Raw genomic sequence first — 71,245 nt, forward strand, 5'->3', positions numbered from 1 at the left:
GATGGGGAGACAACTGATGGCATTTTGGGTTTGGGGAGACGGTTGCCAGAATTCTGAGTATTTCCTTCTTTCTCACAAAGAGAGGGTGCTTCTCTTCCCCCACACACTTAGACACAAAAAGTTGTGTCTGACTCTTGCCTTCTCTGCTTTTCCAGCTTCCTCACTTACCGCTACATCCCCACATTTCAGGCAAACACTTTCCAACCTCTGGCCCAGTGATAGCCACTTCCCAAACATGGCCCTCCACGGGCCTGCCTCTGGGTTGGCACGCCTTGCCCCATTCCAATCCACCTCGACTCTGGGCTTGGCCTTGTGACTCATCTTTGCCCGCAGAATATGGCAGAAGTGATGCCATGTCCAGACCAAAGCCTTAAAGAAGGTCTGACAGCATCCACTTTTGTGCTCTCGAGAGCTCTGAGCCACAGAGTGAGAAGCCCTGAAATTACACAGGAGAGAGGGGCTCAGCCATTCTAATGTCTCAGCTGAGCACAGCTTGTCCATTGTTCCTGCCAACGCACTATCTTAGATGTTGCTGCCCAACCTGACATCTGCCTGCAGCTATGTGGGAGACCCCAAGTGAGACCTGCAGAAGAACCATCCAACTAAGCCCCAGGCAACCCACAAAACCATGATAAATAATAAAACAATTTCATTCTATTTAAATTTGTTTTGGGGGATAATCTCTACACCCAATGTGGGGCCCGAACTCCAACCCTGAGATCAAGAGTCACATGCTTTTCCAACTGAGCCAGCCAGGCGCCCCAAAACAATTTCATTTTATTTTTTATTGATTTGAGAGAGAGACAGAGCAAAACAGAGACAGAGAGAGCAAACACGAGCAGGGAGGAGGGGCAAAGGAAGAGGGAGAAGCAGGCTTCCCGCTGAGCAGGAACCCTGACATGGGGCTCCATCCCAGGACCCTGAGATCATGACCTGAGCTGAAGGCATTTGACTGACTGAGCCAGCCAGGTGCCCCAAACAATTTCATTTTAAATCACTACATTTGGGAGTTATTTGTTACACAGCCACAGATAACTGATACCGGGCCTTTGTTCAATTCTGTTTCTATTGCCTTAGAATGCTTCCCCAGCTCCAACCATCAGTTTTCCCACACAGTGGACCCTTATTCACCTTCCAAAATCCAGATCCAGTGTCACTTTCCCTGCCTCCTCACCATCTGGAGTAGTTTCTCTTTCCTCTGGGAAACTGCATTATGAGGCTGAGGATATGCATTCTTGGTCTCCTCCACTGGTTGTGAATGGCAATATTAACTCACTTAATGCTCACAAAGCCTGATGTCATCATTCTCCATTATCCTTACTTTACAGGTGAAGAAGCTGGGACACAGAGAGAGGCCCCAAATCACCCTGGTATTAGGTGGCTCCACAGAGATTCAAACCTAGGCAGAGCCTGTGATCTTAACCACTATAGTATGTGGTCTCTGAGTAGAGCCTGAACAGTAATGACATCGAGTATTCTAATTAACACAAAACCCAGAGGTAGGTGATGCTAGGGTCTATCACAGCAGCAACCAGAGGCCTCAGGATTCTTGGATTTCTCTGAGATCCTCTTATCTTCATGATCACAAAATGGCTGCCAGAGCCATGTTCTCTCATGACAGCTCTAAGAGAGGGAGGAAGGAGGAACTTCCTCCACACTTCTGAAGCTCCCCACAGACTTTCCTGATCATCTCATTGGCCCGTACTGGATCACATGACAACTACTGGCCCAGTCACTAGAGGGGCCTGATACCTATATTTGGTTCAACCCATTTGTTTTTCGTTTTTTTTTTAAATGCATAATTTTTAAAAGAAATTTTAGTTAGTGAACATACAGTACAATATTGGTTTCTGGAGTGGAATTCAGTGATTCATCACTTACCTACAACAAACCTCAAGTCTTGATTTGGAGGTTGGGCCCATTTTCTCTGAGCACATGGCTGCCTAATATGTGAAAGAAACCAGGGTTCTTGGGGCACCTGGGTGGCTCAGTTGGTTGGGCGACTGCCTTCGGCTCAGGTCATGATCCTGGAGTCCCAGGATCAAGTCCCGCGTTGGGCTCCCTGCTCGGCAGGGAGTCTGCTTCTCCCTCTGACCCTCCTCCCTCTCATGCTCTCTCTCTCTCTCTCTCAAATAAATAAATAAAATCTTGAAAAAAAAAAAAGAAACCAGGGTTCTTTTAGCAGGGACACTGGGAGTTTGGCCCTTGGCCAAGGAATCAGTATTTCTCCCACAGTGGTCAGCCCTCAGAGCCCCTGAAATAAAGTCACACAGAGACTCTGTTCATCATAAGGATCCAGATGCCCCCAGGCCACTTTCTCGGGTTTGCCTAATGTGGGTACACTTGCCTTGTCTCTCCCCGGACACTCAGGCCACTCTGAGGTCCTAGAGGAGGTCCCAGGGCAAGAGGACAGCATGCCACCAACTCTCCCCACTTTGCACCCTCTTTCCCACACACACAGATGCTGGAGCGACCAGAGGGGCTGGTGGTGGTGGAGCTGTTGGGTGAAAGGGAAAGAAGTGTCTGCTGTGTTGAATGTAAACATCTTATATATAAAATGTTGCTGTCTTACTTGAGAGATCCATCACAGCCAAGTTCAATCCCACCAGACCTGCCTCCATGCCTCCATGCCCCCTTGTAGATGAGGAACATGATGCGAGGGACATTTGCCTTGGGAAATTATTTTTTGCTCTAAGATTGGAGAGAAAAAAACAATTTTCTTTTTTATCTTCCCCAAATCTAATTCATTTCACCTCTTCTTCTTTATATTAAAACAAATGAAGGGACGCCTGGGTGGCTCAGTTGGTTGAGTGTCTGCCTTCGGCTCAGGTCATGATCCCGGGGTTCTGGGATGGAGCCCCAAGCATGCCGCAGGTCACACCAGCCCCCACGCTCCCTGCTCAGTGGGGAGTCTGCTTTTCCCTCAGCCCCTCCCTCTGCTCGTGCACTCTCTCTCAAATAAATAAAATCTTTAAAAAAAAAACAAACAAAAACCAAATGCATATGTTGTGGTGAAGGATAGAGAACATCCAGTGAATTTTTAAGAGATTTTTTTCTGCTTGTCTTACTTTGTGAGCCTCCTCCCCAAGGTCCTCTGTGGGCATCCTGGCCCTCTTTTGCCGACAGGATTGTTGATAGAAAGATCCTCAACATGGTCTCAGGAGGCAGAGAGGCCTGCACTCAACTCTTGTGGTTACTAATTAGCCACGTGATCTTGGGCAAGCCACTTACCTCTCCGACCATCAGTTCCTCCATCTGTAAAAATGGACAATAATATACAGAGGGATGCTGGCGGTACGACTGGATTCTAAAGGCCCTGTCCCAAAGTCGGCACACAGTAGGTCATCTGTGCCTCTCTTCCCAGAAACCACCCTTGCCATTCCGGACATGGCCGACTCTCAACCTAAATCACACTCAGAGGCAGTTCCATAAACAAGGATGGTTTAATACATTTCAGCACATTTCCGCTCAACAAGATTATATGAAAATAGAATTCTTTATTAAAACAGCAAGGCATAATAATCATTGCTACTCCCCAAACACTGTGTTTACTAACACACACATACACACACACCAAGATCAAGGACTTTAGCAAGACACTTCAACTCCTAGAGCCTGTTTCTCCATCCGGAGGATGGGCAGGTGGGCCGTCCCCAGCTCACTGTGGGCGGGGCCAGCCAGGCAGGAGCTCCGACGTGCGCTGAGCAGCTTACTCCTCCTCCTGCCCCAGACGGTCAAGAAGAAAGTCTCGAGAGTCTCGAGGTGGTGCTGCCCTGGCTCTAACCGCCCCTGCATTGCTTGCTTGTCTCATTTTGTAACAGAGCCGAGACAGAGCTCAGGCTCTGAGCCTTGGCGACAGGGGCCCGGAGGCCCTCCCCCAGCAAATATATTTTTCACAGCCACTTTCTATTTTTGGCAGCGAGTGATACATGTTGTCCCTTAATGGCAGCAGTGGAATAAAGTTCCCCTTTTAAGCAAATTTAAAGTTTAAAGAATGAGTCTGTTTTAAAAGAAAATACCTGGTAAACAACAATACGAAATAGAGCACAAACAAAATAACAATAATGCTGACGGAGAGGAAACACTTCATTAGGTCGACCTAAGAGCATTTCTGACATGTGTCCTGCAATTTTGTGGTTCTAAAGCAAAGTATGAAGAAATACAACGATGTCCGGGTACCTTCTTAACTAACCTGCAGCAAGGAGCTAACACACTCATCTTTCCCTCTTTACTCTATACCTTATATTGATTTTTTTTTTAAAGAAGAAAAGGGTGGGTGGGGGAAAGGAAAAAAGAAAGATTAAAACAAGGGAAGGTTTAAGGCATCGTCCCCCCCAAGCTCTTCTTCAAGATCCCTGGTACCAGCTGGGGCTGCCTGGTGGGGAGAACCATCTCTTCCTAATGTCTGTGGTTCCAAGGAGGCGCCACCTTTTAGAGGAATTGGCCTTTTAGGGAACATGGGTGAGAACCTAGTCCCAGTGACAGGGCAGCCCTGATTTGGAGGGGGGCAAAGTCATAAGGGCTTTCCCCCCACACACCGGGGTACAGCCCTGCTCGAAGAGATCTTCCTGCATCTATTTCTGCCAGCCTTCTTCCTTCCCTTCCAAGCCAGGAGGAGGCAGCTACGGTTGCCACGGAAACAGGCTCCGTCCTCCCACAGAAGGCTGCCAACCCTGATTTCCCGCAGAGTTAAGAAGCAGGCGGCAGCGGGGGTCACCCAGGCGTGAAGATGGGTTTCCCTGGGGATACCCTGCCTCCTGCCAATCACAGTGTCTGTCTGGGAATCCTGGGGGTGCCTGGAGGCTGGGGGCCAGGGAAGCCCCCAAGCCCTGGTGCTGCTCTGAGCAGAGACTGGCCCCTGGAATGTTCAGAGATCTCAGGTCCTCTCCTCCCTCCAGCTAAAGCTACAGGGACCGCGCTATGCGTGCATTTGCATGTCTGCGTCTCATGAGACGCAGCCAGCCATGGGTGCCTCTGGCTTTGTCAGCTCTCCAACGTGAAACAGAACTGGCCCTCCACCCCCCGCCCCTCCCTTGAGCCCAAGGAACGCAGAGCTGCCCATCTACCATGTGCTACTGGGACAATAATTCTGCCAAATCCTACCAAGTCACGTCAGCTCTCTGAGCCCATTTCCTCATCTCTAAAGAAGGCATAACCGTCCTCTCTTCACAGATGCTGTGAGAAGCAGAAATACTGCATCCACTGTGCCCGTCACAGGCATTTAGAGCGTCCTCAATAAACAGGGACTACTGTTAGTAATAGTACTTAACAGAATAAAGGTTTCCGCAGTTTTTCTCTTTGACCTGTTTTTTTCTAAAGCTGACACAAAGGCAAGTTTTCATCCTTGATCTTTGTTCGAAGGATGGTGCATCCAGGATAGGGTGCACCACTGGTCCGAGGACCAATTAGTAGGTTCCTACCACCTCCTACAAGATCACTTCTAAGAGTTAGAACGGGGGGCGCCTGGGTGGCTCAGATGGTTAAGCGACTGCCTTCGGCTCAGGTCATGATCCTGGAGTCCCGGGATCGAGTCCTGCATCGGGCTCCCTGCCCGGCGGGGAGCCTGCTTCTCCCTCTGACCCTCCCCCCTCTCATGTGCTCTCTCTCAAATAAATAAAATCTTAAAAAAAAAAAAATAAGAGTTAGAACGGGGCTCTCAAACTGGAATGCCTTCAAGGGCCAGGAGGGACTGTGAATGGAGAAGCAGAAAGAAAAATTTCCACCAAGTGGAAACCCTAGTGAGCCAGAATGCACATCCCTGGGTAAGGAAGTGGGCAGCTGCTCAGCTCTGGCCAACAGTTGCCCTTGGGAATATGGGCCCAGTGTGGCCAGAGCTTCCAAATTTTCAAGAGAAGCTGGACATTTTAAATGAACTCTCCCACAAATGACACGGTAACAACTAATGTATTTTTTCATAAGCATAGGCCAAAAAAACAGGTCGGCCAATGGATCATATACCACAGCTGGAGCTTCCAAGCTAGAATGTAGAAAACCAACACCTCTTTTTTTGGCTTGACCATTCCAAGGAGCCCTGGCTGGTTCCTTCCATTGGGACCATCCTGTTGGACTGTCTTTCTTATTCCCTACTTGAGTCTCGACACTGGGAAAGCTCTCCCATCTGGAGCCCATATGTCTACAACAAAGAACTCTACTCCTTAGAGCCCAGTCTTTGGAGGGGGCTCATGATCTGCACCTTGAACGCATCAGCCTTTGGGAAAACCTTCCTGAATTTTCTCAAACATCAGTGTGAATGGAGAGATGAGGGAAGTGTCTCGTGAATAGGGCACCTAGGGAGGAGAGATTCTAAGGGACTCCTTTGGTGTTGGCTAGTTTAATAATTTGGGGACACAGCTGATTTTAATAGATACACTGCGTGGCCCTGATTGGCTCTTTTATGGCCAGCATCTGGTTTGACTGGCTAAGGCCTGGACCACAGCACTGGCAAGGACTTGGCCCCTCGGGGAGGTGGGGCACAGTGGAGCTTTAAGGACTCCTGCTTCTGCCCTGCCTGCCCCAGCTTTTGTGGATATCATGGGGGTGGGGGGAGCGGGGAGAGCAAGGTGAGCTAGGAGCAGAGACTCATTTTGGAACTCAACCATAGCCGCAGACAATTCACAGAGCTTTGTGTCCTTTTCCATCCCCCTCCTGTCAGCTTGCCTTCGGTCCCCTCCCCAGACACAGCCTTCTAGGAAAAAAAAAAATCAGCAAAGTGGTCATGCTGGCCCCGTTGGGCGGTCAAAGCTCCTGCACCCAGGGCAAACATAGACACAGGAAGTTGGGTGATGGGGGGCAGTGTGGGTGGAGGCACGTGTGCGGAGCCCCATCTGCTCCCGGAGCTCACGGCCGGACGCGGTAACGGACGGGCACGTCGTGTTCCGGCTGCATCAGCCCGAAGCCGTACCTGCTGAGGTCAAACTCGGGGATCTCCACGTCTGGGTTGATCAGCTCCAGGTCAAAGTGCCCCAGCACAAGGAACACGAATCTGCAGAGAGATGGTGTTGAACGTGTGCAGCATTGGAAGACTAGGGGGGCTTCTCTGGAATAAGGCAGAAAGGCAATGGCTTCCTCCCCAGTCTGACCCCAGCCCTCGCTTCGGGGAAAGTGGGAGAAGGAGAGGGCAAGAGCACAGCCGAAGTCCACGAGCTCCTCCCCGTCGGCCAGCCCCTGTGGCTCGGAGGCCCGCCCACCAGTTCTGCTGTGGGGCTGGACAGAAGTGACAAGGGCCGACTCCACACCAAAGGCTGCCCGGCCAGCATGAGGCCCTCAGCGTGCTTTCTGCCCGATGGCTGTGTGTACCTCGTGCCGGGGTGCCGGAGCGGGGAGATGGGTCGCTGAGTCTGTGTGTGGAAGGCAAGGGTCGTCCCACACCCACAACCCACTTTGTGAGTTGTCACATGGCAGAGATTTGGGGGTCATTTGTTACAGCAGCATCAGTGACCCTTTCCGACTCCCCCAGACCAGAGCCCTCCCCACCCCCTGCACCCCACCCAACTCCTGGGACCCTTACTGTCTGCTCCGGTCAGGGCCGCTGCGAAGCCAGTGGCTGTCTCTGAGACTGGGAAAAGGCGCCCCTGCCTCAAGGCGGGAAGGCGAGGACGGAGCAAAGTCCACGCTCTTGACAGCGGAGCTGGGCAAACACAGCTCTGCCTCTTGACCCTCATCAGGTTTCTTTCCCCACTCTGGGCCTCAGTTTCCCGACCTGGTCAAAGAGATGGGATGGGTCCATCCCAGCTCTGAAGCTCTAGAATGCTAGAGAGTGAGTTTATACAGGACAGGGCAGGGAGTTCTGTACCCACACCTGGATGTGGATCCTGGCACCTCCCCTCACCCAGGTGCGTGATCATGGTGGCAAATGATCTGACCTCTAGGGTCAGTAATGGACTGACCCCTACCGGGCAGGGTTGCATGACAGTGAGCGGAGATCAAATAACAAGAAATTGATGAATGTGTTGAAACGCCAGGTGCCAGGCGCTGTGCTAAGCATTTAGTATCCGAGATCTCTTTTTATCTGTCCAAAAACTTTATGAGGTAATACCCGCAGTGAGTTCTGCTGCAACACTTTTGAACACGTGAGTCTGTTCCAATGTGACTGATGTATTGGGGCACCAAGGAAGCCTCAGGCAGATTTCCCATTTGCTCACGTGTTCTGTGTGCGAGAAGCACAAGGAGAATGCTAAGCCGCACCCAGCTGGACCCACTAAGTGGGAAGCCACAAACCCACGCACGTGCACACCTAAACTCTAGCCACCAGCGAGCTCGGCTCACGGCGTGGCTCGTGCGCCCCCAGGGGACCCTCCTTCCACACTTCACAGCACAGCTGCAACCCACCACCGCCCACTTCCACAAACAAACTTCAGGTGGTTTTCAAAGTGAAGAGCCATATTTACGGCAGCACCTAAGTACTTCTCAGCCACGAAACACGTGTAAGCCTGTACGACCATCTCTGCCCCTGGGTTCTTATCTTGCATGTGTCACTTCAGAGGTTTTTTGTCTGTCGGGCCCCAGCCCCATTTCCCCCACAATCCCTGTGGATTTTTTTTTTTAAAGATTTTATTTATTTATTTGAGACAGAGAGAATGAGAGACAGAGAGCATGAGAGGGAGGAGGGTCAGAGGGAGAAGCAGACTCCCTGCTGAGCAGGGAGCCGGATGCGGGACTCGATCCAGGGACTCCAGGATCATGACCTGAGCCGAAGGCAGTCGCTTAACCAACTGAGCCACCCAGGCGCCCCAATCCCTGTGGATTTTATCATGTGGTTTCACATGGCCGTGATTTTTAGGAATGTCACCTGAAGCATTCAGGCAGAACTGGCTATATTAGGAGCTCCATTTCACTGCTGAGAAAGCGGAGACCAATAGATTAATGTAATGTGCCCATTCACTTAGCACAACGCCTGCATACTAGTAATCACTAATTATTAGTAATTACAGTAATAACTAGCACTTATTAGATATTTACAATGAGCCAGACAGTGGCTTAAGTACTTTGCAAGCCTCAATTCCTTTGTTCTGACACCCCTGGGATACAGTATGATCAGTAACCCCAACTGGACAGTTGAGGATCCAGGCACAGCAGGTGACCCAGCTTACAATTACACGGGGGCAGGACAGGACAGGGCGGATGTCATAACCCTGGCCGGATCTGTTTGTGGTCCGGGGCCAAGGCTCTCCGGATCCAGGGAAGAGAATTTATAAAGCACTCGAGTGCACAGCCATTAAAATAACCAAGAGGGGGGTGCCTGGGTGGCTCGGTTGGTTGAGCGACTGCCTTCGGCTCGGGTCATGAACCTGGAGTCCCGGGATCGAGTCCCGCATCGGGCTCCCTGCTCGGCAGGGAGTCTGCTTCTCCCTCTGGCCCTCCCCCCTCTCATGTGCTCTCTCTCATTCTCTCTGTCTCAAATAAATGAATAAAATCTTAAAAAAAAAAATAAAAATAAAAAAATAACCAAGAGGGAACCATGACGTTTGGCCAGTTCCTGCCGAGGGGTTCTGAACGTGCCCGGCAGCTGCAGACAGACAGCAACGGCCAGCGGCACCGAATGTCCCGTGTTTAGTATCTGGACACCAGGTTTGGAGGGAAGAGCTCACTGCCAGATCTGATTATTTCAGAAGAGACCAGAAATCTGGCTTTTTTTAATGTGAGATCTTCGGATTCTTAAAAGTTAGCACACATTTTTAAACACACAAATAAACAGACCTGTGGGCAGGAGATGGCTCAGAGGCCGTTTGGAGCCTCTGCCCATTTTCCTGGCTGAGAACCCCTGGTCTCCAGAGAGGAGGCGTGTGCCAACGGGCTGGAGCAGGTGCCTCCCCCACCAGCACCACCCCGCCCCCACACTCACTGTTTGATGCTATTAACGGCATAAGCCTTCCCCATGCACTGGTTGTGTCCAGCTCCCCACGGCAGGCTGCAACTTTTCAGTCGTTTCCCGTCCTTGTAAAAGTCTTTCTTCTCTGACCCATCAGAGTTCAGGAATCGGTTATATTTAAATACCTGAAACGGGAAGGGGTTCCATTTTCTGACTCCACGCCCAGAGCACGCATGCCCGAAGAAAACTGTGTCAGGATGTTCCTTGAAGTCTTGTTTATAAGAGGGAAAAACTGAAAACATTGTAAAGGCCAATCGATAGGGGATTGGTTAAAAAATTATGACAGCCATTTAGAAGGTTGAGCTTGCTCTTTGTGCGCTCACACAGAATTTTTTAGACTGGCTGTTGAGAGAAAAATGCAAGTTTCGGAATAGCATGTGTTGTGTGATCCTGTCCACACACCTATATTTTCATGTGTGTGAGTCTGTCGTGTATCTGTAAAGGCATAAAACTAACTTAAAGGATACCCTCCAAACCATTGTTAGGGAAGTCCGTGGAACTGGAGAGTAATATGAATAAAGGAAGATTTTTACTTTTAAACATATGTGTCTGTATATTTCTACTATATAAGTATATATTAGTTAGGCAGTTTAAAATTTAAAAATTAAAATGATTTTTCGAGGTGGCCGGCTGGCTCTGTCAGTTCAGCATGCAACTCTTGATCTCGGGGTCATGAGTTCAAGCCCCATGTAGGGTATAGAGATTACTTTAAAACTTTATTTTAAAAAAAGAGGATGCCAATTTCCTTTGGTTACATTGTAGAATGGTAAGGGGGATTGTATCTGAGCACAGGGCTTGGCATAGAGTGGATGGATGAATATACAGCATAGGTCCTGGCACAGGGTAAGCACCCAAATCTGTTAGAAACTGTGAAAGTTTGACCCATCTCAAAGTCCAGGGAGAGAGAAAAGTGTTGAGAAGCTGACATTGTAACATTCCAAAAAAAGGAAAATTGCTCAGCTATCGCTTACAAAGCACTCCATGTGTGCCAGGCACTGTGAAGGCCTTTCTTACATATTCTCATTTAATCTTCCTGACAACCCTGTGAGGCAGGTGCTATTATGAGGTCCATTTCACTGGTGAGAAAACAGACAGGTGAAGGAATCTGGGCATGGTCACACAGAAAACAAAGAGCAGAAGTGGGCTGCCACTCAGATTTGGCTAGTCCCAAAGCCACTGATTTTTTTCCCATGGTCCCTAGTATGTAATTTACCTCTGGGTCTGTGTAGATTTCCGGGTCTTTCTGGGGACTCAGGAAGGGAAAGAGGAGGAGGCGGTCTCCACGTCTCAGGCTGAATTCCCGCCCGTCTGCCATGGGCAGGGCCAGGTCCACCACAACCTCCCGGGTAATGAAGGGCGCAGCGGTGAGCCTGAGGCTCTCACTCAGCACGCTATCTGCACAGGCAGGTACCAGGAAGGGTCAGCAGCTGTCCCCTCACACACTAAAATGCCAGCCCCAACTCTCATTTTATAGAGGAAGGTGAGCAGGCTCAGAGAGAGTATGTAACTTGCCCACCATCACACAGTGAGGCCACAAAAGGCCAAGTGATGAGATACGATTACTATGGTCCTCAGACCTTGGATGTGAGGGTTTGAGTCTGACTCTAGAAGCTGTGAGGGACTACGGGAGCCAGGGAGATATCAGAAGAGACTACGGGGGAGCAGGGCCATCGATATTGGTTGTTTCTGTCTGCCCAGCTAACATTTCCCGTCTGGAAATAGTTCCCTGGTTTTCTTCGGGGGACCACCCCTCTCCCACTCTCAGAGGTTGGGCTGTTTGTTGACTTCACTCCCAATTCCATGGGCTCTGTGTGATTGGCCAATCCAAGCATCCCAACCTTTTGAACCCCATAATTGGTTCAAGGTGGACATATAACTCAAAGAAAACCAATAAGACACATTCCTGGGACTTTGGGTAGGAATGTTACAGAGAAGTGCACCCTCCCTGGGCTGACAGCATATCAGCCTGGACCTGCTGGTGGCCATCCTGCGGGCCTGGAACTGGAGCCAACCCAGCAGAGCAGGGCTGAGAGAGCGAGTACTGAGTCCTGATGATGTTGTTAAAGCACCTGGGTCCACCTGTGCCTGAAGCTAGATATCCTCTGAACTTTCTAGTTAATGCCCTCAAAAAAAAGTCCTTTTTCTGCTTCAGCCAGTTTAAGTGAGGTTTTCTGCCGATGGCAACCGCAAATCTACTGAGTCCACGAGTCCTGGGCAGCTGAGACAGGGGCATAGAGATGCCAGGTCTAAGAAGATAGGAGGTCTAGGGAGACCCTAGGTCAGAGGATGCCAAAGGACCCTGGACTTGTGGAAGCCCATGCTGGGAAGGACTTAGGGTGCCCATGATGACTCAGTCTTTGGGGCTAATTTGGAGGGTCTGCCTCTCTCACCGAGCACAGGCATGCTGTCCAAAACCTTCTGGGGGATGGTGGTCATCTGCGAAATGGGCTGCTCCGCTCTGGAGAGGAGCTGCTCGAGCTCTCCACAGACAGCCGCCAGGGCCTCGGGATTCTTGAGGAGGAAGAGCAGAAGCCAGAAGGCAGCAGGACCCATATTCCCCTGCAATGAGAAGGAGCCCCTGTTATACCACCAAGAAGGCAGGCCTGGGGCGAGAGCTGATCGGTCTGTGCCACGGACACAGCCCGGGCCAAGGCACAGAGGTTCCCACGCCTGCCAAACATCTAGGCATGACTCATGTTTATCTTCAGCTCAGGCTGTGGCCCAAATGTGCTCTGGGGCTTTGGTGTAGCCCAATGCCTATTTCAGGGCTATTCTTGGCATCCCCAACCTTGAGCAAACTCATTGATCTGAGCTCGCACAGGTGATCTTCATAGCGAATCGGCAAAGAAGGGTCAGAAGTAGGAACAAGGTGTATCAGTTAAGATTATGGTTAACATCTGAGGATAACTGCATCCTTAGCCCCAATTCTCCACCCTTCCCTGTATCCACGCCCCTCACCGTGGACTTGGCACTCCCTCCCATCTCAGAGGCAGAGGGTACTTCCCCAGCCCTGTGAATCTCTTAAGAGACCTTGTGTGTTTCCACCTGCCCGGCTGGCTTGCTGGTCCCACGAGGAGGACGTGAGACACATGGGGCAGAGCTGGCTGTCCAGCTGAGCCCAGTCTAGAGCAGCTGACTCCCAGCAGACCCACAGACCCATGAGGTAAATAAACGCCCCTCAGTGCGTGCCACTGCGTTTTTGTGGTTGGCTGGTCTACAGCAATAGCAAACTGATGTGACATCTGGACATCTACTTTCAAATAACTGAGTACTGTCTATGTATGAAACAAAGAAGCCATAATCAATGGGGACTGTGAGAGCTCATAATTTCTTGAACAAAAATTACATAAAAATCCCCAATAGTGTAGTAATTAGGAAAATGGATAAAATTTCTTGCTCCCAGACTTCAGCCTTAGCTGAACTGTTTTAATATTCAGGTATTTAGCATGTGGCTAAACCGTGTGTGGGGTTCCCTGAAATGAGCTCCAGGCATGGGTGGAATACCAACTCACCTCGACTGGGGGGGAAGAGTTTTGTCCACCAGCCAGTCTTGATGATGTTAAGAGTCATCACATATCATATTTCCCCAGTAACTCTATTACAGACATAATCGCACACAGACAAAAGGACATTTGCACAAGGATATTGGTCGCAGGGCTGACGTAACAACAAAAGATTGGAAGCAATCTCAATGTCTATCAATAGATCAATGAGATACAGGATGCTCCCTCCTCAGGATGATGATACAGGAAGTCATTAAAAGGCAGTGACTGTGCAGCCGTGTGTGTGCTGACGGGACTGTAGCCAAGATGCAGGAAGCACGACGTGGAACAGGGGTTCACTGTGCTCCCACTTACACGTACTTTTCAAGAGGGATCATATGAAGGAGCACAGACCAGCTCTTGAAGGAGCCTCTGGGACAGAAGCTGGAAGGACAGGGGGTGGGTACTGATTTGCACTGCGTATGTCTTTTTAAACTGTTTGACTTTTTTTAATGGATGCAGTACTTTTTTTTTAAAGATTTATTTATTTTTAGAGAGAGAGAGTGGGGAGGGGCAGAGGCCGAGGTACAGAGAGAATCCTCAAGCAATCTCCCCATTGAGCACAGATCCCGACACAGGGCTCGATCTCACGACCCTGAGATCATGACCTGAGCCGACATCAAGAGTCAGACGCTTCACCGACTGAGCCACCCAGGTGCCGCTGGATGCAGTATTTTTAAGCAAAACAAAAATGAGGATCTTTATAGTGATCTGCAATGACCAGGAGAAAAGCTCATGACACCATATTAGGTAAAATTAAAACGTGGATTTTAAAAACTGCACGATCTTCATCACAGAAGAAAACATTCGGGAAAAGGTAGTAAATAAGTGCACCAGAGCATCGATGACGGTGACACAAATTTTGGTTTTTTTCTTTAGCTACTGAGAGCTCGGCACCAAGGAGGTGCCAAGCTTCCTCACTCAATCCTCCCTTCAAGCAGGCACTGTTATCATCCTTTTCACTGAAAAGGAAAACTAAGCACTCCCTAGCCTCTGCTCATGGCCCAGCACATAGCAGGGGCTCAATGGCATTTGTCAAATAAACATCTATGTCCCAAGGCAGCCCGGGAGGTGGGCTGGCAGAACTCTGGATTGGACCAGGCAGAGCTGAGTTCAAATCCCAACTCCCCTCTTTCTGTGATTCTGGATAAGTCACTTCTCACTCCCGGTCTTGGAACCTCCCTCTCGAGGGGCGCCTGGGTGGTGCAGTTGGTTAAGCATCCAATTCTTGATTTTGGCTCGGGTCATGACCTCAGGGTTGTGAGATCGAGCCCCACCTCGGGCTCTGCGCTCAGTGTGGAGTCTGCTTAAGACTCTCTCCCTCTCCCTCTGTCCCTCCCCCTACTCTCTCTCTAAAATAAACAAATAAATCTTAAAAAAAAAAAAGAACCTCCCTCTTGGTAAAATGGGGATAACATGCTCACTCCTGGGGTTCCACAATGGTCCCCTGAGACTGAGACTGGATACAAGAGACCTCCACATGTTGGCACAGAGTAGGTGCTCATAAGTGGTTTCCCTCCCAGCACTCTTCCTCTCCCTCCCCCACCCTGTTCGAGAACAAGGGGGAACTTGGACACTGTTGAGATTTCCTCCAGCACCTCAGCTCCAGCAGAGACAAGCAAGGTCACTTGCTGTCCATCACTTAAATAGCCAGGGGAGTGTAGTGATAAATAATTCAGCCTTGCGTTAACTCAGTGCAAGGGCCATTTTATCTCAACCAGACAGTCTGATGGGGGCCACCACTGATTAATTACGAAGTGGGCGGGGAACTTGAGGCTGCTCAGTGATCTCTGCTTTCAGGAAAAAGCTGTGGCAAGTTAGGGAAGTGGCAAAGACTGCCTTCCACCCAACCACCCAGACGTGTGAGTGTGCATGTGTGTATGTGATCACACCACTACAAGAGATCTTGAATTCGGGCGCCTGGGTGGCTCAGTCGTTAAGCGTCTGCCTTCGGCTCAGGTCATGATCCCTGGGTCCTGGGATTGAGTCCCGCATCGGGCTCCCTGCTCAGCAGGAAGCCTGCTTCTCCCTCTCCCACTCCCCCTGCTTGTGTTCCTGCTCTCGCTATCTCTCTCTCTGTCAAATAAATAAATAAAATCTTTTTTTAAAAAAGAGAGATCTTCAATTCACTATCCTGGAAGTTGAGCCTCCCGTAGGGCCTTGCCTCAGTTTACCCAGGAGGACATGTCCCATCTAGCCTCATTCCCTACCCTTGCAGCCAAAGTCCATTCACCCAGGAGCACCTGTCCTCTGCTCTACTTTTTCTGTGAATGGCGGTAGCTGGCCTCCAGGGGGCGCTCAAGGTGTGCGGGATGCAGGTCCCGGAGACTCCTGTGCGCCACTTTGTGGCCACCTCACCACACAGTCAGTAGGAGTGGGGGACACCTGCAGCCCTGCCTGCCCCGCATTCCCTCCCTTGCCTGTGGGTAACAGCCCCATTTTCCTTCGAAGAACTACCTCCACTTCACTCTGATCATCTGGGGCTGACCCACCACCCCCAGACCGCAGGTGTGGCCACGTGACCCGGGCTGGGCCACTCTGGGTGATGCCCTCAGAGGGGACGTGTGACCCCGGCTGGGCCAGTGAGCACCACACTTGGGATCTCTGTGAGAATCCCAGGGAAGGAGAAGCCCTCCTCCGCAGGGACTGCCCAACAGCCGGGAGCCGCTGGTGGCCTTCACTGCCACCATCTGGGGAAGCCCATCTGGGGCTGGAGCCTCCACAGAAGAAAGCAGAGCTGAAGGATGGGAGATCATAGATGATCTTTCTTTTCATGATTAAAAAAAAATTTTTTTAGGGTCAACATGGTCACCCACTGCCTAAAGGCTCAGAGCTGGGAGGGGAGCCTGGACTGCTGTGGGCCTGCCGGGCAGGCCTTCATGAACTCCTCTCTCTGCCCACCTGGTGCCCTCAGAGCCAGCCTCTTCCCTGGCCTGGACCTTGGATCTCAGCCCACCAGGTGGCCCTCTAGGGCCCTGGATGCTGGAGCCTCTGCTGACCACTCCATTATCACTCCTGACTTCACTCCGACCAGACACTAGCAATCACAGCTACACCATTTGCCACCTTGTGGAACTCTTTCTGCAGCTGGCCTCTGAGTGGCCTCCCTCCCGGTTCCCCTCCCAGCCCCCTGGCCACTCCTCCTCAGTCTCCTGGGCAGGCTCCTCCCCATCTTCCTGACCCCCACAGCTGCAGAGGCCCAGGGCTTGGTCCGTTCTCCATCCACCCAGGCCCCCACTGTCTCCAGTCTGGTGGCTGCCAACTCCCAAATGCACATCTCCCCCCTGGGCCTTAACCCTGAACTCCAGATTCTTCTTTACTCCAGCTATACCCCCCCACCTCCCACCCAGTTGTCCGTTTCAAACTCAGCACACCCAAAACCAACCCTCTGATTTTCTCCCCCCAGACTTGCCCCTTCCACCATCTTGTGCATCTGTTAACAACATCTTCATCCTTCCTGTTGCTTAGACCAAAACCTGGAGGCATCCTCGTTGGAGCCCTCTCTCAACGTCCCGTCCAACAGCAAATCCTGTTGGTTAAACCTGGAAATGAGTCCAGAATGCACGCACTCACCCTCTGGGCCTCTGTGCCTACCCTGGTCCAGCACCATCCTCTCTTGCCTGGACCCTGCAGTGGCCTCATCTCTAGTCTCCCTGCCTCCACTTCTCTCACTACAGCCGATTCTCAGCAGTGTAGCCAGAATGATCTCCCTAAAGCAGATGGCAGGCCATGTTGTTCCTCTGCTCAGAGCCCTCAAAGAATTCCTTTCTTAGAGTAAAAGTCAAAGTTCTCCCCAAAGCCCACAGGGCCCTGCATGGTCTGGCACCTGCTATCTCTCTCATCATCCTCATCCCCGCGCCTCAGGGCCTTTGTCCCCTGCTCAGATACCCTCATCCTATGTATCTATATGGCTCCCCCACTCCCTCCCTTCCTTTGAGTTTCTGCTCAGATATCATCTTCTTGGTGAGGTCTTCCTTGGCCACCCTATATAAAGCAGCCCCTCCTCATTCCCCTCTGCTATTCCCTCCCCTGCTTTATCCTCACTCTGCAGAATTTGACTATATTTTAATATGCTTACTTGTTTATCAATTGCTCTCTCCCAGAATATCAGCTCCATAAGAGGAGGGATCTTTGGTCTGCTCACTGCTCTATCTCCAGCTTCTAGAATGATGCCCAGCACACAGTGGGCCCTCACTAAATATCTGTTGAACATGTCTCCTGAGCTCTAGTTGTCTCCGAGCAGGTTACAGGCTTTGCATCATTCCTTCCTCTCTTCCTCACCAAAGCGCCTTGAGGAAGGGACTGCCATTTTCGTTTTACAACCAGGCAGGTTGATCACAGGGCCTGTGCCTGAAACCACTGGGCTACTCAGCATCTTGGCCCTATTCTCAAGACTAGAGCTCTCAAAGTGTCTTCCCACTTGCCTGAATTCTGCATGCTGCCAACGACTCAGAGTCAGAGGATGTCCTGTCCCCAAGTCCTGCTCAGTTCTCCTGGCCCCGCCAAAGGCTGTTCCCCAGGCTTTCTGCCACTCAAGCCCCCAAGCCAGCGTCCAGTTCTGCTGACAGAGGTCATTCAGCAAGGGATTCTGGGGGCAGTTTGGAATGCCAAGTCTCTGCCCATCAATATGTTATTAGGCACTAATGGGGCCCCAACTGTTGATTAAACCCAACCTTTGCCCCTTGTCAGCCTTTGCCTGCAAGGACAGTTAATGGCTCTGAGAGAAAACTAAAAATAAGCTGCAAGTCAATGGGAAGGGAATTACCCAGAAACGTCAGTCTGTGCAGCTGTCCCAGCTGAGGAGGGGCCAACAGAAGGAGCGGGACTCTGGGGTCCAGGAGAGGAGAGGAACCAGGTCTCGAGAGGCAGCATCCTGAGCCCCACTTTTTCTCTCCTCGGTATCTGGTCCATTACCACATCCATTGGCACTGTCTTCTCTGTTTCCAGAATCCATCCACTTCCTCATCACCTCCATGGCCACCACCTGGTCCTACCACCACCGTCTCCTTATTGGTGTCCCTGCTTCTGCCTTTTCTCCTCAGATCCTGTCCCTCCTCTGCTTAGAACACTCCCAGGGCTCCCACCTCACCCAGAGAAAAATCCCAAGTCCTTACTTACTGGGACCCACAGGCCCTCTTCCCTCACTCCCAGCACCACCCCCTCTCTACTCTGCTTCAGCCACACTCAACTCCTTGCTGTTGCTCAAACACTGGGTATGATACAACCTCAGGGCCTTTGCACTTGCAGTTTTCCCCACTTGGAAGGTTCTATTCCCACATCCCTCCCAGGTTCCCAACTTCAGCTCTTTCTTATCAACCAAATATCTCCTCAGAGAGGCCTCCCCGACCCCCTGGGCTACAGGAGACCCCCAGGATCTCTCTATTCATGACTCCATTTTATATCCTGCATATCCACATCTAAAATCACCCTATACATGTGTTTCTTTGATTGTCTGCCCCACCCCCACAGCCAGCAAAAACACAAGCAACAAAAGCAGGTCTTTGAGGCCTATGGGAAGTACTCAAAGGAACTTTTAAATAATTCTTCAAAATGACTGTTCTGCATACTCCAAAAATGTCAAGGTCATGAAAAACAATGAAAGGCAAGACACTGTTCCATATTAAAGAAAACTCAAAAGACAGAATGACTAAATGCACCGTGTGATCCTGGATTGGCTGTCGGACCAAGATGAGCCATAAAGGACATTACTGGGACAACTGGCAAAACTGGAATAGAGACTGCCTATTAACTAATGATCCTGTATCTGGGTTAGCTGTCCTGAATGTGATCATTGTACTGTGTCACGTAAGGGAAAATGCTTGCTCCCAGGAATGTATGCTCAAGTAAACGAGGGGTAAAGACCCATGATGTCTGCAATTTATTTGCAAATGGTTCAGTAAAATAATCACAGTAGGACAGAGGGAGGAGGAGGAGAAGGGGAGAGGGAGAGAGAGAAAGCACATGCGATAAAATGTTCAAAATTGGGAAATCAAGGTGAAGTGTATGTAAGTAAGTGTCTATTAAGCTATTCACACAGCTTTTCTCTCAGTTTGACATTCTTCCAAATTCAAAAAACAACTGAATACTGAATGAACGATCCTGTTCGTGCTAACGGCCTGACAGTCTGGAAAGCCAGGGAACTGACCGCTGGGTCTGTGTCCGTGCCCACACTCGTGCGGACAAACACTCCCAAACGCACACCCCCACGCACGCGCACTCGTATGCCCACGCACACGCGTGCGGGCGTGTGCCCGACAGCACCCACAGGCGCTCACGTGCGCAGCCGCACCTGCGTGCCCCCCACCCCCGCACGGCCACGCCCACCTGTGTGGCCCAGAGCTGCAGCACCATGGCCCGGGCCTGCATGGCCTCCGCCGTGCCTGTCTCCTCCAGGTGCAGCAGGTAACTCTCCAGCCAGCGGCTCCGGTGGGCCCGGGTAGCCAGCCGGGCCGGGGACAGCAGCTTCCACAGGCGACCTTTGACTTGGCATGCGCGGTCCTTATCCCCTACGGGGCCAGAGCACAGAGGGTGGGGGTTACAGATCCCCCCCCCCCCCCCCCCCCCCCGGGGCCCCCCCGCCGGGTGTCCCTTGGGGCCAAGGGTCTGGTGGGGGGTGTTACCCCTTGGGGGGGGGGGGGGCTGGAGAAAGAGGCTCCAGGGAGGGCCTTTGAATGCTGACCTGTTATTCTCCGTCCTCCCTGCTGCCAGGGGACAGGAGTAAAGGGCCTCTTCGGTTTTATTCGTATCTGTGTGTCCAGCACCTGGCCCACTGTTGGTGCCCCGTCAGTACGCCTTAAGTGAATGGTGCTTCTTACGCAGCAGGGGAAGGAACACGAAACACAGAGCGGCATTCTCCCTTCCCAGGGTCCGATCCCAAAGCAACGCCAGCCCGCGCGCCCTGGGGGACATCTACGAGCAGACTCAGCACAGCGGCATTCAGGAGACACTGGGAAATAACCTAACTGCCATCAAGTGGGGACAGATGGGCCTGGGGTCTCATACTCCACTACCTCCGGGGAAGGCAGGGAAGGTACATGAGGGAGGAGGGCCAGGAAGGGGCCATGGGGAACAGGAGGGGTGGGGTGGCCTCTTCTCAGCCCCACGGGCCTGACAGACAAACTTGGCCCAGCACAGCCGGGAGCCTGAGTTTTCAGAAGACGATGAAAATCCAGATGTTCATATGGACTCTCCCCCTGTTTTTTAAGGTTAGCATCTGAGCAAGAACTGTGCATCACTGTGCAGGCCGCAAAAGCATCTCTGCAGGTCAGCTGTAGCCCTCGGATTGCCAGCTGATATCACCATGAAATAAACACCGGCAGGTCACGCTCTGGAGCACCGCGCTGCGGTGGAAACCGGGTACAGATCCAGATGGGCCCACAAGGGCAGACCGTTGAGGGTGTGAAGCCAGGTGCTTATTATTTATATGGTGTGTTAATGCTACAAGACGGTGCTGTATTTACAAACGTATGTGCAAATAAAAGATTTGGTTCTTCCGAAATCACCCCTTGGAAAAGCGGATGTTGCTTTGGATTGTTACAAGGTTCCCAAGCACTAGAAACTTTGTTATTGCCTGTTTGGAACCACAAAACAGTGTTTCAGGAAGACCCATCCATCCAATGGTCCTAAACGGGGCTGCATCTTACAGGGCATTTGAAAGGGTGGAAGTGTAGGCTAGGCTTATATTAAAATACACATATATTTTAAGCATCTTAGTTACATTTTCAAATGATATGCTCTGTATGCTCTTCTTCAACCTCTAGACCCTTTGAGGTGATATCCTTCTCAATTTAAAGCAATGGGCCCAACTCTTCATCAACTACATTATCTTCCTGTGTTTCTTAATTTGGGGGGCACTGGAGAATCACCCAGGAGCTTTGAATCTCTGGATGCCCAGGTCCCACCACAGAACAATCTTGCCAGAATCTCAGGGGGTGGGACCTGGGCAAGCGGAAAGTTTTAGCAGGTGACTGGAGGGTATAGGAATTGTTGAAGTGCCCCCGGTCGATGCTCATTCTGGATGCTTATAAGAATTATCTGATGAAATGGCTAAAGGAAATTGAACACGGATTGGGAAATGACTGGCATTCTTTGAGGTCTGACAGCAGAGCTATAAACCTTGAATATCACTGTCAACACAACTTTTCAGGATGACTTTAAAAAGCAGTGCAGTATGAAAAGACAACCAGCAGAATGAGGGAAAATATTTGCAAATCATGCATCTGATAAGGGTCTAGTATCCAAAATATATAAAGAACTCCAACGATTCAACAACAACAAAAATCCACCCCACCTCTCAACTCCTCAGTTTTCACACTTGTAAACTGGGATAACGAATTCCCATGCAAAGGGTTATGCAGGAATTGAATGTGTTAACCTATAAAGCAGAGAGAGCAATGCCAGCCATAGACAGGCCTAGTAAACAGTAGCTATATTATTAAATAAAGCTACTGAATGTTAGCAAATTGTTAGTCCCTGGAGAATATATTCACGTACTCTTTCTATAATTAGGAAATAATTTGTGAAATAAAGAACACAGAGTTCGCAGCCAGGGAGACCCAGGTAGAAATCCTAGCTCTGTTCCTTCTTAGAAAGATGACCTTGGGGGCGCCTGGGTGGCTCAGTCGTTAAGCGGCTGCCTTCGGCTCAAGTCATGATCCCAGAGTCCTGGGATCGAGCCCCACATCGGGCTCCCTGCTCAGCGGGAAGCCTGCTTCTCCCTCTCCCCCTCCTCCTGCTTGTGTTCCTGCTCTCGCTGTCTCTGTCTCTGTCAAATAAATAAATAAAATCTTAAAAAAAAGAAAGAAAGATGATCTTGTGCAAATAATTTGGATCTCCGAGCCTCAGTTTCCCCATCTGTAAAATGGAGGCAACCTAGCTCATGGGATCATGAGTGCTGTGATTCAGAACTGCTAGGCACTAGTTTCAAATCCCAGACCTCCCATGCTGTGTGGCCTTGGCTGAGGCCCTGTCTACCTCTGGGCCTCAGCCTCCCCATCTGTAAAACGAGGGGCTCAGACTACAGTAGCTCTCAGGTTTTTCCTCGGAAGCCCATCTGTTCCCTAGGAACCTGGGGGCACAGTCCAGAGAGGGACATATCTTTAAAGTCTTATGTTTTCCCTTTGAGATGTATTAGACTTTTGCATTAGACTCTGTGCCTTTAAAATAAGAGTGCCTTTCCCCCCCAAAAATATTCAAAGAAAAGAGGCCCCTCCCAAATAATCCAGTAAAATGAACATTCCAGCATATTTAGCTTGGGGCTCTAATTAACTGCCCCCAATTCCCTCCTGCATGAGAAGCACCAGACTCAGTGATCTAAGGGTCCCCGAAACGGTCAATTTTCTTTTAAAATATGTTTGTATTTTTAATAGTGCAGGGGGAAATAATGCATGCACCTGGTAAAAAAAAAAAAAAGAAGAAGAAAAAGAAAGCAAGCTGCTCTAAGAGTTCAAATGGGCATCATCATCTCATCTCAGCCTCCTGAGAAGTAAAAATCTATACATGTTCCCACATTCTTACAAAACAGGGATGTTAACAAAACTTATTTTGGTGCTCTTTTCACAATATATATGTCATTATGCTGTACGCCTCAAACTTGTACAGTGTCATGTGTCAGTCATAGCTCAGTAAAATGGGAAAAAAATTAAAATAAAAAACCTCACAATATACCCACTCTTCTACACGTTTTTCATAATAGATTTCATCCTATAACAGTATATCCCGTTCTGCTTTAAGTTGCACAGTTTTCCTCTATGTGAATGCATAATTTACTCCATCAGTCCCTGCTGGGGAACATTTAGGCTGTTTGCTGCATTTGCTATTATGAGCAATGGGGCAATGAATATCTTTGTGCACCTCTAGACATGAGCTAGGATAATTCCTAGTAGTGGAAGTTCAGGATCAAAGGAATGAGCCTTTCTGTTTTGATAGGTTCTGCCAAATCATGCTTCCAAAGAGGCCGCACTCTTCACAAGCCCAACAAGGTCTGGGGAGCTTTGTCCACCAGCCTCGAGCCCAAAGATGAGAAAACTTCCCCGACATTGCCACCTGCTGCCGGCACTGGAAAATGCAGCCTTCCTATCCAGGGCCCAGAGTTGCTCCCTGAATGACCCAGGGTCCCTGGTAGCCTCCGTATGGAGGAAAGAGCAATGGAGAAACCACTCTTCCCTGGAGAAGCAACTGGTGCTGGGATGTGTCAGGTGCCTTGTCAGGTGTTTTACACACAGGATTTTGCAATCAGACCAAGTTTTCATTTTGCTGGCTCTGCGACCTCCCAGCTGTGTGTCCCTGACAAAAGACTTCGCCTCGCTGAGCCTCAGTTTCCCTACTTGCAAAATGGGTATAATAATGCCAACCTGTTAGCCTTGATGGCAGGATTCAATGATACAAGGAGTTGTTTCTAAAAGGATGCCAAGAGGCAACTCACAGAGAGGAAAAGCAAAGGGCTGGTGAAACACGAAAAGCTGTTTCATCACAGTGGTCAGGGAAATGCCCATAAAGCCAGATGCCCTTTTTTTGCCCATCAGATTGGTGAGGCTTTAAAGGCTGATAACTGCTTGTTGACAAGGTTGTGGGGAAATGCAAGTTAAAACAACAAGTTACCCGCCTCCACCCATCAGATTGGCAAACAAATAGAAAGACTGATAACATCTGGTGGGGAATGAGCAGACTCCCTCCCTTCGGGCAGGCCTATGAATTGCTCCATGGTTTTGGAAATGATGTGGCAGCAGGGAACAAGAATTTTAATGTGTATGCCCTTCGAGGTGGCAAACCCACTTCCAGGAAACTGTCAGAGAGGAATAAAATCACCAGATGGTAGAGAAGATACAAGTACAATGAAACACTATACTAACCATACACACACAAACAAGGAAACAATTATAAATATCCACTGGAGGGGGAAGGCTGCCTAAATACTGGCAAGCAAGAGCTGCAAAGATGTCTCAATTCTTCTGCATGTTGATTTTATATCCTTCTACTTTGTTAGAGTCTTTTTTGTTTGAGTTAGTTTTACCATGGATTTCCTGGGGTTTTCCCAGCATAGCGTCAGATCTTCTGCAAACAGGGAGAGTTTTACCTCTTCTTTACCCATTCTTATAACCGGTAGTTGATTTCTCTTATCTAATTGCATTGGCTGACACCACTAGAAGATGTTTGTATTGACAGGGAAGAATACACAGCTATAGTGGTAGGTTAAAAAAAAAAAATTGAATTGCAGACAATAGATATAATCCCTTTCTAAAATACACAGTGACACTCTGAATATGTATATTTGTCTCTATCTGTAAAATACACTATTCCTATAAAACAGTGTGAAGGGATATATACCAGCATGTTAACATTGGTTTCCACAGGAAGCTGGGCTTGGGAAAGTATTATTACTCTTACTGTCTACGTCTTTGAATTGTTAGCCACAAGAATGTTTTTCTTTTTTTTTTTTTTTTAAGATTTTCGAGAATGTTTTTCTTAATTTAAACAATCTAATGTGTTAAAGTTTGGTTTTTAAAAATTACATAAAGGAAATGGGGTCATGAGCTGTTGAGAGCACTGAATGAGATCACACTTAACCTGGTATCTGGCTCATAGAAAGTGCTCAACACAAAAGTGTTTTTTCTTATTACCTCAGCCATTCCTAACAGTCACCCTTTAGGAAGACCCTATTGTTCTCCCCATTTTACAGATGAGATCATTGAGGCACAGGGACAATATATAGGATCCAGTAAACCATCTCGAGCCATCTGAGCTGACAGTCTGTCTCAATCACTCCCTTCAACTGCCCCCCAGAGAAAGGACCTGGGGCAAAAAGAAGTTAAGTAACTTGCCCAAAGTCATCAGTGCTGAAGCCCGCCAGTAGGGATCTGAATCCAGGTTTTGCCACAAGTGTCTGAGTCCAAGACGCACATTATTTCTCAAACTTCCTGTAGCACTTGTCATACATGCAGTTTCCTGGCCTCCCTGGAGACTTGGATTCAGCTGGACCGGGATGGAGCCTGGGGACTTGTATCATTAACAAGGGCCCCAGGGGATTCTTCTCACTAGGTAGCTGGAGACACAGTGGCCAGAAGACAGTGCAGCCCAGTGGTTCCCATGGCCCCATGTACTGAATCCTGCCAGAACCTCTTTACCAATACTGAGTCCCCTCTGGAGCCACAAAAATAAATGGGGTGGATTTTCACAAACCCAAGTGGAAATACTCGAGATGTGGGGTTCCATAAGAACATGCTAAGTGGCAGAACAATTCCTTCAACATGCAAGATCAATGTCCTAAGAGTGGAAGGCTCATAACTAAGAGAAATGAAGGCACGTGTGCCACAAAGGACACGGACAAGGACAGCCTAATTCACAACAGCCCCGAACTGGGAAAGACCCAGACATCCATCAACCAGGGGACGGACAAACATCATGGTACCTCACTCTAACAAAATGCTATGCTACAACAAAAACAGACTACTGATACATACGGCAACCAGGCCGAAGTTGACAGACAAGAAGTTGAGTGACAGAAGCCAGACACAGAAGGGCACACACTGTCTGATCCTATTTATGGGAAGCTCAAGAAAGGTAAAACTAATCTGAGGTGAAAGGAACCCATACGGTGGCTCCCTCTGTGGGGTGGATATTGAGTGGGAAAGGACATGAAGCATTTAGATTTACCTCTCAGCTGTGCATTTAGGACCTGTGTGCTCTCCTCTATGAAAATTATGCCTCAGGAAAAAAAAGTATTAAAAACCTTTAAAAATAGAATAAATAAACCCCACAATGAGGTCTCCAGGCCCTACTGCAGATGTGCTGTATCTACCAGGAACCCCAGCTCTAGCTCGAGCCCTACCCCCCACCACTGTGTTCTTGCATATGCCCAGTGACAGGGATCTCACTGCTTCCCAGGGTGAGAGACTGTCCTTCCTCCTAGGTTGTCTGTGATCCTTCAGCTGGTGTGTGGGCTCCCCCTGAGTCCCTCTGTCTGCCACACCACCCACCATGGCCCCCCACAGTGCTTACCCACTGACAGGGAGCCACGTGCCAGTTTGGGGAGCAGCAGGTCGAGCTGGCGGAAGGTGTGGAAGACATCAGCTGAGTGGGCGCGGTCCTGGGCCTGGCTCTCCTGGGTACGTGGCAGAGCTTCGACTCCGTACAGAGTCAGGTAGCCAGCTCTGCAGGTGGCAAACAGTGGGTCAGGGGGTCCTCCTTGGACACACCTGGTGAAACCCTCCCACAGTGGCCTACAAGCTTTTCTTCATGCATGCAGCTAATGAGCACCCGCTTTTCCTACTTTATGCCGGACTGTTCTGGGCCAGGGAGTCAGCAGTGGAGAAAACAAAGCCCTCAAGCCCTCAGGGAGTGGCCCCTCTCATGCGGGACACAGACAGCAGGTGGTAGAGGAATGGGAACAAGGGACCTATCAGCCGATGCTCAGAGTATGAGGAGGGGCTCAGAGTACAAAGAGCACGGGGTGGGGGCGGGTTCAGGGCAACATCCTGAGCCAGGAAGGAGATGCAGGGTTGAAGAGCAGTGAGGAAGCTGATGAGGCCATTACAGAGTGACTGAGGGGACAGCAGGGCAAGACAGAGGCACCAGTCAGGAAAAGAGGCTACTGCCCCTGGAGAGGGAGTCAGGGCAGGCTCCCTGAAGGAGGCAGGGTCTGAGGTGAGCAGGGAGAAGGGGAGAGAGAAGAGGTGCGGGCCAAGGGCACAACCTGGGCCAAGGCTCAGAGCCGAGGGGGCAAGCATGGTCTGGTCAGAGAGCTGCCAGGTGTCACTGGTCTAGGCACTGGAGCTGGAATATGAGGGAACAGGACGGAGCACAGCCAGGGGGTTGGCAAGGCCAGGGACACAGGGCAGGGCAGGGCAGGGGCTTGGGTGGCCATGGGGAGAAGCTTGGGCTGGACCTGAAGGGTGCTGGGGGTCTGAGCAGGAAGGACAGGGCGTGGCGGGGCATGGACAAAGGATGAGACGCAGGAGGAAGCATGAGCCCTTGTGCACACGCACACACACACTGCCCACAGGAATGCTCTTAAAGAAAATGTTTTCACCACCAGCCATTTGTAACTGCTCCAAGAGCCCAGCCCCACTGGCCTCAGTCCTGGGAGAAAAACCACAGGTTTTCACTTTTTCCATGTGGTGGGAGGGGCTGGACCTCTGCGGAGAGGCCACGGGAGCCCTGACCTGTCCCGCATCAGCTTCTCCTCGTCCCTGGATCTCCCAGGAGAGGGACTTTCCCAAGGAGAGGGTGGAAGCTGGAATGAGGGAGGGTGGGGGCCAAGAGAGGCCTGTCTAGTCCCACTCTGTCCCTCATCCGTGCAGTGCAGGCTCCAGCAGATCTTCAATCAATGTTCAATGGAGGGATAGGCGGAGGGATTGGAGGGTGTGTGGATAGATGGGTGCATGGGTGGGTGGATGGATGATTAGAATTTGATCCTGAGAACACTGATCTTGGGAGAAACTACAGGGTCATCATGATTTCGAGCTCGGTCACCCAGACTACTACTATGCCCCCTTTCCCCTGCATCCCTTTCCCTCATCTGGCCTGGCTTCCATGCCCCACAGAGACGGAGAGCTCACGACCTGCCCATCCCACTGCATAAGGCAGCAACTCTTCCCTCCAAACAGCGGACCCTCCCAGGGCCATACCTGAGCCTCTGCATCGTCCTTGTCCCCCTGCCCCTCCAGTCACATGAGGCCCTGGGGCCCTGTTCTCCATACCAGTGCCCCCAGTTTCCTTACGGCAGAGTTGTAAAGGTGCAACTCACAAACTGGATTCAGTCCACCAACGTGTTTGGTTTGGTGAAGAGAGTTTTCCTATGAACAAACTGAACAACTGGGAAAACCACACAAAATCTGGATGCCCCCTCATCTCATCTTGAAAAAGGAATCTCCCCCCTGCCCCCCGAGCCTGCAGTCCCACCTGGTAACCCTGGGCAGCCAGGGAGTCACAGCTGCCCCCCTTATCCAGGAACGAGCTGGGTCAGCCAGCCCTGTGGTCACTGGTCCCATTTGCACCAGTGTTTTCCTTAAGGCAGAGAACCGTTTCCCTGTGTGTGTGTGTGTGTGTGTGTGTATATATTTCTATGAAAAATAAGCAATGAAAAATAAACCATATAAAACCCAAGAAGGCCATGAGGTTTCCCACTGTGGAAGTGAGGGTCCCTTCCGTGGCACCTGCACATCAAAGTGACACGGGACAGGGCAGAAGACAGAATAAATCATGGTGCGTAAACACACATGACCTGTAGGTGGTGCTAGGAGCCAGGAAGAAAAATAAAGCTGGCATGGAGCTGGGTAAAGAGAGGGGGCCGTCCTATTAACTGGGGTGTCAGGACAGCCTCTCTGAGGAGGTTATCACTTGACAGGTGAATGAAGTGAGGCAAGACCCATGCAGACATGCAGGGAACAGCATTCTCAGGCAAGGGAACAGAAAGTGCAAAGGCCTTGGGGCAGGAGTGTGCTGGGCTGGGGCTGATGAGGCAGGATCCTGTAGCCAGGGTTAGAACTTTGATGGGACTGTGAGTGAGGCAGGAGTGCCGTAGGACGGGTTGGAAGGTGTAAGTGGTGGCATCTCATGGTTCGGGGACACACGAGCCTGCACCTCCTGTCATCCAACTCACTCATTCCCTTCCTATCTCAGGAGCTGCAGACAGCACTAAAAAGGCCAAGTCCACCAGGCCAGGAAACAGAAGCTCCATCCCAGGCCTCAGATCCTGAAGACACAGGGATCCATTTACACGTGACCCTCCCCACCCCCACATACACACATGGCTGTTACCAAGGGCGTAAACGGACCCGGCTGCCACCACATCGTCCCCACTCCCCCCCAATGCCACAGCCTCCTCCCTGACTTCTTTTTCTCACACAAGGACATAGGGTGACAGGAGCCAGGGGACACGGGAGATGCCCTGCTATGAACTTGCTGTGTGGTTTTAGCTGCTCCTCTCTGGACCTCAGTCTCCCCGATCCCACAATGACGGGGTGGAGTGGACCAGCATCACCCAGATGAATTACAGCCCTGATGGTGTTTGCACCACTCCAGGGTGACAGGAGAAAAATGCGGACCACTTACACAGCAAAGGTGTGCTTGAAAGTGCAGGCTCTGCAGGGCCGCCTGGGTGGCTCAGTGGCTGGGTGACTGACTCTTGATTTCAGCTCGTCATGATCTCGGGGTCGTGGGATCGAGCCTCATGTCGGGCTCCACGCTGAGCGTGGAGTTGGCTTGAGATTCTTTCTCTCCCTCTGACCTTCCCCCCGCTTGCTCACTCTCCCTGTCTCTCAAATCGATCAATAAATCTTTTTTTTTAAAGATTTTATTTATTTATTTGACAGAGAGAGACACAGCGAGAGAGGGAACACAAGCAGGGAGAGTGGGAGAGGGAGAAGCAGGCTTCCCGCTGAGCAGGGAGCCCAATGTGGGGCTCGATCCCAGGACCCAGGGATCATGACCTGAGCTGAAGACAAATGCTTAACAACTGAGCCACCCAGGCCCCCCTAAATAAAATCTTTATTAAAAAAAAAAGTGTAGGCTCTACAGGCAGCCCCGCCATGACCCCAAATGATGCGACTCTGGGCAAATGCCTTAGGCTCCCCGGGCCTCAGTTTCTTCATCTGTCAAATGGAGTTTGTAAAGTTCCAGTCTCGTGGAGCTGTTGCGAGGGTGAGAAGTGTTAACGCACATTAAGCCTACATGTGAGCACATATGTAGGTGTCATAAATGTACCTGTGTGCCCATCTGTGTCAGCGAATGCCTGTCCTTTATTCTGAAACTGTCTCTAGCTTTTGTGAAGCAGTTGAAATGGCCTTTGGTTTCTGAAATGCTGGCCAGTTAACGGCACCACCAGAGATCCGCGGCTGTCCTTCTTGCTCTTTCCCATCCCACTGTGCCCATGCTGCCCACCCCGCCCCATCAAATCCTCAGCACGTCCTGCCAACTCCGCCCCCAGAGCTACCCCTTTGTCGCCATCTCCCGGTCACCTCCGGGTCCAGGCTCCTGTTCTCTCACCTGGGCTACGTCAACAGCCTCCTAACAAGCCCCCTGCCAAGGTTAGTCTCTGTCCGCAGCCAAAGACAGATTTAAACCCCAAGCCCAATCCTGTCACGCCCCTGCCCAAACCCCCAGTGTCACTCATCTTACTTAGAATAAATTCCAAAGCCTTTCCCGGCCTTGAGGCTCTGTGAGACCCGGTTTCCGAAAGCCAAGTGCTCTGACCTCATCTTAACCCCACCGCCTCGGCTCCATGGGCTCAGCCACACTGGTCCTCTGGCCACGCGTCCTCCTACCTCCGCCACTCTGCCCCTGCGGGCTCCTATGTCTACAGTCTCGGCATGGGGGACATCTGTAGCCAGCCCCCAAGTCTGAGGCCAGACCCTCGGGGAAGCCCTCCTTTTCAGTCTGGTTAGAAGAGCCCCGTAGGCACTGTTGCCCCATCTGCTGATCTCTGCTGCCATATTTGCCACTCTCGGACATATCCATCTTTATTTATTGGTTTATGATCTGTCTCTCCGACTCGTGTTAGCTCTGTGAGTTTCAGGTCATTGTCTTTCCCCTGCTGTGTGCCCGGTGCTTGGAATCGTGTCTGCCGCTGCCGAAGGAAGGGACACTGGGTGGCGCAGTTTGTAATCTAAGTTTACAAGATCTGATAAAAAGTTCAAGTCCTGGGTTGGTCTCCCAAGCATTGTGCTTTCCTGGTCTGTGAAGTCCAAAGCTTGGAAGCCACAGGACAAGACGGTCTCTAAAACCTCGTTCTGCTACCCCATCTCTGGACCCCTGGCAAGGCCCGCCTCCCTGATCCATGCCTCCTTTACAACTCAGCCTGAGCCAGGCGAACACCTGGGTCCCAGATACAACAGGTCATTTGTAGTCTTTGCTTTGCGTGTCCCAAACTGTTGCCCGACCCACAAAGTCTTCATGGTTCCTGTGGCCACTGTTAGCGGCTCACCCAGGTCTGGAGAGCTGGGCGCCACTCCTGAGAGGGGGAGCCACCCTGGCTCACCTGAGCAGGCAGCTGTAGGAGAAATCGAGGAGACCCATCTCACGCCAGCCACCGGCCTCTTCTGTGGTGTCGCCCAGCAGGACGGTGCGGAGGTTGGTATACATGGCGTCCGTGAGTGCCTGGAGGTCCCTGTGGAGGGTCCTAGGGCGGGGAACAAAGTAAGGGTACAGCCTCCAAAGGGAAACACATGCGCACAGGCGCCCGCCATCCCTAAACCTCCCAGGGCTCCGGTTCCCCGTTGCCAATGGGGGCCTGTGGACAACTGGCCTAAACTCGATAATATTATTATCGTTACTATCATCATCAGTGACAATGGCAGTTGCTCTTTATTGTGCCAAGCACCATGATCTCATTTCATCTTTTGACAACTCTAGGGATCACAGTTACTATCATGCCACCCATTTTAGCGGTAGAGAAACTCAGGGACAGGGAAGAACGTGACTTTCCCAAGGTCACACAGCCAGTAAGCGATGCAGCTGGGATTGAAACCCTCGTCCGCCCAACCCCAGAGTCTGAACCCCCAACCGTGACAGTCTGTCCCTCCTCGGGACACACAAGCTCGGATAAGGAACCCACACACTTCTGGAAGAGAGAGAACTAGCAAGCCAACTCTTTCTCCTTGAGACCCAAAGTTAGGGACACCTGTTTGGATAAAGCATCCCCCCAACCAAGGACTGCTAAGATGTGACCCTGAGTGAAGGCGACATGAGGAATGAGGTCGTCTGGGCTGGCGACCTGGTGTCACTGCGTGTGCCTAGGGGTCTGGCAGTGTGTGCGGCTGAAGCGGAAGTCCCTCCATACCGAGCCTCCCCAATACAGAGTCGACGCTGAGCCATGACTGAGCGTGTGACTGGAAGCCCACAAAGGTGGGATCTTGTATCTGAGGTGAAGGCCACTTTGGAACACGTGCAGGGATCTAGACCAGGAAAGGCCCCGCGGCAGCAAGCACACGGTGTCCCCGCGTCACAGCGGAACCAACGTCCAACAGCGACACCTTGCGGCAGCACCGAGAACAGTGCTAGCCTGCCGACCCAGCTCTCTGTCCCCACCTGCTGTTTGGAAACAGGATGGACCCCTGTAGAGGGAGAAAACCACCCGGTTCTAGGATAACTCAAGAGGGGAAAGCCTCCAGAAGGGTTCCACGAACTCCCAGGAAATATAAGCTCTTGGATGTTCAAGTTGAAACGTGTTGGGGAAACAAACAGACATGACCCACATGAGATAATGGGTAAGTAAAAGGGCTTATCGCAGGGCCTGGCACATTGTAAGCGCTCAATAAATGGGAGCTGGTGTAGCGATTGACCCTGATCCAGCGGTTCCCCAGACCCCACTCCAAGCACTAGTCCTCGATGGAGACAGTAGCCCTTAACAGATGTGGGAGCCATGCCCAGAAGACCACATACTGGCTGATGGGAAATTCCCAGGAACTCTTAGGGACAGACACTGGAGGAAAGTGGAGTCCTCCCTGGGTATGGGGGGCAGAATGCAGTGACCTGGGGATTCTTATTGCTAATGGGACCTAATGGTCCCCCTAGAATGCCAGGACCCAGGACACTCGGGCTCAGAAATATTCCTAGAGGTGACCCCACAAAGCCAAGGTCAGATTGGGCGTTGTCTCTCATTGATGTTCACCTCATACTCTGGCCTTTCCTCAGCTTTAGCAGCCCTGCAAAACCCAGTCTTCTAGATGCTTTTCCTAACCCCAGGAGGTTACCCTTCCTGGAGACGGACCACTAAGAATTACCATCAGACTGCATGAACTCTAGGAGCAGACCCAGAGTCTTATTTCCTCAGTACATCAGCTGGAGGAGACTAGGCTGTGGAGTTTGCAGACCTGGGTTCAAATCTCAGGGGTGCCATCTACTAATGGTGGACCGTGGGTAAGTCACTCCACTTCCCTGAGTCTGTTTCCTCAACTGTAAAATAGGGATAAAAGTACCTACACTTTTGAGGCAATAGCACAGATAGCAAAGTATTTCTTTTTTTTTTTTTTTAAAGATTTTATTTATTTATTTGAGACAGAATGAGAGAGAGAGAGAGCACATGAGAGGGGGGAGGGTCAGAGGGAGAAGCAGGCTCCCTGCCGAGCAGGGAGCCCGTTGCGGGACTCGATCCCGGGACTCCAGGATCATGACCTGAGCCGAAGGCAGTCGCTTAACCAACTGAGCCACCCAGGCGCCCCGATAGCAAAGTATTTCTATCAAATCCCCGGCATATGGTAGGTGTCTTCAAATAGTGACTGGCATCATTCTGCACCCCCGGCATCTAGACGGTGACTAGCGTATAGTAGTAGGTCCTCAGATATTTACAGACGTAATGATTGCAGAATAAATGTGCTCACATATCCTCTTGTTGATATATTTCCTCCTTATGTTTCAGGACCTGCATCACTTCCTTGCTGTGTGACCTAGGGCAAGTCACTGCTCTTCTCTGGGTCCCAGTATCCTCAGCCATAAAGCAGAGCTGTGAGTAGCTTACCCTCCAGCATCACTGGGAAAACTAATGAGATCACAGAATATGGACTCAAAAATATTAACCACCCCACCCACTTCCTTTCCTTTTACAGATGAGGAAACAGAGGCTCAGAGAGGGCAAGGGACTTGCCCAAAGTCACACAGCTAGGAAGTGGTAGGGCTGGGATTTGAATCCAGGTCTGGCTGACCCAAGCCCCCAGTCTCCTCCTACTGAAATCAGACCTGCCTCCTAAAAGGAATAAAGGTGAGAGGAACCTTTCTTCAGCCCAATTCTTTTGGCCCCTCCCTGGCCACCCTCAGGCACCGTCTCCAGCCACTCACGGTTTCATCTTGGCCTTTTCATCACTGGGGCTGTAATGCGGGAGCTGCACATCAAAAATCCTCTCCATGAGGAAGACAGCATAGGCGTGGAAGTCCAGCTTGGTGCGAGGCTCCCACACCACCGCGTCATAGGAGTGCGGGTCCAGGAGCACAGTGACATACCTGCCGCCCACCAGCACCTGTGGGAAGTCAGCAGGGACGGAGTGAGGAGAGCTGCTACAAATGACAGCTCTCGGGGGTCGGGGGCCCACCCTGTGCCAGACACTTCACAGACAATGTTCTCTCAGCCACCCCTCATGATGACCCTACGAGGGAGGGACCATTTATGGCCACAAACGGAGGCTTAGAGAAGGCACGTAATGTGCCCGAGATCATGCAGCGGAGACGTGGCAGAGTGAGGACTGGCGTTCGCTTTTCTGCGCCGAAGGCTGTGCTCTCAACCACCTCACTCTTAAGTACCTCCCATTATTATCTTGGTCACTGCCTTCTCGCCGGCATCCAGGAGAAAGTCTGCCCACAGAAGGCAGCAGGTGCATGTTGTGTGCATCACGGGTGGGCGGACGGACGGATGGACGCTGTTGAGTTAATGCTAGCAGCTGTACCAGCAATACCTGCTTCTGAGGGAGCCTGAGCTCTGAATGTAACCTGCTGCCCAAGAAGGAAGGAAGCAGCAGTGGAGAGCTGTAAGCCTGCAATTAGCAAAGGAAAGGGCATCTTCCCTCAAATGTCTGTTGGGGGGGGGGTCACACAATCCTAACCACGCACTGCCTTGGCCCCAAAGTGTGATCTGGGAGTCACATTAATCAAACTCTTATAAAATACAGGCCATTAGGGCATGATCTCAGGGTCGTGAGATCGAGCCCCACATCGGGCTCCGTGCTGATTCCCTCTCTCCCTCTCCCTCTATCCCACCCCTACCTTCTAAAATAAATAAATCTTTAAAATACAGGCCAATATCCAAGAAAACAATGCTACTGAACAGACTGTTAGATGGGTGGGTAAACAGAAGGATATCATCAGTGAATGTATGTTGGATGGAAAAATGGGTAGATAAATGGAAGTTGGCAGAAACTGAATATATGGGAGTTCAGTCAGTTAACTGCCCGACTCTTGATCTCAGCTCAGGTCTTGATCTCACAGTCGTGAGTTCAAGCCCCGCACTGGCCTCCACACTGGGTAGGGAGGCTAATTTTAAAAAAAGATATTGAATATATGGGTAAAAACTGGATAGATGTTAGGTACATGAATGGAAGGATGCTGGATAAATTTGAGTAGACAAAGGGTTGGATGATGGATAAATGGATGGACGGACAGATGCTGGATAGATATATGGAATGATGGATGAGTGGATAGAATTTTGATGGAAATGGAATGTATGAATATGTGTTCAGTGGATATTAGGATGGAAGGATGCTGCTTATATATTGAGTAGACAGGCAGAAGGATAAATGTTGGATGGATGGATGTTGGGTAGATGGACGTTGAATGGATGGATAGAGGTTGGTTGGATGGACATACAAGAACTGGACAGACATTGAATGACTTGATGTTGGGAAGATGCTAAAGGGATAATGAAGGGATGGATGTTGATTAAGTGCTGGCTGTACAGCTGGATGGAAAAATGGATAGAAAGTTGGTTGGACCACTGGATGGGTGGGTTAGTATATAACTAAAAGGATGTAGAAGGAATCTGTGAACACCAGGTATGACCGGCCCAGCTGCTCATCCCCTTCCCTCCCTAGAGGCACAGGACACACTTACAGTAAAGATATCACCATGCTTCTTCTTCATCCTAGTGAGGAAGCTGGCAGCATCTTTTCCAAACTCCAAGGCATGGCCCAACCAGGGGATACTGCCCAGGTCCAGGGGAGGCTCGCCAGGTCGCCTAGAGAAGCCACAGTACTCATCACCATTTGATTAAGCAGGGAAGAAGACAAAAAGTGTAGGGCATAGGGTGTAATTTTTAAGTAGAGAGGACAGAGCAGGCTTCCCCGAGATATTTGAGGAAGACCTGAAGGTGGTGAGGGAAGGAGCCACATAGATATCTGGAAGAAGAGCCTTCCAGGCAGAAGGAACAGCGCAAAGGCCCTGAGGCTGCATCATGCCTGGTGTGTTCCTAGAACAGTAAGGAGGCCATTGTGGCTGGATTGGAGGGAGCAAGGAGAAACAGCAGAAGCTGAGGCCAGACTGGTAATGGATGCCAGACCATGGAGGGCCTTGGAGGCAGCTGTGAGGATGTTAGCCTCTCCCCTGAGTAAGGTGGGAGCCAGGGGAGAGTTTCGAGTAGCACAGGGACATGATTTGACTTAGGTTTTTTTTTTTTACAGGATCCTTTTGGCTGCTGAGTAGAAGATGGATTACAGGAGGCCAAGAGCAGAAGCCCACAGGGAAAGAATGAGACTGGGAGAGCACGGCGGAGAGGCAGAAGATAGTGGAAGGACTGGCCTCATCACTGAGCCCTGGCTGCCCCTGCCCCACAATCCTCTGGGGGAGGGGCTGTTAGCTAGGGAGAGCTACCTCACCATCATGAAATGGGCCTCACAAAAGCGCAAGGCTGGTGCTCATGGTGGACCCCTTGGAGGTCCTTCAACCCAGCCTAGGACCAGTGCTTTCATCTTGGAATGATCAGAACCACAGGTTTGCAGAGAGCTCCCAGTCTGCTGAATGAGCGAGTGAGTCACCCCAGCTCTGCACTGTGGAGTCACTCACTTGCTCACCGAATATTAACTAGGAAGCAGGCACGGCTCTGTGTGCTGGAGATACAGCAGTGAACAGGAGAGGCGAGGTGCCTGACTTCACAGGGCTTCCATACTCATAAGGGGAGGCAGACAAAACCCAAAAAAAAAGCAAAATCATTTCAGGGAGTAGGAAGTGTGATAAAGAAGATAAAGGAGCTGTAAAAGACAAATAACCCAGGGGTCCCTGGGTGGCTCAGTCAGTTAAGCATCCCACTCTTGATTTTGGCTCATGTCGTGATCTCAGGGTCATGGATCTCAGGGTCATGAGATTGAACCCCACTTCAGGCTCCATGCTGGGTGTGGAGCCTGCTTGGGATTCTCTCTCTCCCTTTCCCTCTGCCCCTCCCCCTGCTCACTCTCGCTCTCTCTTAAAAAAAAAGAAAAAAGACAACCCAATTTTAAAATGCACAAAGGATTGGGGCGCCTGGGTGGTTCAGTTGGTTAAGCGACTGCCTTCGGCTCAGGTCATGATCCTGGAGTCCCGGGATCGAGTCCCGCATCGGGCTCCCTGCTCGGCAGGGAGTCTGCTTCTCCCTCTCACCCTCCTCCCTCTCCTGCTCTCTGTCTCTCATTCTCTCTCTCTCAAATAAATAAATAAAATCTTTAAAAAAATAAAAATAAAAATAAAAAAATAAAATGCACAAAGGATTTGAATGGACAGTCCCCTAAAGAAGTCCCCTAAAGAAGAGGTACGAATGGCCAGCAAGCATATGAAAAGATGCTCAACATCCTGAGGCACTGGGGAAACGCAAATCAAAACCACAGGGTGGTACCACTTCACACCAAGATGGCTATCATCTAAAAAAAAAAAAAAACAAACAAACCCAGGAACGTAACCACTGGCAAGGATGTGGAGAAACAGAAATCCTCCTGTATTTCTGGTGGGAAAGTAAAATGGTGCAGCTGTTTTGGAAACTAGCCTGGCAGTTCCTTGAAAGGTTAAACAGAGTTACTTTACGACCCAGCAATACAGCCCAAAGAGCTGGAAACATAAGCTCATGTACAAACCTGTACACTATTGTTCATGGTGGCATCATTCATAGTGGCCAAAAGATGGAGCCAACCAAGTGTCCATCGACTGACGAATGGACAGACCAAATACAGTATGCCCAAGGCATGGACCGTTCTTCAGCCACAAAGAGGAGTGAAGTAATGATTCACACTACAGTGTGGATAACCTCAGAACCATCATGTTAAGTAAAAGGAGCCAGACACCGAAGGTCACATATTGTGTGATCTATTTCTATGGAATGTCCAGAAAAGGCACCTCCATAGAGATGGAAAGTAGATTAGTGGTTGCCAGAGGCTGAGGGAGGGGAGAACGCAGAGTGAGTGCTAACGGGGATGGAATTTCTTTGGGGGATGACAGAAAATATCCTGAAGTTAGGCAGTGGTGATGGTGGCACAAACCTGTGACTATTCTAAAACCCACTGAGCTGGATACTTTAAAAGGGGGAATGTTAGAGTATGCAAACTATAGGTCAGTAAAGAAAAAAGAAGGGTGACAGGACAGAGTGAGGGGGGCTGGTTTAGAGAAGGAGTCCATGAAGGCCTCCCCACGGAGGCGCCACGTGAGCAAAGACCAGCAGGATGAGAAGGAAGTGCAATGGAAGAGGGGGGAGAAGAGGATTTCAGGCAGTGGGAACAGCAAGTGCAAAGGCCCTGGGGCAGGAGCATGCCTTCGAGGCTTTCAAGACAGCAGGAGCCAGCATAGCCAGAGTGGAGAGTGTGGAGGTGAGAGGCAGGACATGACCCGTGGCCAGGGTCAGGCTTCCACACGGGGTGCCAGGGGGAGCCCCTGGAGGGTTGGAAGTGGGAGCTGGGAAGTGATGTAGTTATGCTTTTGAAAAGCCCCAACACAGAGACCACTGTGATCATCCAGGGGGGCAACAATGGAAGTGGAGGCGACGCCAGCATCCGACCCCCCCCCACTTCCAGGACAGGGAGCTTTGCCCCCCTAAGACACCTTTGGCAGTATGGGCAGGACTAGAGCTTCCTTTCCTTGCTCTTTGTCCAGGTTGCTGCCAGAACTCCCCAATGAGCCAGGTGTTATTTCTGGCAGCTTTCATCGTTCCCCAGAAAAGTCCCAAGGAGGCTCAGACAAAGGCAGGAAGCTGGGAGCCCAGGCGTCTGACTCCTGATGTGGTCGCGCTGGCTCCTGGAGGCTGGGCCCTGGATCCAGCTCGGGCCCAGGCCACATTCCAGGGTGACTCAGCCGTCAGCCAGTGGGGATGAAGGAGGCTCTATTTTGGGGGCTGCGGTCTCGAGCCTCACCCGCTGACACTCTCACTGTCTTGAGGCACTGCCAGGCCCTGGGGAGGAGGAGGGGAGGGCTGGACCCTCTCATCCCCAGCTCCTGCCCACACAGCCTGCCCTTCCTGTTTCAGATTCCAGGACACCTTTTCTGATCCCCTCCCCCACAGAGTTTTAATTCCCATCACATGGGTTCCTCCCCAAACTGCCCACTCCTCACTCACAGACTCCATCGCCACCTTCACCACCTGTCCCGTCTCTCTCCCACTCAACGCGCTGCGAATCGGGGGAGGGAGTTAAGGATGGGTATCGCCCCCCCCCCTTTTTGTCCTGAAATAGCACACCTACAGGGGATGAAAGTTCCATGAATGTAGGCACCTGTTGTTGACCCCGACACTTACAACAGTGCCTGGCACGAGTAGGTGTTTAATAAATACATGTCAGACGAATGATTCATGTATACAGTTGGTGCTCAAGGAGCAGCACCTGCCCCCCAGAGTTGCTGAGGGGGTTAAGGGACTCTGGATTGCCCAGGGCAGAGGCTGCATCATTTAGCTGTGCTATCTTGGTGGACTGCCTCTCTATCCAGTAGTTTCACCTCAATTCAGAGCCTTGGGCTCTGGGAGGATTTCATGGGGGGACAACAGGGGGGCTTGTTTCAGCAACCTGAGCTTCCATTTAAAGTGCTAGACCCATTCTTTCCCAGGGCTCACCCACAAGCTGTCTGCCATTAACACTGTCTGGCTTCCCACCCGCTGCCCCTCACCTCCCACTGTGTAGAGAAAGCATGTGGCCATTTTGCTCTGGTTTTTGTTTTCCTGTTTTTGTAACCGACACCAAAGGTTCAGAGAATTCTCAACATAATGAAGAACAGTCAGAGCAAGGACAGTAGATAGAACAGATGCACATCAGGGAGGCAACAAGGAGCGGTGGGGACTGTGGCCAGGCTGAGAGAGGGCTCTTCTACTGAGTCCCCCACAGGTGCTGCTCCATTGCCCCATCTTTCACGAGAAGCTGGAAATGTGGAGTTTTATGTGTGGAACCCCCCGCCCCCAATTTTCTCCTCTTGCACTGTGTGGCACACAGCAGCCCTTCATTTGTGCTGAATCCGGCCGTGGACCACCATTTGGCAGTGCATGTTGGAATGAGATAGATCTAATTGTGCCTGGAAATTTTGTATCCCTCAAGGGCCCAGATCAGCCCCTGGGCCACCAGGAACCTTCACCTGATGCCACGGTGGCCTCTGGTGCCCTGGAACAGGGGCCTCCCACCCGGAGACCTCTTCCAAATGCTCCTAGAGTAGCAGACACACAAGCCCAAAAAAGGAAGAGAGATGTCCTCCGCCCACATCACAGGAGACCAGCTCCATGAGCCATCTCAGGGTACAGATGGAGAAACCAAGGCCCGAAAGGAAAGCAGGAAGAATGTTTCTGACACCCACATGTAGGTCATGAGCCCCAGTGGGCACAGAAATCAGACTCCTAATTCACAACCCAAGGCCTCCTGATTTTGGCTCACAACCTCTCCCAGAAGATAGTCACAGTTACCGAGCTGGGTTTAAAAATCCTTGCTGTAACTGCAGAAATTTGGACTGGAGACTAGATGATATTAAGAATTTTTAGGGTGCCTGAGTGGCTCAGTCGTTAAGCGCCTGCCTTTGGCTCAGGTCATGATTCCAGGGTCCTGGGATCATGCCCCGCATCGGGCTCCCTACTCAGCGGGAAGCCTGCTTCTCCCTCTCCCACTCCCCCTGCTTGTATTCCCTCTCTCGCTGGGTCTCTGTCAAATAAATAAATAAATAAAATCTTTTTTTTTAAAAAAAGGAATTTTATATTCTCAGGCAGAATAATAGAACCGTGGTTGTTTTTGACACGCATTCTGAAATATTTCCTGCAGAGATATTGTAACATCTGTAATTTTTTGTAAAAAATGCTGTCAGATCAAAAGGGGATCCATACATGGGGGTTCTTACACTATTCTTATTTTTCTGCGTAGTTGAAATTTTTCATAATTACAAATTTTAACTTAAAAAAAGCTAGAGGTAAAGACAGCTGCCAATTGACTCAAGTAGTTTTCTTTTCTTGTTGCTTTTTACTGAGAAAAGCATGAATTTTGGAACCGGCTAGATGCGGAATATAATTTCTGTGTGGCCCTGAGGAGGTCACCTAGCCCTTGTAGGTCTCAGCTGTAAAATGGAGTAATGAACAGTACCTCGAGGGTCAGTGAGCAGAAGCGAAGGTGTGGGGCCTTCCTTGTTTGACTCAGACTGGCTCACTGTCTACACAGCATCAGCATCCTCCACCTCTTTTCCAACACTTGATTATTTGTCCTTCCTTAGGAACTTTCTGGTTACAGCCACATCTTACTATCTTAACATCATGTGGTTCTAAGACTTTTGAGTGTTCAGATTACAAATAAACTGTGTGGGAAGCAAGGAAACTCGTTTTTCCTGGGAATTAAAAATTCTTACAGCCCAGATTTGTAATCCAGGCAGACCCTGGACAAGTTGCTTAGCCTCTCTGAGCCTCAGTTTCCTCCTCCGTAAAATGGAAGGAACAAGAGTGCCCCCTGCTGAGTTGGGAGGAGGAAATGAGATTGGCGCCTAAATTGGGGTCCCCGTGGGATCTCCCCAGGGCCTACCCAGCTGCCCCTGAGCTGTCAGTGACCCCTATACCCACACTTCTCCCCAGTACCCACTTGCTGACCCTCCTAAGCCACCAGGTATAAAAATCAACAACCCACCCTCAAAGATAAATTCGCTCTCCTGGTTATAGCAAGAATTTGCCATATGTTTAACTGGCATTTTTTTCCAACCCCGCAATTCCACTCTCTCCTATTCCCATCACCACCCCCATTTTAAAGAATGGGAAACTAAGGCAGAGAGAGGTTGCTCAGGTTGTTCTTATTCCTAGAGGCTGAGAATTTCCATATGCTGAGCATCCAGGGACCCTGCCTCCCAGAATCCATGTAGTTCATGGCTGCCCAGTCTACCCCAGAGTAGGTAGCAGCGGGTCTCATAGGAAGACCATAGCACTTTGTCCCAAACAGCAAAACCGCTGGAGACAACCTAAGAGTCCATCAACTGGGACAGGAATAAAAAGGAAAAAACAGAACCTTCCATTTATTCATACTACGGAATACTACACAGACGATCAAAAGAATGAATCAGATCCCCATATAGCAACACGGATGGATATCAAAACTAAAATCTGGAGTGAAAAAAGCAAATGCACAGTCTGAAAACATTTCCAGACTGAGTTTCCAAAAAGCCTGACCACATCCGAAGAATAATTCATTTCTCATAGAAAAACTTATGTGTGGCCTTTTTCTTTTTCTCATTTTTTTTTTTTCAGGCAAATGAATGAATACATAGTTTTAAATCTAACCTGAAAAGGTGTCCAGAGGTTGAAGACAAATATCATGAGCTTATTGTTTGGAAATTTAACATATATTGTTTAAAAATAAAAAGTTCCCAGAAATGTTCTGGACTTTTTAGACACTCTCCTTTCATGCCCTGTATTATCTACAGCCTCATGGAGGAGGTATGATAACTAAAGGCAGTGTGGTACCCTGAATTGGATCCTGGAGGACATGATAGAAAAACTGATGAAGTTCAAATTAAGTCTGGAGTTTGGTTGATCTTAACAGACCAGTGCTGGTTTTAGTTTTGACGAACCTACCACAATAGTGTAAAGTGTTAACAATGGCAGAAACTGGACGAGGGGTATTTGGGAACTCTTTGTACAACCTCTGCAACTTTTCCGTAAATATAAAACCAGTCTAAAATAAAAAGCGTACTTTTAAAAAAACCTGGAAATTTCCCCGCCAGGCTTGCTCTCAGGCAGCCCTATGAGGGAGCCTTGATCAACAAAAGAAGTTTGGAATTGCAGGAAGGGAAGGGAAGGGCTTCAGTCTTATCTATAACAGCACAAATATTTAAGTCAAACGTACTGAGCTATTCCATGTGCGATTCAAATTAATATTTTAAATATTTTATAAAAAGAAAGACCTACTGCCATGTCCCTGATTTGAGATACATGAGATTTACATCTCCTAAATAGCAGAGCAGGACAACCTTTGGGACGAGGAAGCTGAGACGTTTGGCCCCGGTTCTGCCCTGCCAGGCTGTGGGGTCTCAGGGGAGGGGAGACCCCTTTCTGGATCCGAACCTACCGAACCCCTCGTCGACGAAGGGGGATCCCATGGAAAGTGGTTCCAGAGCGGAAAAGAGAGCATCCTTCAGGGCCTCTGCCTTCCCCAGCCTCAACTCGGGCATCTGTGCAATGGGGCGAAGAGCGAGGTTCTCTCTCCGCCCCCCCCCACCAAGAGCCGACAGAGGCTGGGGACTGGCTCGAGTGGTGCTGGATCCAGGCAGAGGCTGAAGAGAAGGAGGCGGCTTCTCGCACCCGCAGCCGCTCCGAACCTGTCCACGCACCCACTCCCCACCCGGAGACTCCCGGCTCTCTCCCCAGAAAGCCCTTCGCAGGTGCCGGCCGAGCGCTGTGCACCGGGAGCCATAGGCTGGGTCCCCCACCCCGTCGCCCCACTTCCCACGTCTCGTCCTCACTTGGAGCCTCCCGGGGCGGCGGCCCGGCCGGGCGCCCTCCGCGAGGTGGGGCTGCGGAATTGGCCCCGGAGCCCTCCGCCCCGACGCGCGCCGCCGGGGCAGCGGGGCCGGCGGGCCGGCGCGGCTCGGGACCCCCGCAGGCGGCCCTTTGTGCGGGCGGCGGGGGCACTCACCGCGTGCGCCGACGGCTCAGCAGCAGCAGCAGCAGCAGCGCGCCCAGCAGCCCGAGCAGCAGGGCCCAGGACATGGCCGGGGGCGCGCGGGCGACGCTGCGGCGGCGGGCTGGCTCCGGGGCGCCCAGGTGCCTCTCGGCCCGGCGGCCCTCCCTCCCCGCAGGCCGGCCGCTGTGGGGCGGGGGCTGGCCCGCCGACGGCGCCGGGGTCCCGGGGAGGGGCGGGGGGGCGGGGCGCCCTCAGGGAGCCCCTCCCCCAGCTCGGCGGCGCGGCCCCCTCCCGGGGCCAGGAAAGGGGTGGAAAGTGCAGGCTGGAGCGGAGGGGTGGACGAGGTGGGACGGGAGGGGTGACGCTGGGAAGGGGAGGGGGGGTCCTGAGAGGGAGGGGTTATTTGGAGGAGGGGAGGGGGAAGAAGAGGAGGAGACGGACTATGGAGAAACCCAGGGGTGATGGGGATAGGGAAGGGGGTACGCGGATGGGAGGGTGATGTGGGGACACGGTGGGTGGGGGGATGTGGTGAGAGGGGTGGGGGAGGCCCACATTCTACCTACAGTCTCCTCATGTCCCCCACCCCCCGCCCCGGACCTGGAGTTCTCTAATCCTGTTTGGGCTAGGTGGGGTTGGCTGGATTACACAGCACCGTGTAGTCCCTTCAGTAACTACAGTGAATGGGGCTGCCAGAGCAGCTCCAGCTTAGCTCTGAGTCACCGGGTCCTCCACTGCTGTTAGAGACTGAGTGCAAAGCACCCAGACCCGTACTGAAGCACGGTAGGGACTCAGAATGTGGTGGCCATCGCCAAGATTACCTGATGCCTAGGGTGGGTACCAGCCTCCAGGTCTTGTGACTGTGCAAGAGACCGCCCCTGGGTGCTCGGAGGAACCCAGGCTCGCCACTGACTCCTCCACCCATTTACACCCTCTCTGAGGCCAGTTCTTTGTCTGGGAACAGACAGGTCAAAGTCGTTGTGAGAAATTAATGAGAGCTCGTCAGTGAAAAGAGGTTGCAAACTACTGTGCTTGGCACAGGTGAGTGTTGTGAGTCAGTGGGTGGAGGTCTGATTCTACTCCCGTGTCTGTTTCTTACTGCTTCGGTGCCTTTTTTTTTTTTTTAAGATTTATTTATTAATTCGAGGGTAGGGGGTGGGCAGAGGGAGAGAGAATCCCAAGCAGACTCCCTGTTGAATGTGATCTCTTGACGCAGGGTTTGATCTCACCACGGATGAGATCATGACTCCTGAGTTCACGGCCAGATACGCAACCAAGAGCCAGAGGTTTAACGGAGGCTTATGGAGGCTTATCGGACTGAGCCCCCCCCCAGGCACTCCTGCTGGGTGCCTTTAGGCAGGTTTCCTTTCGGTCTTCAGTAGCCCCGTGGAGGAGCTGTTAGTCCTCCCTGGTCTCCTGGCTTCAGCCCCCTCCCTCCAAAAACGGATCCTGGTAGATCCAAGTCAGATCCTGTAACTGAATCCTGCTCAGAACTCTCCGTGGCTCCACCTCACTCAGAGCACAGCTCCAAGTCCTTACAAGGTCCTGTGAGGAGCAGCATGATCTGCCCCCTCCCACTTTTATCTCCCTAACCTCATGGCCCCCCACTCTCTGCCTCCCCAACTCTGCCACTGACGAGGCACCTCCCCGGCCACACTCATCTCTTGTCCTTCCCCAAATGTGCCAAACTCACTTCTACCTCAGGGCCTTTGCACTTGATATTCCCTCTGTCTGTCTAGAACGATCGCTCAGAGACTTGCACAGCTGGCTCTTTCCATCACATCCCTCATCTCTCGGTCTCTGTTCAACCGTCAGCTCCTCCAAGAAACCCTCCCTGACCACCTGGTCTAAAGTGGTCACGCCATCATTCTCTATTGCTTTAACCTGTTTGGGTTTTTCTTGACAGTACTTAACATTCCTGCTGTGATGTTAAAGATTCATTTATTTGCCTGTTTAATGTTCGCTGTCAGTGCAGCTGGATGACCCTCATGTGTCCTTTGGATTCAGAACACCAAGAGGCAAAAGGAGTTTCCTGAACCTCTTGTTTATTTATCCAGCTTATCTGCCTACAAAGCCAACAATCCCAAAAAGGCCACAGAACAGGCCTGTAGGGTTTTCTCCAAATTTGGGGAGCACGATGGGGCGGCCTTCTGGCAGTGGGGTTCACAGCCTAGCTTGGCCAACGCTAAGCTGTGTGACTGAGCAGTCTGTTCCATCTCCCTGAGCCACGGTGCCTCGTCAGTGGCGAAGAGTGAGGTTGAGTAAATGACCTAATCCGAGGGACACGCCTTGGATGCCGGAAACACAGGCGAGCGTTAGTGAAAGTGAACTGCTGTCAGCACTATTCCAGTTCAGCCTCTCACCATATATGTGATCAGGGCTAGGTCTCAGTTTTGTCATCTGAAAAATGGGAAGAATCGTTCCTTCCTCACAGGTCTATTGTGAGGATTGGATTGAATGATGAGAGAATGAAATCATCCAGCATGGGGCCTGGTATACAGTAGGTGCTCAAGAAATGTTAACTCTTCCACTGCACATCCCAGTGTTTACATTGAGTGTAAACCAGCAGCTCCCCAATCCAAATCACTCCCAAATAGCATGTCTCTCCTCCTGCTCAATCTAGGGACAACCGCCCCCCCACAAGGAAGGAGACCAGTTGCTCCCACATCAAGAAGAGATGTGTTGGGGCCTCTACCCTCGTTAATGGAACAGATTTTGTTCAGGAATGGGGCACATGTTTAGGAAGGTGGCCCCGCCTTCTGCCCATTGGTCTGAGCCAACCAGGGATATCCCTCTTTGCTAGGGATTGGTCCCGGAAAGGCCATGTGGGTGCCTTCTGGACCTCTGCTGGGGGTTTCTGGGAGATTTTTTTTCCTCCCTATTTGCCTCCTCTTCTCTGGGGGCCATTGTGTGAGGATGTGATGGTGGGGTGTCATGAGGGGAGGCCAGAAAAATTGCAGAGCCCCAAACCCGAGCTAAGGAATAACCATCCCAGGAACCCCCTGTCTCCAGGCTTTTGTTTAAGAATTAATCAAATGTCTGTGTTGCCGAAGACACAATGAGTCAGATTTTCTCTTACGTGCAGCCAAAAACATTTCTAGCTAAGACAACCTTCCGGTCATGGCTATAGTGAGGACCCCGTGAGGTGAATGCATCCAAAGCGCCCCTCACAGTACCCACCCACGTGAGCTTTCAAAAGTGTCACTTCATCTTATTATTCTCACTTGTATTACAGATCAGGCTTGCTAACTTGATTAAGCTACTAGGGTATCCTTTTCATAGGGGGCCTAACTCTCCAGCTATGGCATCTTGCAGAACAGCCAGGCTCAAGCAAGAAGCAGAGATTCCAAACTCCCCTGACCCATGAGGCCTGACAGGGCCCTGCTGAGGGCTGGTATGACCTCAAGACTGAAGATGAGGGAAAAGTTCCTCAAGGGCCACCCCTCCAGCCTGTGGCAGAAGGGCTGGGACAAACAAGGCTTGAGAGCTAAGTTCAAATCTCATCATGGCCACTCGCTTGCCACAGGACCTTAAGCAAATCACTTCATCTCGCTGAGCCTCAACTACTTCATCTGTATAATGGGCACGTTGCTGGTAGTGGTGATGGCAGGGAGTCACCCAGCACGGTTCCAACCCTGGCATCCAAATCTTCATCTGGGAAGTGAAGCCCACTTGTCAGGTGGAGTCTCAGGAAATTCCTTCTTCCCTCCAGCTCTCCCAGGGGCTCTCACCCAGTGACCAGCATCTACACATTCCCCTGTAGGAGTCTTGTTGCGTCCAGATGTCCACTGTCTAGTAGAGACAAGACATATGGGCAACTCTCTGATCCTGCCCAACCTCCGCTCTCTTATCTGGCTGCAATAGGGTCATGAGGACAATGTCAAGACCCAAGTCCAGAAAATGGGGGACTCTGCTGGGAAAGGACCGTTTTCCTCCCACACTCCTGCTTTTTTCCAGGGACCAGATCCTGTTCATATCTGCATCCCAAAGACCACAAACACATTACGTTTGGAAAGGAAAATATTATGTGTGTTGCCTTTTTTTTTTTTTAAAGATTTATTTATTTGAGAGAGAGAGAGCATGAGAGGGGAGAGGGTCAGAGGGAGAAGCAGACCCCCTGCCGAGCAGGGAGCCCGATGTGGGACTCGATCCCGGGACCCTGGGATCATGACCTGAGCCGAAAGCAGTCGCTTAACCGACTGAGCCACCCAGGCGCCCCTGCGTGTTGCCTTCTTGAAAGCTAAAATCTAGCCTCATCAGAGAAGGCCAGTTTTAAATATTTTTGTAGTTATGGCTCTAACTTTAGTTGGTAATTTAGGCCATTCAAAATACTTTTTCATATTAACTTGTCTAATCCCCCACAAGACCCTGTAAATAATGTTCGTATTCCCAGTTTGCAAATGGTGAAACCAAGGCCCAGAGAGACTCAGTAAGATACCCAAGGTCACACAGCACTTCTTTTGCTAGGCTATAGCATGGGGATTTGATGCCTTCTTAGGACAGGCTAATTTCCCCATGTGGTGTGAACACACGCTGGGCTTTGCTACCTCCACAACTTCATTCATGCTGTTTACCTGCCTGGAAGCCCTCTCTCTTTCTTTTAGTTTATCCAAATCTGTTATGGGAAGGGGTGATAGTCCAGGTCCTCTGAGACAGCCAATATGGGATGAAATATCCAAGAGATTTATTGGGGGAAAATGCCAGGGTGGGGGAGGGGTAGCGAGGAGGGAGCTAGAGGAGGCCGGGAGGGAGGGAGGAAGGAAGATTCGGTGGTTGTAGACTGCAATGCCAGTCTAAGAAAGTTCCGTAAGGCACACACTCACATGTCACCCCTAGTTGCCCGGAAATGTTCAGGAATAATCTACTACACATATAAGGTGACCTGACTCATCCTAGTTTGTCCAGACTTTCCCGGTTTTCATTCTGAAATCACCACATCCCAGGAAATCCCTCAGTCCTGGACAACCAGGAAGGTGGATCACACCATCAACACACATCTGTAGTAGGTAAGTGGGTGAGACCGGCGGAAATTGGTTCAGAGCTGTGGCAGCCATCTTGGACCCTGAGGAGAGTCGTGGCAAAGCCCCACAGCTAAGTAACCACCCTGGAACTGTCCTGTGGTAGATTAGACCATGGTGTCCAGTTCTTACACTTTCCCTGTATTGGAATTAGACATTCACAGCCTTTACCATATGCCCGCAGTGCCTCCCACTGTGGGCAGAGAATATCTCCCTGACCAGTGATGCTGGACTCAGGCGTGTGACATGGTCTTACCAGTGGGAGGTGGAGAAGTGATGGGGCGTGCCAGTTCTGAGTACAGATTTTGAGAGGAATTGTATATTTCCATTGACCTTCTTGGTTTCTGCCATTAGTCATGACACACGGAGAAACCTGAACTCAACCTGAAGCCTGAAGCAGAGATTTCTCAGCAGACCTATGAGTAAGAAAAAAATGAAGATTTGTTATTCTAAATCATGGACATTCTGAGGTTTTTGTTACCAGCAAAAACTGACTAATGCATGCCTTATCTCTGAACTTTCCTGTGCCATTTTGGCTAGATGTCATTTATATCAGTTATGTACAGTTTAGGCTGCTTTTTATGCTTGAAATCTTGGTTCTCTCATCTGTACAAGGGGATAATGACAGGGCCTCCTTCCCAGGGTGGATGGAAGGATTCAAGAAGATTGTGTGTCTAGCACATACAGTAAGCGCTTAATAAAAGGGACATAGTGTAATTCTTTCGGCACACACTTGCCGAGTATTTCTTTGCCAGCACTGTGTAAGCCTCTTTATCGAGAATTTTAGAGGAAGTAGGAAAGAAGGCAAACCTTCCGTATTTGGTCATTTTCGTACAGGAGTAGAAAAAACATGTCTGGAATGGAGGCAGAGGAGGGCTGGAGGAAATGACCTGTTTTCTGACATCTAGGCCTTGCTGCTGATTGTCTCTATGATGGGGGCACATCCCTGGGTTAGGAGATTGGAGGTTCTCTAATGAACAAGGTTTTCAGCTGCCATGAAGCTATCCTCCACCATCCTCCCCCAGGAGAGCCAGGATTATGCAGGGAATGTAGTTGGCAAAGAGCCCAGAGGCTGGGGGCAGCTATCCGGACACAAGCAGGCTGAGCTGGGCAGCCTTCTGTGCAGCTTTCTCAGGCTCCTTCCCAGGCTGGGATATGATGTTCAAGAGGGGTCTCGTCCTGCTCTCCGCACTATCTGCCAGAGGGGAAGGGTGCTGGAGGAGAGGGGCTACAGCAAGCCTCCCCTCCTTTGATTTCCCCTGGATGGGGGTACAGGCAGCCCCATGGCTCCCAACCAGCTGCCTTGGCACTTCGGAGTGGAAAAACTGATACCACCAGAACTCAATCTCCTCCACTCCACGCTGTCCTGCCTGAGCACGAGTCTGATGGGGAGGACAAGGAGAGAAGAGACCATGTGGATCCAATCTGCAGACAGGCTGCCACCCTGCCACCCTGCGGCACACTGAGAGCCTCCCAGAACCTCTGCTTTCTCATGGGGAAACATGGGGACAGCAATCATCGCTGTTTGGTTATGTCTCAGAGTAGCTGAAGAGGACCCAGCGAGATAATGGGGGTAGGAAAAGTGGCCGCATATGGCAACATTTTCCCCTTCTCCTTTTTGAACTTATACCAAAGCATCAAGGAGAGTTTAAAAAAAAAAAAAAGCCTCACAAACTCCATTTTTAGCAAAACCAGGAGAAGGATATAATCCATAAACTTCATAGTGTATGTGAAGTTTTCCAAAAGCAGCTTTAAAATAGGGCAGAAGCCACGCACAATGTAGTGAATGGGTTCGGGGGTGCAAATCTCAGAAAGGAAGAGCAAAAATACTTTGTGGGGATGAGCACTTGCCCCGAGGTAGAAAGCTATCCTCCTTACTTATAAAAATGAGTGTAGGACCCGGGGTGAGTCGTGTTGTCAGTAGAAGCCCTCTTGGATCTGGTCTGGTTCAGAAAAACAGAGTAGAACAGAGAATTACAGAGAGAAGACATTTGCAGGAAGTGGTCTGTCTCTCTGGTGGTAGAGGGGAGAACCGTTCAGTTAGGAAGCCCAGCAACTATCCTTCTTCCCCACACCCACTGGAACAATCGGCAAATAGGGGACCCAGGAAAAGCAAGCCCTTCCAATATTAAAAAATAAATGCAGAAGCCTCAATACAAAGATATTGTAATAAACCCTGCAGAAAAGAGCATTAAACTCTACCAACAGATGGAAAAGGTTAACACGGAGAGGATGAAAATTGCATCCAAATAATTTTGGCATGAATAAAAACTGACTAAGCAGGGGCCTGGGTGGCTCAGTCGGTTATTTAAGCGTCTGCCTTTGGCTCAGGTCATGATCCCAGGGTCCTGGGATCGAGCCCCGCGTCGGGCTCGCTGCTCAGCGGGAAGCCTGCTTCTCCCTCTCCCTCTGCCTGCCGCTCTCCCTGCTTGTGCTCTCTCTCTCTCACTGTCTCTCTCTCTCTGTGTGTCAAATAAATAAATAAAATCTTTAAAAAAAAAACTGACTGAGCAATTACCTCTATGAAGGAAAACAATAAAGCAGAAATAATTGAAGAACTCAGAAAGAAGATGGTCCACAGAAGAAGGTAATGATGATGAGCCGGCAGAGCTCAGGAAAGAATTAGAAGGGGAAAAAAATCACAGAAAGTAAGACCAACTTGGAAGAAACATGAGGAACAGACCTTGTGGAAAATAGAGTGAGGAACACAGATGACAGAAACAAGGAAAGAGGGAGAGAAAATGACATGGGAGAAAGCGGTAGAAATAAATGATAGGAAAAGGAGACAATATAGCGGAGAGCCAACATGTGCATGATTGGAACCTACAAAGAAGAAATATAAAATAATTGAACAGAACAGACACTTATGGATGTAATTCAAGAAAACTTCAAAAGAAAGAAGGCTTGAATCTACACGATAGGAGTTCACATTCTGTGCCAGGGAAAATGATCCAGAGTGGCCGACATGAAGCCCTGTGCCAGTAATTATTATACATTAAAGATAAAGAACCCTTTGGACAACTGGGCAAAAAAATGAACAGTGTCATTGGCAATATCTGGGAGTTGGAGCATACAATTCAAAACTGATCTATCAAGGGACTGAACGGTAAGTATAAAAGTAAATGATAGGGGCACCTGAGTGGCTCAGTTGGTGAACCATCTGCCTTCGGCTCAGGTCATGATCCCAGGGTCCTGGGATTGAGTCCTGTATCAGGCTCCCTGCTCAGCGGGGAGTCTGCTTCTCCCTCTTCCTCTGCTGCTCCCCCCGCTTATGCCTGCCCTCTCCCTCTCTCTCTTTAAAAAAAAAAAAAGTAAATGATAAAAATTCTTGACTAAAATCAGGGAATGGAGGGAAAAGGAGGAAGGAAGGAGAAAATGCAATTTTATAAAAGGGAACTAATAGATGCTGTCTAAAGAAATAAGGGACTATGGATATCATATGTTATATTCACAAAGGAGCCATAGAAATAGACTCCAAACTTCACTAAATATTGGAAGAAGTACCTGTAAAAAACAAAACAAATTTTGAAGAAGCAGACTTCACAGTGAAAGACTTTTAACTCCCTCCCCACAAAACTCCCAAAATGACAGAATTAAGGGGCACCCGGCTGGCTCAGTCAGTGGAGCATGTGACTCTGGATCTCCAGGATGTGAATTCAAACCCCATGCTGGGCATAGAGATTACTTAAAAAATGAGATAAATAAAATAAAATAAAATAAAACATTTTATGAAAAGGAATTACAGAAGAAAACAAACTGAAGGAAAGCAAAAGTTATTAATATGGATACAGCAGGAATCAATTTTTATCACGTTAAAGAGGTAAATATCTATTTCTGTGTTAATGAGTAGCCATGTAAAACAGAGCGGAGAAAAGAAGACTAATAAATAAATTCCCAAAGCTGGTTCTTTTGATGATGGCAGAGAGAGGGCATCAACAGTGAAACAGATAAACCACTAGTTAACACAATCCAGAAAAACGGAGACAGTGCAAATGAGTATAAGAAACGATAAGGAGAGAATTAGCCACAGAAAAAGAGAAAATTAAAAGGATCACAAGGGTCTACTTTGTTCACCTCTCTGTAATGAAAATTGAAAATCTGGATGAAAAGAAGAATTCTCCAGGAAAATATAATTTACCATATTTGGCTTCAGAAGAGAAGAAAAAACAGGCTGATTCTCACAGAAATGCTGCTCTCAGGAACACACAGACCACATGAAGATCTCGTTAAAATTGAGATTCTGGTTCTGGGGTTTTGCCCAAGACCCTCAATTCTGTAAAGCATCTCCCAGATGCTGTTGCTATGTCTGGATGAGGGTAAAGGTCGTGGGAGAAATAGAGAAGGCTGTCGAAGTTCTGCACCCCATCACCAAAAAAAACCTAAGGTAGCCTCACAGGGAAATCCTCTGAAACTTTTAAAGAGTAAACCATTCTAAGGTGTTTAATTTGTTTCAGAGCATAGGAAAAGAAAAAAACTTTGAAACTATTTTTACAAAGCAAGTGTGAGGTTAATATTGAAGTCTTGGCTGGCACAAAGAAAGTAACAACTTTCACTTGTAACTGTCCATGCACAAATTCTCAATAACATGTTAGCAAACAGAACTGGAAGCACAATAAAAGAATAACACATCACGTGACACCTGGCTGGTTTAGTGAGTAGAACATGCACTCTTGATCTCAAAGTTGTGAGTTCAAGCCCCATGTGGGGCGCAGAGATTACTTAAAAATAAAATCTAGGGGGAAAAAAGAATAACACATCATAACAAAGTGGGTTTTATTCTAGGAATGCAAAGCTAGTTCAATATTGGGAAATCTGTTCATGTAATTTTTTTAAAGATTTACTTATTTATGAGAGAAAGAGAGAGAGAGAGAGAGTGCTCATGGGCTGGAGAGGGGCAGAGGGAAAGGGAGAGAGAAAATTCTCAAGCAGAGCGGGACACGGGGCTGGGTCCCAGGACCCTGAGTTCATGACCTGAGCCAAAATCAAGAGTCAGCCACTTAACCAACTGAACCACCCAAGCGCTCCTGTTAATGTAATTTATGGTACCCTCATCCAGACATAGCAACATAAATTACATAATAATGTAAATTATGGTATTCTCTGAGGAGAATAGCCATGATTCTTTTTTTTTTTTAAGATTTTATTTATTCATTTGACAGAGAGAGAGCGAGCGAGAGCAGGAACACAAGCAGGGGGAGTGGGAGAGGGAGAAGCAGGCTTCCCGAGGAGCAGGGAGCCAGGGCTCGATCCCAGGACCCCAGGATCATGACCTGAGCCGAAGGCAGACACCCAATGACTGAACCACCCAGGGGCCCCAGAATAGCCATGATTCTTTTTAGGTACTAAAAAGGTATTTGAGAAAGTTCAACATCCATTCTTGATGAAAACACACACACACGCATTCAATAAATAAGAATCCATAGATACTCAGTAAAGTAGAAATAGGTATTTTCCTCTTTAACATGATAAAATATATCTGAGTACATCATGCTTTTGGAGAAAACCTAGGGGTGAGTCCACTAAAGGACCAGGACAAAAATGTCCATTTTCACAGCTCTAATTTAACATAGAACTGGATATTTAAGATAGCCCCGGTCAGTGCCAAATTAGATGGCAAAGAAAGGGGTTATAGAGACATGAAAACTGAACAGAAGAAGATAAAATTGCCAGTATTGTGCATATGAAATGATCCTGTCTGTAGGAAACCTGGGATAATGCAATAAGATATCAGTTATGCATGCATCAATCAATAACTTCCCTATATTCAAACGATCATCAAGTGGAAGATCTATTGAAAGAAAATTTCCCACTTACAGTAACAAAACCAAGATTGAATACCTAGGAGTAAATGTAATAAAAGATATGCAAGACCTACACGAAGAAAACTTGAAATCACTACTGAAGGGCACACAAAAAAACCTTGAACAAATGTATTAATTACCCGTTTCAAATACTTGAACAAAGGTGCACCATGATTTTGGATGGCAAGTTTTGTCATTAAAGCAGTATCTGTTTTCCTTAAATTATAAGTTCAATGTTATCACAGTAAAATACCAACAGCTTTTTAACCAGATGAGCTAATTTAAAATTAATCATACAAAAAATTAAACAAGCAAAAATATCCAAGAGATCTCTGGAAGAGAAGGGCAATGCAGGGAGAAGAGCTCTATCTGTTATTAGACCATATTATAAAGTCTTAATAAATTAAAACATTGTGGTACTGGTGCATATTAACAGATTGATGGAACAAAAACAGAAATAGATCAAAATCCACTCAGGAATTTAGTACATGACAAAGTTAATGTGGGAGGTTGTGTTTTCTAAAAACAGCCACGACGGTATTTCTGGTCCCACAAACTCTTCCAGACCTTGCCCCTCTCTTGAACCTGGGCAGGCCTCCGTGACCACCTTAATTAGAGTGCAAGTGATGCTCTTTAGCTTAGGAGGCTAGGTCATAAAGACAATGCAGCCTCTGCCTGGCTTTCTCCCTCTCTATGGAGATGCTTTGCCCTTAGACCCAAGCCACCAGGTTGTGAGGAAGCCCGGGGCACCTGGAGAGGCCTGTGTGGAGACATATCAAGGTCCCCAAATCTCAATCCCAACTGAACTCTTAGCCAACAACCAGCACCAACTTGCCAGCCATGTTAGTGAGGCATTTTGAAAGTGGATCCTTCAGCCCTTGGTGGACCCAGCCCAGCTGATGTTAGATAGAACATAGTCTTCCCTACTGACCCCTACTCAAATTGATGATCCATTAATGAAATTATTTTTTCAGCCACTTTGGAGGTAATTTTTCTGCAGCCATAGGTAACCAGAACAGTTAACGTCTCAAATCAGTGGTGAGTTAGGAAGCCTTCGGGTGGCTATTCAGCCATGCCTGTGGTCCACAGCTCCAAATTCTGATGCCCAGGCCATTGCGTAGCCAGGATGTCTATGGTTCTGCTTCCACAGAGGTGCTATAAGTGTAAAAGCTTGTGCTCCAGAGCCAGGCTGAGTGGACTCAAAGCCTGGCACCTCCACTTAAAAGCTGTGTGGCCCCAGGCAAAGTCTTAACCTCTCTGTGCTTCAGTTCCCCATGTATCAAATGGGCATGGTCATAGAACCTACATCACAGGGTGGTTGGGAGGATGAAAGAGTTAGTATCTAGAAGTTTTGGAAACATTAGATAAATACCACCTGGTAAGCATACTTACCACAGCCTTCCAACCTTCCTCCATTAATAATAATGAAAAAAAAAAAAACAGAAGAGGAATAAAGAGCGATCTATAGCTGTGTCCTTCACTTTGGTGAAGGAAGATGTCTCCTTCCTTGGCGATCAGAAGGATTTCTGAGCTGGTGGGATATTGCAGCCATGTGTTTTATTCTCCTGAAGAGAAACTGTCTGAGCATGAAACCAGCGCATAGGGAAGCACAGCCAAGAGATGGGGAAAAACTGATTTCTTTAGGCATAATCTGAACCTCTGGATCCAGCCATGCCTGAAGCTAGGACGCTCCTGACTACAGGAACCATTAAATTCTCTTTTTTTGCTTATGCTGGTTTGGGTTGGGTTTCTGTCACTAGCAATCACAAAAAGTTCTCCATTCTGAGGCCTGAATATAATAGCACATGAAAGTATCTGTTCCATATTTGGTGCTCAAGACAGGGGGTTGTAAGTAGCCCAAGGTCACACAGCAAGAAAGGGGTAAAACCAGGAATCTCATGCTGATTCCTAGGCCCAAGTGAATAAGATCTACATGCAAGTGCCTCGACAATTCCTCATGTTTTGGTGGCACTTTACAGTTTACTCCAGTGCATATGATGTGGCCGTCACACCAACTGTAGAAACAACAGCCGTGGGACGCCTGGGTGGCTCAGTCGGTTAAGCGTCTGCCTTCAGCTCAGGTCATGATCCCAGGGTCCTGGGATCGAGTCCCGCATCGGGCTCCCTGCTCCGCGGGGAGCCTGCTTCTCCCTCTGCCTCTGCCTCTCTCTCTCTCTCTCATGAATAAATAAATAAAATCTTTAAAAAAAAAAAAAAAAGAAACAACAGCCGTCACCCTGGCATCAGGCAGAGTTCCTGGGTGCCAAGCAGCAGAAGCCAACCCTGGCTAATGTAAGCAAAAAAGGAGAAAGGAGGGTTATAGAAGCAGAAGTTGACCAGCTGGTCCTTGGAAAGGACAGTAACAGGTCAGCTCCAGGGACACAGGAGGCAGGAGCCAGGGTTGTGGGGAATAGGAGCCAAAGGGCCAGGTCTTCCGGGCACCAACTGTCCCCATCTTAGCATTAATTTCCCCTGAGTGGCTCTTCTCCCAAGAAAGAAGAAGAGTTCTTCTGATTGGCTGAGTTTGGGTCATGTGACCACCCAACCGACCTTGATGGACAGCCAAACAAGGTGGGAAGAGTAGATCCCCCAAGGAGGACCAAACACTGGGGTGGGAAGGTGAGATGTTGGGCAGGAAGGCCACCAAGCCCTGGGATGGTGGGGTCTGGGCTCTGACCAGAGACCCTTTGCTTTCGTTCCCCTGCGGGGCTCCAGGCTGTCAGGGGAACAAGGGGGTATTGTGCTCCTGGCAGGGATGAATGGCTGGCTCCTGGGGATGTGCCTGACCCAGACGAGGCATCCTGGGCACAGGAAATCACCTCAGACTGAGCTGTATTCAGAGGGCTAGGCCTCCTCCACTTTCTCCTCCTGCAGTGAACAGACCCCCCTTCAGATCCAGCCTTGCCCCTCAGCTCCAGCCCTATGTTTTTTAAGAGAAGCCGAGGATATTGCGGGGGGGGAGGCTTATTTTTTCAAGATGCAAAATACTTCATGGATCAAACAAAATCTGTGCACATTGGAGGCAGCCTAAGGATGGCCCACATGTAAGCTCTGGAATGCTCCTTTGTGCTCACAAAGATTAAGGCCCCACTATTAGGGCTTACACTGTTAGGGTTGCACTAGGTTGCAAATTTCCTTACTTTGAATTTGGATATGCAAAGAAACCTAGCCTTTTATACCCTCCTTAGAGGTCATCTAGTGCAGTGATTAGGAGTGAGGGCTATTATGGAGCCAGAGGACCCGGGTTCAAATTCCGGCTCTGCCACTTACTCTGTGACCTCAGGCGATTCACTTAACCTCTCTGGGCCTCAGTTTCCTTTGGAGGACACATGTAACCAGAGCCTGGCATAGAGTAAGTACCACAAAATGTTCTGCTTGGTTCCCTAGCCTGATCTTGTCATGAGCCTTCATGTGGTAAGAAATACAAAATCTTAAGCCAGGACAATAATTTAAACTGTTTGTTCAGGTAAGACCAGTTTCACTTGGCTGCTTCAGGGACAAGTGTGGTTGTTTAGTTTTCTTTCCTCCCCTGCTTCTCTCCACAACGGCATCTGCCTGCACCCTGCCTTAGTCACTGGGAAACAGAGCTCCAAGAAGAAAAGTTGAGGTTCCTGAGTGCTTAAATTTAGTGAGGATCCCCTCTGCACTAAGCAGGCCAGGTGCATGAGGTCCTCAAATCCTCATAACACCACCTCCCACCCCCACCCCCGCCCCCAGCAGGAGGACTCAAGACTCCTTTAACCAGTGTTGGGAGCTTGCAAGTAATGGAGGTGGCATGAGACTCCAGAATGTTGGACTCCAAAGCCTGGTTTTCCTCTGCTCCCATCAACTGTGTTCCCGTTCCAAGTGATGGGACAAGATTCAGAAGCTCCTATGCCCCTAGTGGCCCATGTCACTTGATCCCTAAAGGAAAAACTCTCTACCTTACTGACAAAGTGTTCGGTATGAGAACCATTTGTCCATGTATAATAGTCGACAATGCTTTTGGTTGTAGGGGATAGAAACTCAACTCACACTGGCTTAAGCAAAATAATAGTAATAATAATAATAATAATGATAATAATAATAATTTCTTGGCCCAAGCAGGGAAAGTCCAGGGGTGGAATCCTGGCTTCAGGGATCTGGGGAAAAACAGCTTCAGGTACAGCAGGATCCAAGAGCTCCAAGGACATTGTCAGAATTCATTCCTCTCCATCTCTCAGCTCAGCTTTTCTGTGCTGGCTTCCCCCTCAGGCGGCCCCTCCCTGTCTCGTGTCAAGGTGACTGCAGGCAGGATGTCGGGCTGCTAGGGAATCCTAGCTGGCAGCCCGGCATCCTGCCAGCTCACAAACCCCAGTAGAAGGAGAGCCTTTCTGTCAGCAGTCTTAGCGAAAGTCCGGGGCTAACTCAGCCCAGCCTTATTAGTCAGATGCCAATCCCTGTAGCCAGATGGGATGCTCAGGTTGGCCAGGCCTGGCTCTCCGGCCCACTTCCTGAGCTGGAGATGGGGACTGGGGGAGTTTCACCGTCTTGATGCCCTGATTAGTGGCCTCCCTGGGCAAGCCCTTTGCAATGTGACTTAACTCCACACGCTCTGAATCTGGGCTGACCATGAGACTAGCTCTGGCCAGTGGAACAGAAAGAAGGTGCTTCTAGAATGTTGAAGGTTGCCAAGGTTTAAACATTGGTTGGGCCATTTACTAGCTGTATTTGTTTCCTATGGTTGCTCTAAGAAATTATCACAAACTTGGTGGCTCATGACAACAGAAGCTGACTCTGGCTCAGTTCTGGAGGGCAGATGGTCAACATCAGCTTCACTGGGTGGAAACCAAGGTGCTCCCTCCAGAGGCTCTAGAAGAGATCATCCCTCGCCCCTTCCGGCCTCTGACGGCTGCGGACATCCCCTTGCCTGTTGACACATTACCACAGTCTCTGCCTCTGCCTCCCCATCACCTTCTCCTCTGCTGTGTGTCTGTCTACTCTCCCCCCGGTGATGACACGTAGGGTGGCACTGAGAGCCCAGCTGGATAATCCAGGTTCGTCCCATCCCCGAAGCCTTAATTTAATCACATCTGCAAAGACTTTACCATATCCAGTAACGTTCATGGGTGCCAGGGATTATGACCTGATATCATGGAGGTCCACCATTTAGCCCACTACACTAGCTGTGTGACCACGGGCAAGTGTCTTAACCTCACTGTGCCTCAGTTTCCTTACTGTCAAATGACAGCCGCTACCTCAGTGGGCTCTGATGAGGGTTAAATCAAGTCATCACATAAAGCACTTGAAAGGGTGACCAGCACACGATAAGAGCTTTATACGTGTTAGCTACTAATCCACTTGAGAGTCTTTGGCCATGGCTAAAATTCCCACAAGGACAGTTCCCTTCTCTGTCCTGTTCACACTGTCTTCCCAGCACCTGCCACAGAGATTTGCACATGGTAGATACTCAGAAAATATTTAATGCATGCATGCCGCTGGCTGGCTGTGAGGCTTTAGGGAAGTTGGTTTCCCTCTGTGGGTCTCAGATTGCTCCTTCCACCATGAAGCGCTGCTGGCGGGGAAAGTACGTTTCTCTGTCTGGAAGGGCGCGTCCCTGTTAGGGGCGGAGGCCTCCAGGATCAGGGGCTGGCCACAGTTGCTTCTTCTCTGAGTCACCAGATTTCTCAACGTAAGGCTAAATGTCTAAATATTATGAGCAAGTAGGTTGAAGATAAGGTGGGGAAACACTGATTCGGCCAAAGCGGCTTCAGCCAAGGCTCTGGGGCTGGACTTCCCAGTAACATGATTTCCTGCTTAGCACCTGCCAGGAAAACAGGCTGCCCACCCACAACCAAGTGGGGCAGCCCAGATGCCCACCTTTGGTGGTTAGAACATGCTCTGGCCGACTGTTCCCACAGCCAATAGCTAGTCAAATCCTAGTGACTTAAGTGGAGAAGCAGAGGTCCCCCAAAAGTGAAGCCATGTCCAAAGTTATACTGTGTAACTGCTACTGGATGAAGCTAAGCCCCAGAAGTCCTCACTCCCAGCCCAGCACCTGCAGGAAGCACCTGGGCAAAGGGAGAGGGAAGGTGGCAGGCAGGGCTGCAACATGTGCAGATGCCCAGGGACGAGAGGCATGACACAAACGCAAAAACTCAGCTGAATGAGAAAAAGAGGGCCCAGGCTTTTAGACTCAATTCTGAGGCAACACGGAATCATTGATGGTTTTAGGAAAAGGAATAATAGAATCTGAGAGTCTCTTCCCAAGTGTAGTGCATAGACCGTCAGCATGAGAATCACCGAGGGAGGGGGGTGGAGAGGAGATTGTCACAGTGCAGATCCCTGGGTCCACACTAGGGGTTTCTCTATTTCAACAGACCAGCCCCCTCCCTGCAGTGACTCTGGAGCTCCCCCTCGGTGCTTTAGTGAGTACAGAGATGCTGGGTACCATTCCAGTGAAAAGAGCAAGACTCAGCCAAACTTGGTTTCAAATCCCAGCTCTGTCATTTACTTATTGTGTGACCCTGGCCCGGTTACTACGCTGAGCCTCAGTCTGCCCTCCTTTAAAATGGAGACAATCATCGTATTGGCCTCCCAGTTGTTCTAAGAATTAAGGAACATAATACACATAAAGCGCTCAGTGATTAAATCGAGAACATTTTTAGCGCTCAGAACACGCTGGTTTTTAGGAACTCACAGTGGTGGGGGTGTGGAGGAGGTGACAGAGTGGGGGCGGCGTGGAGGCCCACAGCGCAGCGAGGAGGCAGCTGTGGGAGTCCGGAGGAGAGGCCTGTGGCTGGGATGTGGAAATGGGCGCAGACAGGTGCCCTCTGCACTGTGAAAGGTGCCCCCAGGCATGGTGCTAGGAGATGGTCTGAGGCTGGAGAGAGAAGGATGAGGTCAACAGAGAGGATAATAACATTAACTACGTTCACAGCCATGCATTGGACATTTAACATGCGCCGGACCCTGTCTCAGCAGCTTGGTGAACTTGATCCTCATAGCGACCCGACGACGGGGGGATCACCTTATCCAAGGGTTTATCAACCTCAACACTATTGACATTTGTACTGGATAATTCTTTGTTGCAAGCAGCTGTGCTGTGCCCTGCAGGGTAGTTAGCAACATCCCTGACCTCAGCCCACTAGAGGCCAATAGCTACCCCCCCCCAACCCCCACCACCCTGCCAAGTTGTGACAACCAAAAATGTCTCCAGACTTTGCCCAATGTTTCCCAGCAGGCAACATCACCCCCAGTTAAGAAGCACTGGCTTTATCCTCATTTTATTTTATATTTTAAAAAGCTTTTATTTATTTACTTGAGGGAGAGTGAGTTTGAGAGAGAGCGCAGAGGGAGAGGAAGAAGAAGACTCCCTACTGAGCAAGGAGCCCAACGTGGGGCTTAATCCGAGGACCCTGAGATCATGACCTGAGCCGAAAGCAGACACTTAACAGACTGAGCCACCCAGTCGCCCCCTTTATCCTCATTTTACAAGGAAGAAATGAAAGGCTCAAAAAAACCAAAGTACCTTACTCACCATCACCCTGCTAGGAAGTAGCAGATTTCAAACTCAGGTCTGGCTCAGAGCCCCGAATGTTAACTTCAGCTGTGAATGAGGTCAGATCTTTCCATGGCAGGCCCAGATTGTCTGTATGAGGAGCTGGGGGCCAGCGGTTGAACTGCCTTGACCTAGATTGCGTGTTCATTAGTGTGACTTTGGGAGGGGTGATGGACATTGTTGGGGAGCCAGACTCAAGTGCCCCCCCCCCCACCAGCTTCCTCTAGGGGCCTCCAGTTGCCTTGGATGGTGGGGCTGAGGGAGATGCATGTGGAGGGCAGGCAGGCAGGAGCAAGATGAGGCTGTGGGGTCAGCCGTGCTGGAACCCCGCTTCCAGGAGCCTCCCCAAAACACTCTCCAAGATCTTCAGGCTAAATATTTATGCTGTGAACTCTGTTTTCCTTCCTGCATGGACACATGGAGGCTCACAGATGGGTCCAGGCATGTGGGGAGACAGAATGCAGAGAAACGGGAAAGGTCGAGGCTGGGGGCCAGAGGTCAGAGGTCAGGAGAGAGTCGTTGGAGGCTGGGAATAAACATCTGTCCCCTCAGTTTGACATCTAGAGCCTTCCAGGGCCGGGCCCAATGCTAACACAGTCACCTCCCTCAGGGAGGAGTGGAATTTGAATGTGTTTTTGTTTTCTTAAGAGATGTGGACTAAAATGATATGTTTCTTTTGCCCAGTCTTAATCTTTTTAAGCATGGGAGCCGGAGGTGAGGGGACAATTAAGTCAAAAAGTCTTGCCCAGAGAAGAAACCACTCTTCTGGACCCAAAAATACTTTGTTTACACAGATGGCCGCTAGAAAAGCCCTGACTCTGAGCCCTTAAAGAAGGTGGATTTACGAGGAGGGGCCTCCGGGCGAGCGGAGCATCAGAGCGAGGCCCTGGCAGCCCTGTGGCTTTGCTCCCATCCGAAAGGACAGGCCCCGACGGGTTCTTCTCCCGCGATGGACGACAAGGCCGTCGTGCTGTCACTTTTACTGCTCACAGTGGCTCAAGTGTCGAAGGCTCACCTCTGACCTCTAGGCTGGGATGACCCCCAGGGCCTGCAGATCTCGGGGGGAGGATTGCACGCAGTGTGACCTGTTTCGGTAGGAAATGCCTCCGTGAGGATGCACAGGCCTCTTAGCTATCCCCGGAATGGCAAACGACACCACCGGTGTGTGTGCGTGTGTGCGTGCGCGCACATACGCACGCCTGCCCCGTGGTGGCCTTCTCTTTCCTTCTTTGTTCTTCCACCACCGTGAAAGCGTCTGGAGGTGTCTGAGGGATGTGAAAACAGAGAAGAGCAGCACTTCCATCCACCCTTCCCTCTTGGAGGGTAATAATGTCTCTCTGGATGTTTCTAGACTGAGGCCAGTTCTTCATCTTCAACGTGCATCCAAAACACCTGGGTGTCTTGTGAAAAAGCAAATTCCGACTCCGTAGATCTGGGGTGGGGCCCGAGGTTCCGCTTTTCCAAGACACTCCGGGGTCTAGGGATCACACTGGGGGCAGCCAGGCCTTAGCACGAAGCCATTGCGGGAGGCGGCCCTCGTTGCTGTTGGCCCAGCCGCCTTGCACGCCTTGCACGCCCCCGCCTTAGACCTTTGCGCCTGCTGTCTCTGCCACCCGGCATGCCCTTCCCTCCGCTAAGTCTCTCCGTGAGCTCCTTGACCTCTCAGGCAGGGTATCTTCTCCGGCCGGTGATTGCTCCACGTTCAGCCTGAGGGAATGTCTGAGCCAGAAGGGTCTTGGGGATAATCTTGTTCATCTCCCTTCAGAGTTCCCAGGGCTTTTGTGGCAAGAGCTAAAATCCCTGTTCAGTCTGGCTGAAGCAATATTAATCATAATAAATTAATAGCTTGTGTAAATGAACACCCCCAAATATTTATTGAAGCAACGTTTGTGATAATCAAAAATTGCAAGCAATCCACATGCCAATATGGAGGAACATGGCCAGGAAAACTGTTGCTGCCTCCCACCCTGGAATGTTGTGTTGGTGTGAAAAAGTTTGGGGAGGTTTGCCTGTGCTAGCCTGAAGAATCTCCAGCATTTATGACTAAGAGAGAAAAGCAAGCTCAGAATGATATACACAATATGATACCATTCCTTTAAAACACCCCCAAAAGATCTTTGTATTTTCTTTTTTTTTTTAAGATTTTATTTACTTATTTGACAGAGAGAGACACAGCGAGAGAGGGAACACAAGCAGGGGGAGTGGGAGAGGGAGAAGCAGGCTTCCCGCCGAGCAGGGAACCTGATGAGGGACTCGATCCCAGGACCCTGAGATCATGACCTGAGCTGAAGGCAGACACTTAACGACTGAGCCACCCAGGTGCCCCAGATCTTTGTACTTCCAACCAGCATATCTTTGCGTGGCTGCGTAGACTAAGGCAGGGTCCCTCAACCTCAGCACTATTGATGTTTGGAGCAGGATCAGTCTCTGCTGTGGGCACTGTTCTGTGCTTTGTAGAATGCTGGGGCACCTGGGTGGCTCAGTCGGTGAAGTGTCTACTGATTTCGGCTCAGGTCATGATCTCAGGGTTGTGAGGTTGAGCCCCACGTCGGGCTCTGCGCTCAGTGGGGAGTCTGCATGAGATTCTCTCTCCCTCTCCCTCTCCCTCTGCCCCTCCCCATGCTCTCTCTCTCTCAAATAAATAAATAAATCTTAAAAAAAAAAAAAAAAAGAATGTTTGGCAGCATCATCCCTGGCCTCCATCCATGAGATGATGGTGGCACTTCTCTCCTGGTTGCAACAACAAAAATGTCACCAGACGTTGCCAACTGTGCCCTGGGAACAAACTCACCCTGTTTTAGAACCAGTGGAGTAAGATCTGGAAGGCACCATCGCAAAGAGAGAAGAGCAGTTACCCCTGGGACCAAGGTAGGGACCGGGATGGGGCTGGAGCATTTTCATTCATTCACCTATTCCGTACATACTTGTTAAGCACCTACTATGTGCCAGACAGTGTGCAAGGCACTAGGGATGCTGCAGGGAAGAAAACAAACAAAAACCCTTGCCTTTGTGGGTATGACATTCTTGTAGGAGAGGCAGACAAGAAACAAATGAGTAAGACATTAATACGAAAGATGGTGCTAATTGCTTGGGAGACAGCGAAGGGGCAGGAGAGGGCTCAGGCCAAGGTGGGGACGTCACAGTCTCAGGATAATGTATGAATTTCTTTTTTTTTAGATTTTTTATTTATTTATTTGAAGAGAGAGACACAGCGAGAGAGGGAACACAAGCAGGGGGAGTGGCAGAGGGAGAAGCAGGCTTCCCGCTGAGCAGGGAGCCCGATGCGGGGCTCAATCCCAGGACCCTGGGATCACGACCCGAGCCGAAGGCAGACGCTTAACGACTGAGCCACCCAGGTGCCCCTGTATGAATTTCTTAGAAGAGGGATTTCCATGTCTTGAGTGGTTTTAAAGCCTGGGTGGGCCCGGTTCCCTGCAACAGCCTTCAGGGGGTTGGACCCTGGTGCCTGGGCCCCAGCCCTTCCTTCCAGCCCCAGATCCTCCCAGCTTCAGACAAACTCAATAGATACCCTCAGCTGTATACATATGATAGCTGGTAAGCCAGCCGTATGCATGGAGCCCTCATGGTGGCATAAAAATAATACTAATGACTCTTGGAGCCCTGGCTGTCTGGTCCCTGTTACCCCTCTGATTTCACCTCCCACTTTCCCCACTGACTCACTAGGATCCAGCCATGCTAACTTTCCTTCCGCTCCTTGAGTATTCAAGCTCGGCCCTGCCTCTGGGCCTTTGCATTTGCTGTTCCTATTGCCTAGAACACCTTCCCCGTGATCTCCCCATGACCGGCTGGTTCTTGTTAACCAGGTCTTGACTCCGATATGACCTTTGCAGAGAAGCCTTCTCCGACCACCCCAGCCAGAGGAGGTCCCTTCTCCAAATCTCTGCACACGCCCCTCTTCCCAGGCATGTTGCCTTCATTGGACTTGTTCCCTGATGACACGATTCTGTTTGATTATTCGCTGGATTGCTATTGTTGGTGTTTCCCACTAGAATGTCTGCCCCATAAGAAAACAATCTTATCTCTTGATAAGGTACCCGAACAAGTACCTGGAACATAGTAGGTGTTTAATAAATGCTCATCGAACGTATGAGTGACTGAATGAATGAACGAACGAATAAGAGTCATCACAAGTATGACGACTGCCTGTCAGATGCTAAGTAAACCTTTCTCCATTAACTCTGTGTTCTTTCTGTTGCTGTTTTGTTGTTTTGCTCTGTGTACTCTCTGTACTATATTGTTTAGCATTTGTCTTTAGATCAATTTCTTTATTTAAGGAAACTTAGATAAAGGAATCTTTTTTTGTGTTTTTCTTTTTAAAAAAGATTTATTTATTAAATTGAGAGAGAGCAGGTGAGCAGGGGGAGGGGAAGAGAGGGAGAATCTCAAGCAGACCCTCCGCTGAGCATGGAGCCTGACGTGGGGCTTGATCTCACGACCCTGAGATCATGACCTGAGCCGAAATCGAGAGTCAGACGCTTAACTGACTGCGCCGCCCAAGCACCCCGTATAGAGGAATCTTTTTTTTTTTTTTTTAAGATTTGATTTATTTGACAGAGAGAGCACAAGCAGAGGGAGAGAGAAGGAGAAGCAGGCTCCCCGCTGAGCAAGGAGTCTGATGCGGGACTCGATCCCAGGACCCTGAGATCATGACCTGAGCCGAAATCAAGAGTCAGACGCTTAACTGACTGCGCGGCCCAAGCACCCCTGTATAGAGGAATCTTGGCAATAACACCATGTGGGGAGAATCACCATATACTTTCTATAAATAGCAGGAAAACGACACAAGGAAGTTCCATGGAGACACAATAACATTACCTGATGTGGGACACTGATGCTGCTGTAGGTGTTAAGCCTGGGGCTGTTCTGTTTTGTTAGAAAGGAGATTGGCCAACATCAGAGAGGCGCTGGAGACATGGTGGCTGCAATCTGCGACGTCCTCCCGGCCACAGTAGGATTAAAGGAGAACTGAAATCAGATTAACGCTCTCACCATCACGTAGAGCCAAGTCCAGAGTTGGCCTGAAGTCAGCCCAGGGACCACCGTGGTGCCACCTGAACGTCAGGACATGCCGTGTTATCGTGCGTAAGCTAGCAGGTGGTAAAGCCAGGGTTCGAACCACTCAAGTCACACCCCAAGTTCTTTCCCTATTCTATAGAAAACATGGCCTCTGCTCTAAAGTGGGCTATTTGATTTCTGACCCCTGAGTCAGGCAGGTCCCCGCTCCCCTGGGGTAGGACTAAAAAGGGCTGCCAAGAATAACTGCGAGGTGGTAAGAACATAGGATCTGGAGGTGCCCAGCCTTGCTGTGAACCTGGTTCTTTCCCTACCAGCTGCGGGGCCAAGAGCCAGGCCACTTCCGCTCCACAAGCCTCAGCTTTCCCACCTTACGTGGAAGCATGATGACTTCCCCCCCCGACTCACTAGGATCCAGTCATGCTAACTTTTCTTCCACTCCTTGAATATTCAAGCTCAGCCCTGCCTCTGGGCCTTGGCACTTGCAGTTCCTATTGCCTAGATTGCCTTCCCCTCCATAAGCCTCAGTTTTCCCACCCTACATGGAAGCATTATCAGTACATGCCTTCTAGGCTTCTTGGGAGCAGGATGGTCCGTTCTAGACTCATGCCCAGTTTGTCAGCAAAACAGGGGCACAGATGGGATTGCCACAATCATGTTTTGTAGATGTTAATCACATCTACAAATGTGATTAACATCTACAGTCATGGACTATATGTAGGGGAGATTATCCCGGATCATCCAGGTGGGCCTGATCTAATCAGTTGAAAGGCCTTAAGAACAGAATGAGGTTTCCTTAAGAAAGAAGAAATCCCACCTGTGGACAGGAGTCTCTGTATCTGCTCCTGCCTGAATCTCTAGGCTGCCCTTCCTAATGGCCTGCACAAATTTGGACTTGCCTAACCAGACTCCCACCACATACGTCAAGTCCTTACAATAGATCTCCCTCTCTCTCTGTCTCTCTCTCTACCCCACCCCCCCCACCGCCTCTCTCCTGGATCTTCTTTGGCGGAACCTTGACTGATTCAGGAAGGATAAATAAGAGAACACTTAGAAGGTCTAGCACATAGTAAGTGCTCACAAAATACTAGCACCATTATGGTTGCTCACTCTGGCCCTCTTCCCTCATCTAAAAGAGCAGATCTCCTTGAGGCCATTCTGAGACCAGTGGATGTGCCTGAGAAGACAATGACCTGGGAGTCAGAGGACATGCGCTCGGGCTTGGTGCCTCCCCTATCCCTTCCTGGCAGTGACCTCCTCTGAGCCTCAACATCCTCCACCTGAAGAATGACAACAAGCTTACCTCCCACAGGCTTGCTGTGGTTCGATGCCACCCTGACCATATACCACCCGGGACGCCAGAGATACTTGAGTAAGCCTCGTGGGCCTCCACACGTATTCATGTGCTCTGCGTGTCACAGAAGCAAACGCGTTGTGCTAGGCATTGTGGGGGATTATAACCCACATGGAAGCCAGGGCATCACGTGGCCCATCTCTGAACATAGACACACGCAGATGTCTCTGAGCGAAGACACACCCTCTCCCTAGAGATACTTACACTGGAGGAGGCCAGCAGGGAGGGAGGTGGAGCCAGCTGGGTGACTCGGAGGTTTGGATCATGGCCGAGTAATTTTCCTTCAAGATCAATGTTCTCAGGATTAAGTTCTAACCTCCCACCCAGGCAGCCAACCATCCACCTGTGCGTTCATCAGACATTCATCAAGGGCCTACTGCGTGCCCGCAAGGTGCAGATGAGGGGCAGAAGAGGGACTAGACAGGCCTCTCTTGGCCCCAACTGTCCCTCATTCCTCCTTCCACCTTCTCCTTCCGGGGAAAATCCTTCTCCTGGGATATCCACAGACTAGGACATTCAGAGCCTAGGAGGAGCTCAAGGGGAGTCTCTGCAGAGATCCAGGCCCCTCCCACCATGTGGAAGAATTGAAAACCTGCAGTTTCCCTCCAGGGACTGAGGCCAGGCCGCCTGTGGCTGGGGCTGGACCCCTGGAGCATTCACAAACGGCTGGTGGTGAACACATTTCCCCTGAGAGCTTTCCAGTAGGAGTGGGGAGACTTGGGGGGGTAGATGGGAGTCAGGCAGGAGCATTTGTGTCACCAGATTGGTGGGGGGGGGGGGGAGATAGAGGCTGACAGACACACAGACGGAGGTGGAGAGACAGAGATGGTCAGAGAAAGACTCAAAAGGACAGACATAGAAACAGAGGTGGAGGGGGACAGAGGAGGGGAGAGGAAGGAGAGGTGAGCTTCCATGGATTGTGAGGTGGGTGCACTGGATCCTGTCCCTCCTGGTCTCAGGCCTCCTGGGACCCCCACGGCCCTCAGGACAACCACGACCTCCCCTCACCCCAGCTTGTGCCTTGGCCCCTCCAGACTCCCCCCCCCCCCCCCCGGCCCCCCGCCCACCCCGCCCCCCCCCCTTCCCCCCCCTTGGGCCTTGCCCCCCCCTGCCCCCCCCCCCCCCGACTCCGGCAGCTCGCTGACCAGGCCCCCATCTTTCACTGGCCTCCAGGACTTTGCCCAGGCTGTGCCCTCTGCTTGGACCCCTCCTCCTCTCCCTGCTGCTCCTCTTCCTCCCCCAGGAAGCCCACCTTCAATCCCTCTCCAGGTGCAGGTCCCCCCCACCACACCACCGGTTCCCACAGCCCCTGGGCTTTCTTCCCCCATCCCAACACTGGCTTCTCTGTGTGGGGATTGTCTGTGTCCCTGTTTATCTCCCCACCTGACCAGCAGCTCCAGGGGATGGGCTCCGTGTCCATCCTGTCCCCTGCTGTGCCTCAGGGTCAGGCACACCACGGAGGTGTTGGGCCTATGGTCAATATTCAATAAATTTTGGCCAATTGTCAATTGGTCAGTCCACTGTGGCTCTGTGACCCTGGTGAACCAGGTCCCCTGGCTGAACCCTCCTCCCCCCATCTGTAAATGGGCATTATAAGACTTAGCTCTTAGGTCCTACACCTGTTAACACTTGCGGACTAGCTTTTGTTTTTTGTGTTTTTTTAAGATTTTATTTATTTATTTGAGAGAGAGAAAGCACAAGCCAGAGGGAGAGGCAGAGGGAGAGGGAGAAGCAGGCTCCCCACCGAGCAGGGAGCCCGATGCGGGGCTCGATCCCAGGACCCCGGAATCATGACCTGAGCCGAAGGCAGACGCTTAACCGACTGAGGCACCCAGGTGCCCCACGGACTAGCTTTTGGATGAATGAATGAACTCAGAGCCGGAGGGGCCATGGGAGTCCAGGGCTGGGAACTCAATCACCCTGACATTGCAGGATAAGAGTCAGAAATGGCCAAGTGGGCCGGGTGGGGACTGTGGTCGCCACTACTCAGCTCCAATCACCAGCTGCCAGACCTCGCGATTTCTCAAGAGCAACCTTACAAATACAGCTTTACGAGAAGTTTCCCAACTTTTAAGTGGTGGCAACTAACGTAAAACATTTAAGCACATCTGTGAGCAGGATGTAACTGCAGGCTGTGGGTTTGAGACTCTCAATAATCCAACCACTGTGGCACAGATGTGGAGATTGAGGCCCAGGGAGGGGGAGCCATCCGCCCCAGGGCTCGGAGTACAGGAACTGGAGGGAAAATAGCCATCTTTCTCCCCAGGCCTCAGCCCAGCTGCCCGAGCTCAGGGCACAGGCCGGCCTGCTTGGCCACAATCCCAAGGAAGGCAGCGCAGCCTTCTGCACCAAGGCCTGGCAGTTCCGGGACGAGAGGGAGGTTATAATATCTCTGCCCACCCCACCTAGACCAGACTGTATCAGGCACTGAGATCCAGAGAATAATGCTAAGCAACAAGCTGGCTTAAGAAGCAAGAGGTGGGGGGGCGGGGGGGGGGCGGGCACATTCCTTCCTCATTTCAGCACCCTGCACAGAGCTGGGAAAGGGATGGATCTTGGTTCAATTCCTGCTTGGAGAAGCATGCTCTGCTTCTGAGACTGGGACCCCCGGCCCAGCACCACCT

General features: G+C 50.2%; 1 protein-coding gene across 1 annotated transcript; it reads right to left on the bottom strand.

Moving 5' to 3' along the window:
• Positions 1-6,617: 6,617 nt before the first annotated feature.
• Positions 6,618-43,984, bottom strand: PTGIS (prostaglandin I2 synthase). The gene is made up of 10 exons (XM_021685923.1): positions 43,911-43,984; positions 35,941-36,064; positions 34,180-34,358; positions 31,385-31,525; positions 26,407-26,558; positions 19,735-19,916; positions 12,259-12,427; positions 11,082-11,263; positions 9,842-9,993; positions 6,618-6,982 (listed from the first exon to the last, which is right to left on the bottom strand). The coding sequence occupies exons 1-10, from the start codon at positions 43,982-43,984 to the stop codon at positions 6,838-6,840; spliced, it is 1,500 nt and encodes a 499-aa protein (XP_021541598.1). The 3' UTR covers positions 6,618-6,837.
• Positions 43,985-71,245: the final 27,261 nt, after the last annotated feature.

This window comes from Neomonachus schauinslandi, chromosome 10 (assembly GCF_002201575.2).
Source record: "Neomonachus schauinslandi chromosome 10, ASM220157v2, whole genome shotgun sequence".
NCBI lineage: Eukaryota > Metazoa > Chordata > Mammalia > Carnivora > Phocidae > Neomonachus > Neomonachus schauinslandi.

Excerpts from the sequence above, each read along its gene's own strand:
- PTGIS (XM_021685923.1), bottom strand. The coding sequence starts at position 43,984 with ATGTCCTGGGCCCTGCTGCTCGGGCTGCTGGGCGCGCTGCTGCTGCTG. Across the intron at positions 34,359-35,940 it reads AGCATGGTGATATCTTTACT|GTGCTGGTGGGCGGCAGGTA; the intron begins GTAAGTGTGTCC and ends GACTTCCCACAG. Across the intron at positions 26,559-31,384 it reads TCCTACAGCTGCCTGCTCAG|AGCTGGCTACCTGACTCTGT; the intron begins GTGAGCCAGGGT and ends TGCCACCTGCAG.